General features: G+C 32.3%; 2 protein-coding genes across 5 annotated transcripts in view; both read left to right on the top strand.

Moving 5' to 3' along the window:
• Nucleotides 1-5,870: 5,870 nt before the first annotated feature.
• Nucleotides 5,871-39,703, top strand: LOC139493365 (monocarboxylate transporter 10-like). Of its 4 annotated transcripts, XM_071281712.1 has the most exons (12): nucleotides 6,124-6,252; nucleotides 10,935-11,060; nucleotides 16,921-16,994; nucleotides 22,993-23,263; nucleotides 25,218-25,825; nucleotides 27,919-28,285; nucleotides 29,117-29,223; nucleotides 34,116-34,127; nucleotides 37,325-37,409; nucleotides 37,940-38,582; nucleotides 38,735-38,812; nucleotides 39,501-39,703. In XM_071281712.1, exons 4-10 carry the CDS (start codon nucleotides 23,005-23,007, stop codon nucleotides 38,389-38,391), a joined length of 1,890 nt encoding a protein of 629 aa, XP_071137813.1. In that variant the 5' UTR covers nucleotides 6,124-6,252; nucleotides 10,935-11,060; nucleotides 16,921-16,994; nucleotides 22,993-23,004; the 3' UTR covers nucleotides 38,392-38,582; nucleotides 38,735-38,812; nucleotides 39,501-39,703. The 4 variants fall into 4 exon arrangements, with proteins under 4 accessions (XP_071137816.1, XP_071137814.1, XP_071137815.1 ...); XM_071281715.1 differs by lacking the exons at nucleotides 6,124-6,252; nucleotides 34,116-34,127 and adding an exon at nucleotides 5,871-5,935; XM_071281713.1 differs by lacking the exon at nucleotides 34,116-34,127 and having other exon boundaries at nucleotides 6,044-6,159.
• Nucleotides 39,704-48,633: 8,930 nt separating this feature from the next.
• Nucleotides 48,634-66,171, top strand: part of LOC139493364 (uncharacterized) — a 26,467-nt gene continuing 8,929 nt past the window's right edge. The window contains exons 1-9 of the mRNA XM_071281711.1: nucleotides 48,634-48,958; nucleotides 49,578-49,737; nucleotides 50,851-51,021; nucleotides 51,992-52,083; nucleotides 52,442-52,668; nucleotides 54,027-54,277; nucleotides 55,031-55,256; nucleotides 55,875-55,964; nucleotides 56,514-56,725. Coding sequence (XP_071137812.1) covers nucleotides 48,654-48,958; nucleotides 49,578-49,737; nucleotides 50,851-51,021; nucleotides 51,992-52,083; nucleotides 52,442-52,668; nucleotides 54,027-54,277; nucleotides 55,031-55,256; nucleotides 55,875-55,964; nucleotides 56,514-56,725 — 1,734 coding nt within the window. The 5' untranslated portion in view covers nucleotides 48,634-48,653. The remainder of the gene's footprint in view (nucleotides 48,959-49,577; nucleotides 49,738-50,850; nucleotides 51,022-51,991; nucleotides 52,084-52,441; nucleotides 52,669-54,026; nucleotides 54,278-55,030; nucleotides 55,257-55,874; nucleotides 55,965-56,513; nucleotides 56,726-66,171) is intronic.

Here is a 66,171-nt window from a genome sequence, read left to right as displayed (position 1 = left end):
TAATACTGAACAAAATGTGAATGTTTGTAGTTACTTTGATCAGAACAAATGATGAAATAACCAAGTAAAAAAATCATGAATAAGATTTTTTATGCCCCACCTACGATACACCTACGATAGTAGAGGGGCATTATGTTTTCTGGTCTGTGCCTCTGTTCGTTCGTTCGTCCGTCTGTGAGTCCGTTCGCCTCAGGTTAAAGTTTTTGGTCAAGGTAGTTTTTGAAGAAGTTGAAGTTCAATCAATTTGAAACTTAGTACACATGTTCCCCATGATATGATCTTTCTAATTTTAATGCCAAAATATAGTTTTGACCCCAATTTCATGGTCCACTGAACAAAGAAAATGATAGTGCGAAGTTCAGGTGAAAGTTTTTGGTCAAGGTAGTTTTTGATGAAGTTAAAGTTGCATCAACTTGAAACTTAGTACACATGTTCCCTATGATATGATCTTTCTAATTTTAATTCCAAATTTAAGTTTTGACCCCAATTTCACGGTCCACTGAACATAGAAAATGATTGTGCGAGTGGGGCATCCGTGTACTATGGACACATTCTTGTTTCCTTCCCAATTTGATTCTGGCTAAAAATAATGAGAATCAACAGAAAACTAAAACACAAAACACTTTACTTCAGTATTGTGCTTAAAAAGCAAAGGAGTAAATAAATGTACTCAAAAAGTAAAGGAGTTAATTATTGTACTCTAACACATTGGCTTCAGTGTCAAAGATACAATTTTTTTCTCACTAAAACAGGAAGAGGATGCTGATGCCAAAGGGACAATAAAAAATCATAAGTCAAGAAAAAAAGATAACAGCATGGTCTCTGACAACAGACAAGCACGAACCCCACCAAAACTAGGGATGACCAAAGGTTCTCAGAATAGGTAGGTCAGAGCAGCATGAAAATCATCAGAACTAGTGATAAACTAAGGTAATCAGGAAGGATAGGTAGTTCCTGCTCCACTACCTACATCAGTGCAGAATAAACCCCACCAAAAACTAGTGATGAACTATGGTATTCAGAACGGGTACTAGTAGGTAGTTACTGCTCTACTACAGACATAAGAGCAACATGAACATCCCCTGTCCCAAAAAAAACCCCCATTGATGATTTAAGGTACTCAGAATGGGTAGGTAGTTCCTGCTCCACTTCTGCCATCAGACCAGTATGAACCCTACCAAAACTATTAATAAACTAAGGTACACAGAAAAGGTAGGTAGTTCCTGATTCACCACTGACATCAGAGCAGAATGAACCCCACCAAAATCGGTGTTAAGATGCTCACGAAGGGTAGATAATTCCTGTTCCACTTCTGACAACAGAGCAGAATGAACCCTACCAAAACTAGTGATGGACTGAGGTACTCAAAATAGGTACTAGTAGGTAGTTCCTCCTCCACTACTGCCATCAGATCTAGAGCAGCATGAACCAAAACCAATGATGAATTAAGGTACTCAGAGAGGGTAAGTAGGTCCTGCTCCACAACTGACATCAGAGCAACATAAACCCCACTAAAACCATGTATTAACTAAGATACTCAAGAGGATAGGCAGGTCCTGCACCAATACAGACATTAGAGCAACATGAACCCACTGAAAACCAATGATGAATTAAGTTACTCAGAGAGGGAAGATAGTTCCTGCTCCACTTCTGACATGAGAGCAACATGAACCCCACCAAAACTATTTTATTAATTAAGATGCCCAAGAAGGTAGGTAGTCACTGCTCCACTACTGACGACATCAGACCACCATGAACCCCGCCAAAACTATCGATAATCTACAGTACTCAGAAAAGACAGGTTATTCTTGCTCCACCACTGACATCAGAGCAGAATGAACCCCATCAAAATCCGTGTTGAATTAAGATGCTCAGGAAGGGAAGATAGTTCCTGCTCCACTTCTGATAACAGACAAGCATTAACTTTACCAAAACAAGTGATGAACAAAGGTACCAAGGAAGTGTAGATAGTTCCTGTTCCACTTCTGACAATAGACAAGCATGAACAGCCAACAACAAGTGATGAACTGAGGTGCTCAGAAAACTTAAGGCAGCAACCATTTGATTTCCGGGGGGGGGGGGTGGGTGGGGGGGGGGGGGGGGGGGGCTATGGTTTTTTTTTGGTAAAAAAAATGTTTGTTTCCAGGTTTTGGAGAAAAAAAAAATTTGTTTTTGATTCTGAGAAAAAAAAATTGTTTGTTTCACCCTCAGCTGCCACTATATGTAATGCTAAAATTGAAAGAAAAAAATTGTTTTCGACTTGTCGCGAAAAAAATAGATTGTTTTTCGCCACAGGAAAACAAAATTTGTCCAGAAAAAAAAACCATAGCCCCCCCCACCTTCCCCCCCCCAGAAAATCAAATGGTTGCTGCCTAAGTAGTTTCTGTTCAACTACGGCATCAGAGCAGAATGAACCCAATCAAATGCTAGCGGTGTACTCTCAAAGGGTACGTAGTTCTCCACTTTATGTTACACCAGACCTGCATGAACCCCAACAAAATAGTGATGACCTGAGGGCTCAGGAAAGGTAGGTAGTTCATGTTCCTCCACTTCTGACAACAGACCAGTATGAACCCCACCAAAACCTTTGATAAACTAAGGGACCAGGAAGGGTAGGTAGTTCCTGAATTACATCAGGGCAGCATAAACACAACCAAATCCAGTGATGAGCTAAGGTGCTCAGGAAGGGTTGGTAGTTCCTGTCCACTAATCACACCAGAGCGGTATGAACCTTACCAAAACCAGTAAACTGAGGTGCTCAAGAAAGGTTGGTAGTTACTTCTCTACTTCTGACAATTAAAATACCAGTATGAACCACGAAAGTTTATGTATTTTAAGTGACCATAGCAAAAAATGATTAATTTTATTTATTTTAAAGTGTCCAAAATATATTTAAAAATAGTTCACAGTTATGAAATTTATATGACAATCATTTGAATGACTTAGGGAGCTACCATTTGATTTTTATGGGGGGGGGGGGGGGGGGGGGGCTAGGATGACATTTGAAAAAAATAGGCAGGACAGGAGTTTTGAGTAAAAAAAAAAGGCAGGATGAGACACTTTGCAAAAAAAAAAAGGCAGGATGACAATTTAGGTAAAAAAAAGTCAGGATAAACTAATAAAAAAAAAGGCAGGACCGAATAAAGGGAAAAATAAAAAGGCAGGACAGAGATTACAACTAAATAAAAATGCAGGACAAAATTTTTCATCCTAGTCCCCCCATAAAAATCAAATGGTAGCTCCCTTATACATTGTAGTCTTGTCTCTAATTATATTTAAAATGTTATGTTATAATACCATGAACATCGTGAAAAAAAAGGCGAAAACGCAAAATCGCGAAAGGCGAAAACACGAAATCGCCAAACGCGAAATCGGAAAGAAAAAACATTCGCGTTTTCGCGTTTCCAACTTCCTGTTTTCGCGTTTTCGACCGAAAGAACATGAAGGGCGAAACCCCGAAATGGCCTTAACCGGCCATCGTGGTAAGTAGTTCCTGCTCCACTAATGACATTAGATCAGCATAAACCCCACCAAAACTAGTGATGATCTAACTAAAGGTACCCAGGAAGAGTAGGTTGTTCCTGTTCCACGTCTGTTAACAGTCTAGCATGAAGTGACTAGTCCATCATAGCTAGTGACATACGTTAAGGGAGTTAAAGTGTTAAGGTAGATTCATGGTATACCACCATCTTGGATTGTACAATTGCAGTACACAATCGGTCTAGATTTTTGCTCAAATCTGCAAATTTGGCGACAAATTGGCAATTTATAGGTTATATACTATTCATTTATAGAAAGAAAATTTTGTGATTTATTGCATTAACCAAAATGTTTAAATAAATACTAAATATTTGTGTTTTTAGAATCGTTTTTTCAACTTGGCAATTTAAGGGGAGATAACTCTGAGTCTCTTTTAGTAAAATATTTATCCTGGACTGATAGGGAAATTTTATTTTTTTACTTTTAGAAAGAAAACAAGTTCGGTGACACACTTTTTCTTTTTATTTTCTTACAGCATATTATAAAACCTATCTTCCCATATTCTTTTTATGCAAAAAAACTTGTATTTTTTCATGCATATGACAATCCACGGATTTGTACTATACAAATCCTTGCATAATCTAAACAAATTATGACCTGTAGCGTAACAAAATGGCACGGTGACCCATTTTTTCCCTTATATTATTGGAAAAAGCATAGAAAAATCGGATCTCCTGTAGTTGGTGATCGCAATACTGGTATACTAGTATTGTGCACAATACTGGTATAAAATTTTGTACCAGTATTGTACCAGTATTGTGTTTTTTTCTAAATAATCAATACATATAGGTAATTAATCTTTTATTCAAGGTGTCACATATATATGCATTAGGATATTAACATATGACATGACAATTTTAAATGGAATGATTGTACATGTATGTTTAACTGATGATGCCATAGATGGTACACTGTGATTGTAATCAAAGAAAGTTTTAAATCTTCTGATGTTTTTTTCTTTAGGGAACCGTACTGTCTCAGGATTTTAACAAACTCTTAACTTTTCTTTCAGCTCTCGCTTTCCAAGACTCAATACAGTGGCGGATCCAGGGGGGGGGGGGGGGGGTCCGGGGGTTGGAACCCCCCTTTTGTTTGGCCGATCAATGCATATGAATGGGAGTTGGAACCACCCCCCTCCTTTACTCTGGGTTGGGACCCCCCTTTTTAAAATGGCTGGATCTGCGTCTGCAATAGTATATTTTAGTGAATTTTATATTGACATAATGCTGTTATAGCTTCTGTATCATCAGCATTGGTATTGTTTATTTCTTCTCCAGATGGCTTTCTGCAACCCCCACTTCCTTTATTGATGATCATGTTTAGGTATTCAGTCCTTGGACTTTCTCTTAAGCTTAATAGATTTCAAGCTTGTTTTGATAGCACATGTATTGCTCTCTTATTGTAGCACTAGTTTTTGAGTATTTGTACCAGTAGATATATCTGCTACAAATTGTACAAAATGTTGTATTGCGCAAATGGTTCTGAATCAACTGTTTTTTAATTTACCCTTAACATTCATGTAGACAAACTAGTTAATTTGATTATAATCAGGTTCCCCTATAAAGCAAATTTTTATGTTTAATGGATATTGATATCTTGTTTATCATTTGTTTATTGTGAAAATAAAGACCAACAAATGCATATGATCATATACAATGTCATGTATTAAAATATCTGTAAAAAATATACAATGGCATACATGTAAATCTGAATCATGGTTATGGTGGAATAGTTAGTTTGAATTTATTAAAAATTAACTCAGATGATCATAATTATAATAAGCTTTAATTTTATTTTATCTAAATTGAATTAAATAAAATATAGAAATGTGATAAAATTATTAGCAATTATTTATATAATTAACAATTGTTTGAATAATATGAGATCATATGAGTTGATTACAGCAGAGACATATATAAATACAAGAGACATATAATACAATTGTATTATATGTCTCTGATTACAGTAATATTTTGTTTATTTAGTTATTATTTTAACTGGCCATGGTTGCTAATTGACTTCACAATTATCCTCTATAACTTTTTTGAGTTCATTTAATCTCCCTTTGAGCTTGCTTAAAATTCAGTTTTCATTATACACCTTTTAAAAGTATAGTCAACAATACAAATACAATACTGGTATTGCTGTTTTTTTTTTTAAAGTTACAATACTGGTACAAAATTTGTATACCAGTATTGCGATCACCAACTACAGGAGATCCGAAAAATCTTTATTTTGGATAAAAATCGTTTAAAGGTTTATCAGAAGCTTATGCTATAAATAGTGATCATAATTTGGCGGGAAAACTGTACACATGATTAGAATAAATGGATTATCTCCCTTTTTGAACTAGCAACGCTATTTCACCGAAGACACCAGTATATTGTTAATTACGGTAAGACATTAAAAAAAAGAGTATCAAGCTCCTTTTACAAGATCAGCAGATAGAACACTTGCTATTGTTGATCAATGTTTGTACAATCAAAGCCAAATTGGGTAATCAGCTGAGTTTCGCATGAATGCTTTCGGAGACAACAAAATCAGCTGATTGCGGTAAGTGATCGTTGATCAGCTGATCCGCCTGCAACTTGAGCCGATTCTAATCTGTGTACCACAACTGTAAGTGTTTATGATTGACCAGATCAGTGATCAATTAATTATGTCTAAACTGCTATCAACTCGCAGCGTGTCTTCAAGGCCAGAATAATTATGGTAGGTAGATATATTGTATTTGGTCACAGTGTTACAATCTCTACGGTTACACTGGCTGGGCAAGGTCATGGACACCTAAGATAAAATGTATGAAGTCAAAAATCTAGAGCACTGCAACAATTTAAACCCATATTAGCTATAGTCAGTTAAGGTGCTCACCAGAGATCATGAAATAAGATCAAGGATATTTATAAGTTCATGTTGTTTCCAACGAAACATTTCATCTTATATATGATATAGACTAAACTTTCTGAACAAATGCAAAATACAAAAGGGAACACCTAATAATAGATGAGTTTCCAATGTTGGCTTTGAGAATGAATTTCTCCTGTTGACCCCTGCAGTCTGAATCTTGTGTGGGTTGGGGGGATATTTCATAGGACAATGTGACATCAAGAAACAATTTGTGCTATACTTACTTCTGAAAGAGAGTGTGATAGATAACTTGTCGGTTACTTCATTGAAAATATAAATTTTGCAGTGCAGAAGATTTATAGGATACTGTGAGAGCCCCATTGTAGGTGGCAAAAGTACTCTGAAAAGGACCACTAATTAGATATGATCTACATGTACATGTACATTGTTGTGTATGACAGTTCAAGTTTTCTTTTTAATGAATGAAATTCATAGAAAATTCTTTTTTTGCTCATTATTTTTTATATACTTTAGCTTTATTTAGGCCTAAAAAAAATTATGTTGTGTTTCCAATCACCCCCTTGAAATTTTGAAGGGACGGTAGGTAGGGATTTTTTTTTTTTTTTTTTTTTTTTTTTTTTTTCTATATAGTATTATGCTTCATTGCTGTCTCGGTTTTGTTTAAAGGCATGGACACTAGTTTGGGATTTAATAGAAAGAGATTGATTACCCACTTTAAAAATCTCCCCCGAGATAATTTTTAGTTTACCCCTTTTAAAATCCCCTTGAAATAACTTTTAGTTTTACCCCCTTTTAAAATACCTCTGAAAAAAAAAGTCCAAACCTAAAAAAAATTTGGGCAGCACTTCCCCTAGGAAATTAGCTTTTTAAACCCAATTCCCCTATTTCAGGACCAAAAGTTTGGGATTGTCAGAGAAAGAAATTGAGAAGATGTGGGGCAGATTCATTTATAGGAACATGAACCAAACATCATCCCAAACCTACAGATAGACAAATATATTATATACACTGTAACTGGCAGGACACTTTTTTTGGCAAAGCATCTGTGGCTTTTCATCAGAATGTCTAAAGCGTTGATTGGCTGACCAGTTTCAGATAGATTAATATTATGTTCATTTTGAAGAAGGGTCTGGCATGAAAATTTGATAAATTTAATTCCAAAAGATTGCATTGTTCCAACAGTTGTGTTATTGTCATCAATCCCCAGTCATTTTTGCCGGTGGCCGAGCACAAAATTTGTGTTGTGTATTTTTTTTCATCGATGTTAGACATTGGATGAATTTTATTGCTAATGTCAAAAAAGGTGTTACTTTCTGTAAAATTTAGAAATATTTTTTCTCCGCGAAATGGTCACACTTTCCGCGTTGAACATGAATAGGACGCGTTGTGTTGCCATGTTCAAACACTGACAAACGAAAATAACTACTGCGCATGCTCCCGCATATATAATTAGCCAAGAAGATGCCACTTTCCAGTACATTCTAAAAATAAGCCTCGAGTTTAAAATTAGTTTTTCTTTTGGGGCGATAAAAAGATCGAGGGACTTAGAATTTTTTATTTTCTTTCAGAAAAAACAGTCGGTAGGTATACAAATTATTTTTTTTTCCCACATCAGCTTTAAAAACTTTTGAGTCGGGGTCTGAAGGACGGTCGGTCGTGTGACCGGAAACACAACATTTTTTTTTTTAGGCCTTATAGAAACATCACGACTTAAAAAGTCTTTGAAGTTAAAAATTATATTTAAAATTTAGTAGAAGGAGAATTATACTGTAAATTCAAAAACATATTGTGTGCATTTATGCATGTTATAATTGCAACTTTTGAAAAATTTACAAAAATGCTAGATTTAAATTATTGCAATTTCAGGAAAATTTGAATACAGATATATATATTATATACTTGTATATAAGATATATATATTTATCATATTTTTAGTAGTAAATACAGTAGTTTTGCATATGTGATAAATAGCCTGCTGTTTAATCCATATCGCGCAACTTTGATGCGCACCCTTTATCGCACACCCTTTATCACACCCCTACCCTTTATCGCATACCCTTTATCACACCCCTACTTTTTTTTTTTTTTTTTTTTTACATTAAGTCAGTTTTGGTTTTTTTTTTGCTTAAGAAAAATTTCCCTCAAAATAGGTAAATTTTTTGAATGACGTCATTGTTTGGTATGTGACTTCACGAACGTCGAGTTTTCATATTGTATGTGACGTCACGAACGTCAAGTTTCCATATTTTTTGGCACACTAAACATGCTAAATGCAACTATGAAAAATAATTAATACAATAATAAACAAAATATTTTTAAAACAACAGCACGCAAATTGTAAGGTAACCCAAGTGCTTTGGATAAGTAATTGAGCAGTTCTTTTAAGGCCTTTGAAACAAGACAAAAGTAGAAATGAAGGTAACCCAGTGCTATGGATCAGAAAACAGTTCATATTATATAATACTCTTCTGTTGAAATATATGATAAAGTGTATAATACATGGCAAAATCCGTATCACATGCCGTATCACCCTCGACCAATATCATCCCTTGGGCCTAAAGGCCCTTGGGCTGATATTGATGTCTCGGGATGATACGACATATGATACGGATTTTGCCATGTATTATTCTCTATATAAACAAGTCTAAATTGAAAACTCATTCAAACCTTATTTGATTGCGTTGGATAAAAACCACAATTTTTATACGTGTGCATGTTAACCAAATTTCGTCGTAGAAGGGTCTAAATACAGCACAAACAACATTTTCCAAAAGACCAAAAAAGTGAAAAAGTATAAACAAAACGCATTTGACTAACAGTTCGAACAACTGATGTTCTTTAACCCTGCTGACTGCCATTGGTGATTACCATATAAAATTGATCACAAGATGTAACAAAATGGATCTTAATATAACTTTAATACTAAACAGAAAACAATATAAACTAGTGGCCAAGATGTTATGCCACATATATATAATCAGAATTGAGTTTTATTATTGTGACAATCACCCAATCACATTATTGGCATAAGTAAAACCTTGTGATAATTTCTGAATTTACAGTAGATCTAAAGATGAATATAATATTTTTCTTTTATTTGTAAGGTTTAAGTATTTGAATCTTCATCTTATTGTGCTACAAATGGTATCTATTTGGTTACTTTTGTTAGGTCTATAATTGAAATTTGTTCCATCAATTGATCATCACTTCTCATGTTTCCTGGTTTAAAAAAAACCTACATTTTATACAAACTCAAATTTCTTTTCTCAACTTTTAGTCTTGTTCTACTTAACAATTTTTAGGTTAAAAATAAACTACTTTTTCAAGTTGTTAATTTAACTTTTAGATGTGAGTCCACTAATAGAATAATTAATCATGTACATGTACAGTGCATGTCAGATGTGCAGTTTTCACTATTTTATTGTCACTTTGAAGGCCATTTAAAATCATGGTCTGTTGGATGTAATGTAGGTATACAGAAGAAACTCATCTGGTCCTCAGTATTTTAAATAACTTCTAGATATAAAAACAAATTACGCTCATAACCACAAACTCTTTCATGGGAGACGCCACTTGCAGAGGCAAGCGCACATTTTATTAAAAATATGAGTATAATATTGTTGAAAGTCCATATAAATATATAGCTATTAAACAGCTTGTACTGGTTTCCCCATACTTGTGGTCCACAAATCTGAAAATAATTAATATGATTAATAATATTATTTATTTGGCAAAATTAATGCTACTGTCATGACTGTACACATTGACTGCAATGGCTCGAATGACTTTAAACCACCTGAGTTCACTCGTGCATGAACTCAATATCCCAATCGAACGGACCTTAATATAATTAATCAAACAACTTTGATAAATACTTTTACATTCATTACAAATACATTTACTATAAGTAATGTGACATCAATACAGAAATATAATTTAGGATACATTGTATATCTGTGAAATTTATATATGTAAAAGCTGATGTCAAGATAACAGTATAAACTTGAAATAAAAGTCTAGTGATTTTTCCTCTGTAAATTTATTAAACATATAAATATAAACAGTTCACAGTTAAATCTGTCCTTCTTTCAGTTTCTTTATAATGAAAGTAATTATATTCGAATAAGAAAAGAAAGCATGTGATCACCCTTTTTCATTTTGATGATTTTCTGAAGTCGAGGAGATTTATATGATTCATTAATTGGGACTGGCATTCTATGAGTTCACTGTTCATTGTCACATAGACATTTTTGGAAAACATGTATGTACACCATGCATATAGTACAAATGTATGTCATGTCTTAAAAGTTTTCAAGGCAGTTATATATATTCTCTTGAAGATGAAAATATTTACATAATTTAACTATATTTTAATACTCATAGCTAGCAGAACATTTGCACTCTATGAAACAACTGCGAGCTGTGATTTAAAACCCCAAAAAACAACATGTTTGAAAAGAGGATTGGGGCTTTTAGTTATTAATTGAATACATAGAATAATTCGTTTATCATTTATTTGTTTGTAGATTGTAACACAGCCAGAGTCCAACATTCCAAGGTGTTGTCTTTACTGATATGTGTAAGAGGATGCACAACCTACTGATAGTGACTTATATTAATACACATGTAGAATTGGATTTATAGTAATACTTGTGAGTAATTTTTAAACTTTTCTTTATTTTAAAATGTACATACATGTATATTTTAATATATATGTTAATAATAAATATCTTCCTCTAAACTACAGGACCAATTTCTACCAAACTTGGCATGAATGGTCATAAAGGTATCTTACATATTTAGGAGTAAAGACAGTAAACCACATAAACAGTCTTACAATGATGTGTTTTAAAATCTTCATTTTATGCTCACCTGACCTGAAAGGTCAAGTTAGCTTTTCTCATCACTTGGCGTTCGTTATCCATCATGTCCATCTTCGTTAACTTTTACAAAAATCTTCTCCTCTGAACTACTGGGCCAAATTTAACCAAACTTGGCCATAATCATCAGGGTACATGTATCTAGTTTAAAAATTTTGTCTGGTGACCCGGCCAATCAACCAAGATGGCCGCCATTGCCAAAAATAGAACATAGGGGTAAAATGTAGATTTTGGCTTATATCTCTGAAACAAAAGCATTTAGAGCAAATCTGAAAGAGTTAAAATTATTAATCAGGTCAAGATCTATCTGCTCAGAAATTTCAGCTGAATCGGACAACCCGTTACTGGGCTGCTGCCCCTGAATTGGTAATTTAAACAAAATATGCCGTTTTTAGCTCACCTGGCCCAAAGGGCCAAGTGAGCTTTCCTCATCACTTGGCGTCTGGCGTCGTCCATCTTCGTTAGCTTTTACAAAAATCTTCTCCTCTGAAACTACTGGGCCAAATTAATCCAAACTTGGCCACAATCATCTTTGAGGTATTTAGTTTAAAAAATGTGTGATGTGACCCGGTCAACCAACCAAGATGGCCTCCACGTCTAAAAATAGAACATAAGGGTAAAATGCAGTTTTTGGCTTATAACTCAAAAACCAAAGCATTTAGAGGAAATCTGACAGGGGTAAAATGTTTATCAGGTTAAGATCTATCTGCCCAAAATTTTCAGATGAATCGGTCAACCCGTTGTTGGGTTGCTGCCCCTGAATTGGTAATTTTGAGGAAATTTTGCTGTTTTTAGTTATTATATTGAATATTATTATAGATAGAGATAAACTGTAAACAGCAATAATGTTCAGCAAAGTAATATTTACAATTAAGTCAACATGACCGAAATGGTCAGTTGACCCCTTTAGGAGTTATTGCCCTTTATAGTAAATTTTTAACCATTTTTCGTAAATCTAAGTAATCTTGTACAAAAATCTTCTCCTCTGAAACTACTGGGCCAAATTAATCCAAACTTGGCCACAATCATCTTTGGGGTATTTAGTTTAAAAAATGTGTGGCTTGACCCGGTCAACAAACCAAGATGGCAGCCACGGCTAAAAATGGAACATAGGGGTAAAATGCAGTTTTTGGCTTATAACTCAAAAACCAAAACATTTAGAGAAAATCTGACATTAGGTAAAATGTTTATCAGGTCAAGATCTATCTGCCCTGAAATTTTCAGATGAATCAGACAACCCGTTAATGGGTTGCTGCCCCTAAATTGTTAATTTTAAGGAAATTTTACTGTTTTTTGTCGAGCCTGCAACTTTTGTTGCAGAAAGCTCGACATAGGGATAGTGATGCGGCGGCGGCTACGGCGGCGGTGTTAGCTAACTTCTTAAAAGGTTTATATTTTAGAAGGTGGAAGACCTGGATGCTTCATACTTTGTATATAGATGCCTCATGTTACGAAGTTTCCGTCAGTCACATGTCCAATGTCCTTGACCTCATTTTCATGGTTCAGTGACCACTTGAAAAAAAAGTTCAGATTTTTTGTAATGTTGAATTCTCTCTTATTATAAGTAATAGGATAACTATATTTGATATGTGCGTACCTTGCAAGGTCCTCATGTCTGTCAGACAGTTTTCACTTGACCTCGACCTCATTTCATGGATCAGTGAACAAGGTTAAGTTTTGGTGGTCAAGTCCGTATCTCAGATACTATAAGCAATAGGGCTTGTATATTCGGTGTATGGAAGGACTGTAAGGTGTACATGTCCAACTGGCAGGTGTCATCTGATCTTGACCTCATTTTCATGGTTCAGTGGTTATAGTTAAATTTTTGTGTTTTGGTCTGTTTTTTTCATACTATATGCAATAGGTCTACTGTATTTGTTGTATGGAATGATTGTAAGGTGTACATGTCTAGCGGGCAGATGTCATGTGACCTTGACCTCATTTTCATGGTTCAGTGGTTATAGTAAAATTTTTGTGTTTTGGTCTGTTTTTTTCATACTATATGCAATAGGTCTACTATATTTGTTGTATGGAATGATTGTAAGGTGTACATGTCTAGCGGGCAAATGTCATGTGACCTTGACCTCATTTTCATGGTTCAGTGGTCAAAGTTAAGTTTTTGAGTTTTGGTCTATTTATCTAATACTATATGCCATAGGTCAACTATATGTGGTGTATGGAAATATTTTATGATCTTTATGTCAGTAGCGCAGGTTTCTTTTGACCATGACCTCATTTTCACGGTTCATTGCACAGTGTTAATTTTTTGTGTTTTGGTCAATTTTTCTTAAACTATAAGTAATAGGGCTAGGTCAACTATATATGTTGTATAGAAGCATTGTTAGCTGTACATGTCTGTCTGGCATGGTTCATCTGACCTTGACCTCATTTTCATGGTTCATTGGTCTTTGTTTAGTTATTTTGGTTAATGTTAAGTTAATGAGACAGTTGTAATAAAGCTTTATACTTAGGACTATCAACATAATATCAATGATTAGTATAGAAGGCGAGACATTTCAGCGTGTGCACTCTTGTTGTGTTTTGGTCTATTTTCTTAAACTATAAGCAATAGGTCAACTATATTTGTTATATGGAAGCATTGTTAGCTGTACATGTCTGCCTGGCATATGGTTCAACTGACTTTGACCTCATTTTCATGGTTCATGTTAAGTTTATGTGACAGTCGTAATAAAGCTTTATATTTAGGAGTATCAACATAATATCAATGATTAGTAAAGAAGGCGAGACATTTCAGTGTGTGCACTCTTGTGGTTATTATCTTGAATATTATTATAGATAGAGATAAACTGTAAGCAGCAATAATGTTCAGCAAAGTAAGATTTACAAATAAGTCAACATGACCGAAATGGTCAGTTGATCATGACCCCTTTAGGAGTTATTGCCATTTATAGTCAATTTTTAACCATTTTTCGTAAATCTTAGTTATCTTTTACAAAAATCTTCTCCTCTGAAACTACTGGGCCAAATTAATCCAAACTTGGCCACAATCATCTTTGGGGTATTTAGTTTAAAAAATGTGTGGCTTGACCCGGTCAACAAACCAAGATGGCTGCCACGGCTAAAAATGGAACATAGGGGTAAAATGCAGTTTTTGGCTTATAACTCAAAAACCAAAACATTTAGAGAAAATCTGACATTAGGTAAAATGTTTATCAGGTCAAGATCTATCTGCCCTGAAATTTTCAGATGAATCAGACAACCCGTTGTTGGGTTGCTGCCCCTAAATTGTTAATTTTAAGGAAATTTTACTGTTTTTGGTTATTATCTTGAATATTATTATAGATAGAGATAAACTGTAAGCAGCAATAATGTTCAGCAAAGTAAGATTTACAAATAAGTCAACATGACCGAAATGGTCAGTTGACCCCTTTAGGAGTTATTGCCTTTTATAGTCAACTTTTAACCATTTTTCGTAAATCTACTCCTCTGAAACTACTGGGCCAAATTAATCCAAACTTGGCCACAATCATCTTTGGGGTATTTAGTTTAAAAAAATGTGTCCGGTGACCCAGCCATTCAACCAAGATGGCCGCCACGTCTAAAAATAGAACATAAGGGGAAAATGCAGTTTTTGGCTTATAACTCAAAAACCAAAGCATTAAGGGGCAAATCTGTCGGGGTAAAATTGTTCATCAGGTGAAGATCTATCTACCCTGTCATTTTCAGATGAATCGGACAACCTGTTGTTGGGTTGCTGCCCCTAAATTGGTAATTTTAAGGAAATTTTTCCGTTTTTGGTTATTATCTTGAATATTATTATAGATAAAGATAAACTGTAAACAGCAATTATGTTCAACAAAGTAATATTTACAATTTTAATCTGAAAAGTCAACATGACCGAAATGGTGACCCCCTAAGGAGTTATTGCCCTTTATAGTCAATTTTTAACAATTTTCATAAAATTTGTAAATTTTCACTAACATTTTCCACTGAAACTACTGGGCCAAGTTCATTATAGATAGAGATAATTGTAAGCAGCAAGAATATTAAGTAAAGTAAGATCTACAAACACATCACCATCACCATAACACAATTTTGTCATGAATCCATCTTTTGCTATGTTTAATATTCACAGAGACCAAGGTGAGCGACACAGGCTCTTTAGAGCCTCTAGTTGGTATTTATCTTGAATATAATTATAGTGGTATTTATCTTGAATATAATTATAGATAGAGATAAACTGTAAACAGCAATAATGTTCAGCAAGGTAAGATCTACAAATGAGTCAAACATGACCAAAATGGTCAGTTGACCCCTTAAGGAGTTATTGCCCTTTATAGTCAATTTTTAACAATTTTTAACAATTTTTTGTAATCTTTTTTACAAAAATCTTTTCCAAAACTACTAACACAAATTGAACCAAACTTGTCTGCAATCATCATTAGGGTATTTAGTTTAAAAAATGTGTCCGATGACCACGCCCGTGAACCAAGATGGCCGACATGGCTAAAAATAGTACCAAGGGTAAAATGCAGTTTTTGGCTCATATCTCTGAAACCAAAGCATTTTGAGCAAATCTGACATGAGTTAGAATAGTTCATTAGGTCAAGATTTATCTGCCCTGGAATTTCAGACCAATCAGGCAACTTTTAATTTGGTTGCTGGCCCTGAAGTGGTAATTTGAAGAAAATTTTGCAGCTTTTGGTTATTATCTTGAATATTATTAAAGATAAAGATAAACTGTAAACAGCAATAATGTATAGCAAAGTAAGACCTACAAATAAGTCAACATGACCAAAATGGTTTATTGACCCCTTAAGGAGTTATTGACCTTTCTAGTCAATTTTTAACAATTTTCAAAAAATTTGTAAATTTTTGTAAATTTTTACAAAATATTTTCCACTGTCACTTCTGGGCCCAGTTCATTATAGATAGATATAATTGTTAGCAGCAAGAATGTTCAGTTAAGTTAGATCTACAAACACATCACCAACATCAAAACACATTTTTGTCATGAATCCATCTGTGTCCTTTGTTTAATATGCACATAGACCAGGGTGAGCGACACAGGCTATTTAGAGCCTCTAGTTATATTTAAATATAACATTTATTTATTGCTAATCATTATTTTTGAAAACATAAAAAAAATTGCACTTCAAATACTATTAATACAGGCAATATATTAGCCTGAAATGGTATAGGTATCTTTTAAGTCTAAGTTTTTGTAGAAAATTGTCAACTTTTTTTACCTCAATAATTTTAGGATTTCACATGTGCATCAGGTGCCATCCTTCCACCATTAAATTTTTGGTTGCAACCGAAGTAAAGAATTTGGTATATAAAGAATATTTCACTTGTGAAATCATAAATTATAAAAATTGCTGAAATGATATTTGATCCTGTGTGAAGGTAAAGGTGAGAATAGATGCATGTTCATGTAAAAAGTATATTTTCATCCGTATAAACAGACTGCTACAATACATGTAGTTTATGTATCTAGTGGCCCATGTCCACAACACTTCCATGGTTGTTACACATACATGTAGTTTCTAGACAGTTCACTAATGAGATTAAGGTCTGTTAATATTAATTATATATAATATTAGTGTTTGCAATACTGATTAATGTGTAATTAGTGCATGTGTATCTGATGATATTATTCCTGTTTCAGGAACATGTAAGGTAGATATTGTACATGTATGTAGCTATATACAGCTTTAACTAAGAACTTCCTTTAAGAAATAGGTGAGTAATAAGAACTAACATTGAGTAAAATGATTTATACATGGATATTTTCTTAAGTTTGCCTCAACCAAAAGTTTTCAAACAATGCTTATTACCATAAAAAAACCAGATCAAGTTTGAATTTGGGTGGTGTGGATTTCTCCTTTCTAGAGTTACATGTACCGGTATATGTCTCTTCACAAATAGAAAAATTCAGTAATAGAAAAATTACTGAATTTTTCATTTCAGTTCTCTAACTTTAGTTAATGCCTCAACCAAATGTTATGAATCTTATACATAATGCTCATTACCACAAAATACGAATCTGGTTTGAATATTGAAGCAGTCACTTTTATTGTTCTTGATATAAGTCCCTGTATAATTTCAACCTGTAAGCAGGGCTATTATCTGTGATCCATGGACACATTCACCATTTATTTATGTTTGGTTTACAATGGAGTTTATAATTTATAGATTGCCTTAAGCTTCTATCTAATCTAATTGTTAATGGATAAATTTGTGAAATTTTTGCATTTGATTGTCCTTATATATGTTTTTCATGCATTATAAAGTAAAAATTGTATAAAGAAATTTAATCTTCAGACAAAAAGGGGACAACATTGAAGTGGTATTATATATATGTGTGGTTTTATGGTCACTTTATTCCTCTTCAAGTTTATGTGTATCATAATTATATTGTAAATTGACTATACTGTTTTTAGCTCACCTGGCCTGAAGGGCCAAGTGAGCTTTTCCCATCACTTTGCGTCCGGCGTCCGTCGTCGTCCGTCGTCGTTAACTTTTACAAAAATCTTCTCCTCTGAAACTGCTGGGTCAAATTGAACCAAACTTGGCCACAATCATCATTGGGGTATCTAGTTTAAAAAATGTGTGGCGTGACCCGGTCAACCAACCAAGATGGCCGCCACGGCTAAAAATAGAACATAGGGGTAAAATGCAGTTTTTGGCTTATAACTCAAAAACCAAAGCATCTAGAGGAAATCTGACATGGGGTAAATATGTTTATCAGGTCAAGATCTATCTGCCCTGAAATTTTCAGATGAATCGGTCAACCCGTTGTTGGGTTGCTGCCCCTGAATTGGTCATTTTGAGGAAATTTTGCTGTTTTGGGTTATTATCTTGAATATTATTATAGATAGAGATAAACTGTAAACAGCAATAATGTTCGGCAAAGTTAGATTTACAAATAAGTCAACATGACCGAAATGGTCAGTTGACCCCTTTAGGAGTTATTGCCCTTTATAGTCAATTTTTAACCATTTTTCATAAATCTAAGTAATCTTTTACAAAAATCTTCTCCTCTGAAACTACTGGGCCAAATTATTCCAAACTTGGCCACAATCATCTTTGGGGTATCTAGTTTAAAAAATGTGTGGCGTGACCCGGTCAACCAACCAAGATGGCCGCCACGGCTAAAAATAGAACATAGGGGTAAAATGCAGTTTTTGGCTTATAACTCAAAAACCAAAGCATTTAGAGGAAATCTGATGGGGTGAAAATGTTTATCAGGTCAAGATCTATCTGCCCTGAAATTTTCAGATGAATCGGTCAACCTGTTGTTGGGTTGCTGCCCCTGAATTGGTAATTTTGAGGAAATTTTTGCCGTTTTTGGTTATTATCTTGAATATTATTATAGATAGAGATAAACTGTAAAAGCAATAATGTTCAGCAAAGTTAGATTTACAAATAAGTCAACATGACCGAAATGGTCAGTTGACCCCTTAAGGAGTTATTGCCCTTTATAGTCAATTTTTAACCATTTTTCATAAATCTAAGTAATCTTTTACAAAAATCTTCTCCTCTGAAACTAATGGGTCAAATTAATCCAAAGTTGGCCACAATCATCTTTGGGGTATCTAGTTTAAAAAATGTGTGGCGTGACCCGGTCAACCAACCAAGATGGCCGCCACGGCTAAAAATAGAACATAGGGGTAAAATGCAGTTTTTGGCTTATAACTCAAAAACCAAAACATTTAGAGGAAATCTGACATGGAGTAAAAATGTTTATCAGGTCAAGATCTATCTGCCCTGAAATTTTCAGATGAATCGGTCAACCTGTTGTTGGGTTGCTGCCCCTGAATTGGTAATTTTGAGGAAATTTTTGCCGTTTTTGGTTATTATCTTGAATATTATTATAGATAGAGATAAACTGTAAACAGCAATAATGTTCATCAAAATAAGATTTACAAATAAGTCAACATGACCGAAATGGTCAGTTGACCCCTTTAGGAGTTATTGCCCTTTATAGTCAATTTTTAACCATTTTTCGTAAATCTTAGTTATCTTTTACAAAAATCTTCTCCTCTGAAACTACTGGGCCAAATTAATTCAAACTTGGCCACAATCATCTTTGAGGTACCTTGTTTGAAAAATGTGTCCGATGACCTGGCCATCCAACCAAGATGGCCACCACGGCTAAAAATAGAACAGGGGTAAAATGTAGTTTTTTGCTTACAACTCTGAAACCCAAATCATTTAGAGGAAATCTGACAAGGAGTTAAATTGTTAATCAAGTCAATATATATCTGCCCTGAAATATTCAAATGAATTGGACAACCGGTTGTTGGGTTGCTGCCCTCCAATTGGTAATTTTTAAAGAAATTTTGCTGTTTTTGGTTATTATCTTGAATACTATTATAGATAGCGATAAACTGTAAACAGCAATAATGTTCATCAAAGTAAGATCTACAAATAAGTCCACATGACCTAAATGGTCAATTGACCCCTTAAGGAGTTATTGCCCTTTATAGTCAATTTTTAACAATTTTCATTAATTTGGTAAATTTATGTAAATTTTTACCAAATATTTTTCTCTGTTACTAATGGGCAAAGTTCATTATAGATATAATTGCAAGAAGCAAGAATGTTCAGTAAAGTAAGAACTTCAAACACATCACCATCACCAAAATACAATTTTGTCATGAATCCATTTGTGTCCTTTGTTTAATATGCACATAGACCAAGGTGAGCGACACAGGCTCTTTAGAGCCTCTAGTTTGCAGTGTTATTAATTTATGATAACTAAACATGCACCCTATAGAATTCTACTGACATTAGTGTATAAACATGCACCCTATAGAATTCTACTGACATTAGTGTATGGTTAAGAGTGCTTGGAACAAGGACCAATATTATTTATACATGAATATTACGGATTAATGATTTATTTCATTATTGTTTTATTGTTTCTCCTCCCTGGGAACATATATATATGGAACATATATATATAACTCGTCTAAACATTATATATATATATAACTCGTCTAAACATATATATATATATAACTCGTCTAAACATCAACCCAACAATGTTAGATCTGTAAATTTGCTTTTGCAAATTTTTGGTTTTTCCCTTGCCGGGATTCGAACCCATGCTACTGTGATATCGTGACACCAAATCACCTGTACTGCAGCCGTCCCGCTAGACCACACAACCACCTGGGCTCTCAAAAAAAGAGCTTTTGCTGGCCGTGTGTTACCTTTCCTCGTCAGTTTTAATCTAGCGGCGTACTACAGTACATGATATATAAGGCATGAAGATGTTATTGTTACAGATCAGCTAAATTATCTATAGTAAAGGATCCTACAAATTAATGTAATATACAGTCACAGAAAATAATTATATTTATAAGTACGTCTGAGTCAGTGACAACTCTACAACAGATATATCCATCGGATCTCCATCAATGATGGTGATACATGGCTGTGTACATAATGTATATACAACTCGTCTAAACATCAACCCAACAATGTTAGATCTGTAAATTTGCTTTCGCAAATTTTTTGTTCTTCCCTCGCCGGGATTCGAACCCATGCTACTGTGATATCGTGACACCAAATTGCCTGCACTGCAGCCGTCCCGCTAGACCACACGACCACCTGGGCTCTCTAAAAAAGAGCTTTCGCTGGCCGTGTGTTACCTTTCCTCGTCAGTTTTAATCTAGCGGCGTACTACAGTACATGATATATAAGGCATGAAGATGTTATTGTTACAGATCAGCTAAATTATCTATAGTAAAGGATCCTACAAATTAATGTAATATACAGTCACAGAAAATAATTATATTTATAAGTACGTCTGAGTCAGTGACAACTCTACAACAGATGTATCCATCGGATCGCCATCAATGATGGTGATACATGGCTGTGTACATAATGTATATACAACTCGTCTAAACATCAACCCAACAATGTTAGATCTGTAAATTTGCTTTCGCATATATATATATACACTCATAGGAGGATCCAGGGGGAGGGAGGGGGCCTGGGGGAATAACATACAGGCTATTCGAATTATCTAGGCCAACTGCAAACAATTTCGTTGTAATACTTTGATTCCTTATGGGATAGTGTCTTGGTTATTTGTATTTGCTTGTTTCAAATTTGTTATGCCATGGTGTACATCAAAACGTAGTCTTGCCATGCATATGAATAAAAATTGTTTCTGATTTCTATCTTTAAAATGCCTTTAAGTTTGGGGAAGCATCAGTGGACTTCAGTAAAATTTCTGCTTTCTGTTAATTTTAAGTTAGATTGGGGTGCTTATTTTTGCCATATCTTTCCATGTTTTCTGCAGTTTATGTTCAGGTCTTTATGTTTTTTGAAGTATACTGATATTTCTATATGGAGATAACTCCAAATGCCATAACTTTTAGCTTGAAAACGTGTTTGTTTGAAAAAAAATCATCTGAAAAGTAAGTTAACAGGATGCTTGAAATTTCCTGATGTTTTGTCAGAGGGGGACATGTACACATATTCACTATTTTTACACATCTATCTAAAACCAAATTACTGCAACTTTAAACAATATTTATCAAACCAATTCTATTTAAGATAAATAGCAGACATTTCAAAGGCTTTTCAAAAGACATTTTAAAGAACTGAAATTTAGGGCAATCAGTCAAAGAATTACTAAGAAATTCGTCTTTGAAATTGTGTTCTCATTCAGGAAATTGGCCTAAAATCGTTGTCCGTTTTTCGGTCCTTTTCAGTAAGTGCCGAAAAATTTGTCTCAATTTAAAAAATAATCATATTTGTTAAAAAAAAAAAAAAATTCCGGCATATTTCTTCCATTTCAGCCTTCCTTTGAAGTTTTTACACCCCAAAACCATAAAACGGCGAAATTGTGTCCCCGGCGAATATTTGTGCCCCACTCTATGTTTAAACAGAATAATTATGATTACTTTTAAATTTAAAAAAGAAAAATCACTTTACCTAATATTCTAAATAGGTAGCTATATATGTAGTTGTTACATATATTTGAAATACATAATGAATTTTTGCTTGCCCTGCCTAGGTTAGTAGGCAAAATGTTTTGTTTTCATGTCTGTATTTCTGTTTATTGTTCTGTCTATAAAAAAGAAGATGTGGTATGAATGCCAATGAGATAACTCTCCACAATTAAGAGACCAAAGAAACACAGAAACTAACAACTATAGTCTATAGGTCACCTTACGACCTTCAACAATGAGCATCACTGTTCATCATCCCATGACATTAGTCTCTGCCCTGTGTCAGGTTACTGTTTCGCTTAAAGTACTATTTATTATTTACGAGGGGTCTCTTCCTATAGGAATCTAATTTCATAATATTGCAGCCTAGCTAGCTGGCATTGGAAAGATTGATCTTTGACAAATAGAAAAAGTTAGTGTAGTTTTCCATGGTAAGACCTATTGAAAGGCAAACAGTGTTAAAATGATTTTAAAAGTACAAAAATGTAGTTCATTTACTATTCATTTGGTCTTAATGAATTTATAGTTTGAGCACCACTAAAGTCATCAGGTAAAAGGCATATATAAGATAGCAAGTTTATATATTTATTCATAACAGTTTATCAACGAAAAGATAACACTGTAATGAGGTTTGTTTGATGTACAAAAATAGAATGATGTCTGTCTGAGTTTATGCAGATTTTTTACACTTATAATCAATGTTAAATGTACATTTAAAGAATATCTGAGTACATGCAGATTTACTCATATAAATTGTAATTTTATAGACACATTTTACCATGGAAAGGAAGAGTAAACTTTTGTTTAGTTCTGATGTGGAACAGAAACAGGCCCTCAAAAGTGATGCCGAGAATGGTTTGAGTAGGACAGTTAGTAAAGAGTTCACTCCCCCTGATGGAGGATGGGGATGGGTGGTGTGTTTTACATCAATGTTGTGTAACGGAACAGTGTTTAGTATAATGAATACGTTTGGTATATTGTATACCTTCCTCCTGGACGAATATGCTGCTGGAGATTCTGAGATATCATTAAAAACTTGTAAGTATCAACAAAATGTAACCGACGGAGGAATAGGAAAACTATTAACCCTGTCATATTAAAAAAGAAGATGTGGTATGATTGCCATTGAGACAACTCTCCACAAGACCAAAGTGACACAGACATTGACAACAATAGGTCATCGTATGGCCTTCAACAATGAGCAAAGCCCCTACCGCATAGTCAGCTATAAAAGGCCCCAAAATGACAATGTAAAACAATTCAAACGAGAAAATTAACAGCCTTATTTTTGTACATAAATTGAATGAAAAACAAATATGCAACACATGAACAAACGACAACCACTAAATTACAGGCTCCTGACCTGGCACAGGCACACAGATACAGAATGTAGGGGGGGGGGGGGGGGGGCAAACATGCCAGCAGGACCCAACTCTCCCCTAACCAAGGACAGTGGAACAACAGTACAACATGCTTGCAGCTTCGATTATTGGAGCAAATTTATTGCCAAGTGGACTGTGCAAAGGTTTTATAGCTAGTCAAGGCCATTTAGAACTTTCATTGTCACAAATTTATATCTGATGTATGTTGTGATCTGATGATTATTCATGATGAAGAATAACTCATATTGTCTACTATTGTCTTAAATCAGATTGGTCATATTAGGTAGCCTATCTATCAGGAATAAAGTATGGATTTCAGTTGTTGTGTTTTAAATGTTCATTTTTGCTATGTTTAAAGTTCTGTATGGCAGTCTGCACCGTTACCACTAGTCCAATGCTCCAGACAATTCAAAAAAATTGCGGACTAGAAAGTTTTTGTAAAACTTCGTTTTCAACAAAATTATAAGAAAAATGTAGGAATATTGGACTAGTAGAAGTCAGAAAATATTTTGGTGCTGACATGAATGAAGACACATAGTTGTGACCAGTTCTCATTTACAGTGATAGATATGACAATAAGGTTAACCTTTACCAACCAGTATTATCTGATAGTGTATAATCATTTGTCCATTTGTTAAGTCATCGAATGTCATATATATTTACCTATATAAACAGAACTGAAGAAGCTATATTATCTATATACATAGTGTCAAAATCAGATTTCAATTTTGATAGTAAACATATTTAACTATCATATGTTTACTTAAATGATTAGAAATCTGGTCATTTGAAATGGATACTAGTATTTGGATTCGTAGGTGAAAATAATATTCAACAAGTGTGATTGGTCAATTAGCCCACTTGAATTATACCATTTCGGTATAACTTTTCTCATACATGGACATTGGCCATTTGTGCTGATGCAGCAGTTAATCAATATGAATGAATTATTATTATTTAATCGTGTACTGTTGAGGTTGAAACATAGAAGTGAATACTACTTTACATATAATTTATATACATGATTGTTTTCCTAAAAGAAAGAAAGGCAAATGAACGAAAATAATATATAAAACAATAAAATACAAAAAATTAACGTATTAAAAAGTAGTTTACTCATGACAGTGTTTTCACCAGATATTTGAAACAACTTTGGCTTACAAATATTCTGTGATAATTATTAGCATATTATGTAAATGAAATTGTTAGTTAAAATTAAGAAAAAACCCAGATACAACCAGAGTAAGAACTTGTAGCATATTCGTTGCGTTCTTCATACAAATCTTAAGACTTGTAAGTTGAGAGAGAAAACCAATTAGGATGTTCATGAAATTTTACCAAGAAAAGCCATATATAATAGAATCATAAAAAACTGCATGTATAGTAAATTTTACTGTATACATGTACATATTGTGAACATGCTTCAACTCTATTAACAGCAAAATTTTAATGCTGCAATAATTAATCTTAATTAGTACCAGTATTATTTGCATATGACTATTTTAAATATGTAATGCATGTGCTATATATGTGAGTCATGAAAATGTTTATAAATCTGAAAGAATGAGATTTTAATGTAATTTTCAAATTTTTATTCCTTTTGTTTGCAGCATTTGTTGGTTCAGTATCAACTGGTCTAACCTTCCTTATGAGTATTGTATCCAGTATTCTAAGTGACCGAGTAGGAATCAGACAAACTGCATTTGTTGGAACATTATTTGGCCTCGTTGGATTGGTGTCAAGTGCTTTTGTTACAGAATTAGAACTACTTTATTTAACATTTGGTGTTTTCCTAGGAATAGGAGCAGGACTAATTTATTCACCATCACTTACAATCCTTGGTCATTATTTTGACAAGCATATGGGACTTGTTAATGGAATTGTAGCGTTTGGAAGCTCATTATTCTCCATTATTTTATCAATTGCGCTGCCATATTTACTGAAAGGCATACAAGTCAAATATACATTCATTGTGTTAGCTGGTATGTATTTGATTCTGGTGTTCTGTACATTGACGTGGAAGCCATTAATACCGAAACAGTCTAATCTGGCCGCTCTGACACTTTCTAAAGAGAGTGTAGTTGAACATGTCAATGATTGTTGTGCCTTTGCCAAAACATTTCTGAACACGAAGATATTTAAGAACAAGGCTTATGTGATTTGGGCAGTATCCCTAGGACTATCTCTCTTTGGTTACTTTGTCCCTTTCGTTCATCTGGTAAGTATACTGTAACCCTATCATAGTCAGTTATTTACTCTTAAGGTGGAACACATAACACTACAGGGAGATAACTCTGTAAAATCAGCTGAACATTTTAATCACATTCTATTGATAAGGAAATATTAAGCTTCTCAATGATCAAAATTAGTGTTTGTCAAACTGCTATATGATCTAATGAATTTTTTCCGATAAAGTGTGTGGTTCAAGTTTTTTGAAATTTTAATTTTTTTGTAAAAGGGTCAAAGTAAATATTTTGTCAAAATTTTCAGACGTATATCTGATTATAGTCACACATGTTTATGTTCCTTATTTATTTCAAGGATTTAATATATTTTGGTAACGTTGACATATATGTATTTAACATATTCTTGAAAGACCATGCATTCATCATGTTGTTGTACATGTGGACCAGCTTTTGTACAGGACATGATTGCACTACCTTTCACACTAGTTACCTAGATTTAGATGTAAATATTCATGATATTGGCTGTTAAACAAACGTATCACTCACTTGAAAGGTCACTGACCATTATAGTGAATAAACACTTTAAATTTTCAGATAAGATGAAAAATATTCTACCGTTGTCTACTGTGATGACCTATTTATAAGAAATATATTATTTGGTGTAAATTGTAAAATGTATACTTTTGTACCATTTACAGCAAAGTTTAAATGTAAATTTAAAAAAAAAGACCTGTTTGAGGATTTTTAAGCACTGAACATTGTGAAAATAACAAACATCTGGCATTTCTTTCTAAACTGAAGTAAAATGTTTTTTTGACAAAGATGATTTTGAATTATAAGTTCATTACTGAAATTCTAACTAACCATATTAAACATGTTACAAATGTATGTATGCCATGGCCCTGAACTATTTCATATAATAGTGTAATACAAGTCCGTTACTTTTTATCCATAAGTTATACATAAACATATGAAGTTCTAAACTGACATTCTCTATCCAACATATTTTAATCATGAAATTTGAGAAGCATGAGCAACTAAGTACAAAAGTATGTTTTTTTTGTATTTGAAAAAAAGTGAAATCATTGTCAAGTGAAAATCTGTCTAAACCAAAAATAACTAGTTTATTTAAGTTGATCATGATAAATCTTGATTTTCTTGTTTTGTTAAGATGTATATATCATGTATATAGAGAATATCATATGGCTTAATTTTCAATATCAAATCAGTATCAACCCAAGAAACCAATATTATCACAAGAGCTCTGCTTGAGGGATTATATGGGTTTGGAGTTGATACGGTGTGTGATATTGAATAAGCCATATCATATACACTTTATTATATACCTCACGTAGATGTTTTTTATGTGACATAACGTCACACAGATTAGGGGTTAATATTGCCTTTGCAACAGTAACCGACATCGATAACGTGACGTCATACAGATTAAAGGTGTGATAATGCCTTTGCAACCGTGACTGATATCGATATCATCACGGATGGCGGATACAGCACGATTGTTGTTGACCCTATTACACATACAATTTATCTGTATTTACTACTTAGTATATATAATAAAAGTATAAACATGATAAAGAATAATGTATATATTTGTACTCTTGATTAGCTTTTTCATATGTCTGTCTGTCTGTCCCATGAAAATTTGTCTCAGGATCAACAAATCAAGCTTTGTGTGAGCAGTAAACAGGATGGGTTTTCATATCCATTGTTTATCAACTTTTTATTATATATAAAATTACTTTCATATTCTTATGCCAGTCTGCACCATTAACCACTAGTCCGTTGCCCCAGACTAGTAAAATTGTATTCCGACTAGTTAGTATTTGTTTGTTTAGACACCCAAGAAAAATGTTAGAATATTAGTCTTCGAACTAGTAATTGGAAAGGATTTTAGCGCAGACTGTTATGTATTATTGCCATACATGGTATCAAGCTTCATTTGAGGATTCTATACCATGCTACATCCATCACTACCGATGTTATCAACATTCTGTTTGCTGAATATGTATAGCTTTGGTATCATTAGTGAACATTAACTCACAGTACATCTTGTTTATTTATAAGAAATGTGTGCAATACATAAAAATGTGTTTTTTCATTGCAGGTTAAACATACCAAAGATTTATTTCCAGGTGAAAATGGAGCATTCTTGATCACATGTACTCAGATTACATCAGCCATTGGCCGCCTTGTATTTGGCAAGGTAGCAGACTTGAAGTTTGTAAATCGTATTACAATGCAGCAGGTAGCGTTCTTGGTGATGGGTGTGACTACAGCATGCATCCCTTTTTCATCAAGCTTTGGTGGTCTAATAGCTATAAGTCTTGTCCTAGGATTGAGTGATGGAGTATTTGTTTGTTTGATTGGTCCCATAGCTTTTGATATTGTTGGACAGTATCAAGCATCACAAGCTATTGGATTTCTGCTGGGAATATTTGCTATACCTTTTACTATTGGACCTCCAGTAGCAGGTAATTTGGTGTTACGTAACTTAATTTTATTGGTGTTAGGCCAAAAAAAGTTATATGCTTGTTTCCAGCATCCCGACAAACCTTAAGTTTCATCACCAACACTAATATATTTTATTGCCTGTCCAAAAAATTATTCAATAAAAAACGATGTTAGTCTTATAATTAGACTATGAATCCATTCTGCTGGAATATTAAAGTGCTTTTGGGATGCAGATAACTATTGGACTAAGCACCGCCTACTCATATGAATATTTTATCGATTGACAGTTTGAACACTACTATGTATTAACAACAGCTGTAATGACTATCAGGCAATGTATAGCTTTTCCCAAAAAAAATTAAACTCTATATCAAATAAAAATCTTCCAGAAAGAATTATAATAAGCTCTATTTGGGGTATTTTGTTACAATATTTGATATTTATATTAGGCCTGTTACTCACATTCTATAAGCTAAATGTCAACATTATAAGGTATATAAAATGATTTTAAGATGTACATGTCTGTCTGACAGAGTTCATTTTCATGGTTCATTGGTCAACCTACATTGTAGTTTTAGTGATTTAAAAGTCTGTTTCTTAGATAAGCGAAGTAAACGGTGGACTTATTCAGGGGATACAACTATTGTAAGTTGAAGATGTCTTCCTGAAATGACCTCCTATACTAGATGCTTTATTAACAATTTATGACAATATTTGACAGGTGCCCTGTATGACAGTATGGGTTAGTTATAAAGTAGCTTTCCATACAGCAGGTGCCCCTCCTATACTTGGTGCTATATTAAAAGGTACCCCTTAATGCTATATTAACTTCACATTACAATATTTGACAGGTGCCCTGTATGACAGTATGGGTAGTTACAAAGTAGCTTTCCATGCAGCAGGTGCCCCTCCTATACTTGGTGCTATATTGATGTTCCTTATTCCTAAGGTCAAACAGGTAAGTCAGTTCTCATATAATTATATATTGTGCTATTATACATCTGGTGTAGGGTATCATTTGGCCTAAGAAGGATACGAAATTGAAACAAAAAGATTTTTTGAACTATTTCCCAATCAAAATTCTAAAGTACTGTTAAACAGTAGTTTCCACACATTATAGATTAGTAATACAAATTGGTTTATGTTGATGAATTAAAATGACTGAATAATGCACATAACTTCATGTATGTAGAAAGTTTACTTGTACTTTATAGCTGTGCAAACTTCCAAACTTATTTTCAAAAACAATTGTAGAGTATATTTAAAATTGTAGAGGTCAATAATGGTTCAACTTAGGTTATAATGGAGTTTAAATCATTTATAATATTCCCTATCTCTGGATTACTATTAAAGGGATAATTCGCGATTTTTCACTTATCATCTTATTATGTTCATAATACCATAAAAAACATATTCACCAAGTTTTATTTTGATATGAAATCTAATAAAGAAGAAAATTGGGAATTATTAATTTTATTTCTTGAAGCTTCCTGACTTATGTGACGTAGTTTAAGTCTTTGATGCATGCCGGGAGTGAAAATATCTCATTTAAGTCTTGTTCGTTAACAATCTAATTACGCGATTTAAAGCGCATCGACGACTTTTGGTGTAGCTATTAACCAACGAAAAATAAGTGATAGCCATGCAACTTTTAAAATTAGATCGTGTGGATATTTTAAAACGAATTTTAATAATAAAATTAATTCATACATAGAACATTTTTATGATTTGTTTTGTACAAATACTTTAAACAAACATATGAAATTGACATGATCAATAGTGTATTAAAAATACATGTTTGTATTCTGACGTTTTTGCTTCATTACAGCAAACATTTTCACTTGCTTGTACGGTGGAAATAAAATGTGTATTGTTTTGTGACACCTAAAGAATGTTGAATGCGTAGGTTAACTCAAGGTAATTAAAAGATTAGCATTATGTAATTCTAATCCTTTGATCCTCATTCAGTGAAATCTAGGCGTCACGGTTCACTGGCATTCAGGTGTGAACAACATAATTGTAAACGGGACTCTGACAAAATTTCAGACACATGAATGTAAAAAAAAAAATTAAAATTAATTAACGGGAATAATAAGATCGCACAATAACTGGATAGCTGTTGTATATTTTTATATTTTGCATAAGATCACTTTTTAATGAATTATGACTGTTGATAACTTTAGTAACGATAAAACACTGAATTATTTTAATTGAAGAATTTATAAATAAAAATAGCCTTCTAAACACGAGTTTATGAACTAAAAATTGTACTATTTCAAATAAGGATCGGCAGCCTTAAATATTTCAAACAGATCATTAACAATTGCAATTATATCTTTTAGTCCATCCAAAGTGATCTTTAATTACCTATTTAGAAATTAATGTGCTCATCAAAATATTTTAAATCTGACAACACATGAAGACTTCAGATATTTAAAAAGAAAAATGTTTAAAATAATTGACAGGAAATTAAAGGATCTAATTGGAATGGAATCGACAAATAACGAACAGATATGCTTTTCAAGTGTGAAAAACATCAACAAAATGTATACATAATAGGGAATATGTCCTTCTTAAAATACTCTTCGTCTCACACCGTAACTATATATAATACTTTAGCTATTTGACCAACGATGTATAAAAAAAGACAACGAATTTAATGTCATCCTTCCCTATTTTTTAATGTAATTATAAGTCTGTTTCAACTGGCAAGAATACCACTAAAGCGGACAAGCAGTTTCTTTAAATTGCTGTCATTGAATATCTAGAGAAAAAATAAATCCCGAAATTGATTTGAAACTTTGATACTCTATAGTTTTCCCGGAAAATATTCATATCCCTCGGTATAAGTGTACTTCCAGTGGCGTATGCATTTTGGAACAATTGTGACGAAGACGAATTTCTTCCTTTTTTCGAGAACAATCTAATTGAATTATAAATGTCCATAACTTCGATGAGCCAAATAAAGTTATATATCGACCTGTGTTTAAATCTCTTCTTCTTCTCCTTCTCCGTTTGGTATACAATAATCTATCGACATTTGATGATTACTTACTGTTGGCATACGTGGACTTTTCATTTTACAAAACTTTTACCCCAATTTACGCAAAATATATTATTCTTTCTTATGTTCTATGTATAAATGTATATATTTTAATTTGCGCTATAGTTCCGTAACTTATAATCAAGGCGTATATACGAATGGTCGACTAGTGCGTACCTTTTTTTAAATCAATATATTTCTGGTATGTTCCAATCTGTCCTTCACCATTGACAACGAGTATATATTACATTTTACCAAATTTACTCTTGGATTTTTTTTTTTATTTCATCAGATCTGTTGGTTTTTTTTGGTATTATTTATATTTTTATAAATAATTTTCTTTTAACCAGAAATGTTATTCATAAACAAGCGTATATGTTTAGTAATGACTATATATTATATCACTTTCGGACACGCAAGATAGAGATGTATATTATACACCTAATAGTTCAAAATGGAAAGTTATAAGTTATCGGCCGTGTACACTTATCAATACACTAAGAAGTGAAACGATGCATGAATTTGCAAACTCGACAGGAAATCGCTTGAATACCTGGACGTGTCACCTCACACCCCCTACAATACCTTTGGGAGTAATACCTTTAGCCATGCGGGTGATCAGTGGAGCGAAGATCCTAATTTATTTGAATAAAGTTTATTACATAAAAGAATTATGAACTAATTAGATTGCCGAAAACAATTCAAGTTTCACGGAAGACTTATTTATGATTTGAAATTTTGACCTTTTCACTAATTCCTATATTATCAGTCTTAAAATAACAGATCATGGTTATTAAAAAAAAAAAGAAAATTTTCCGTATCAAGTTACCTAGTCGGATAAAACAACCGTACGATTGACGAGATATCGACACGCAATTACGACTACATCGGGTTACTGTAGTTCTGGTCCTTAGACATATCGCGACTGCAAATCGGACAAGGTGACAAAATGGCCGACCGGAGAGAATTGATACACTAAATTTAAAATCGATGGTGATCTCTTATCTAGCAGAATAAAACTTTAATACCTATGAATTTAAGCATTTTTATACAGAATAAACATAATATCAATTTTTGATTTTTTTGCGAAGTTTCCCTTTAAGGTAGATAGGGTGCCTTCCTCCATCTTGGATTTTGAAATACTAGAAAACAAGGTCTAGATCTTTGATGAAATGTGCAAATTTTTATAGTAGTAGGTAATTCATGTGTAAGAATTTTCATTATAATATAGAAAATGCCATTTTTGATCATATTTATGATTGTATTTTACAAAAATAAGAATTCTTTTGTTTGATTCATTTTTTTCCAACTTTGTCAAATAAGGGGAGGCAACTCAAATGCAAGGGCAGATAATCCAGATAGTGTTACTTTTACAATAGAATGTGTTAGGAATTTACCCATTTTTACATGTAGCAAGAAAACGAGTGCGGTGACCCCATTTTTTCTTTTTCTTATCTGAAAGCATAATATTGAAGCTATCTTCTCATATTTTATCTCAAAATTCTATGGTGTGGTTTGTGTTTTATGGCGGAAAAATGGGTTTTCCATGCATAATCTATACAAAATCTTGACAATTTTGAACAACCTCTAGCGTGAAAATAAGTCTGGTGACCCATTCTTTTTATTAATGTTTTTAAACAAGCAGGATATGAACTACATTTTGGCGAATTATTAAAAGATTCTATGGATTATAATTTAGACACCCCATCTACCTTAACATAGAACAATGTAGAATGATAATACCAATAATTTCAAAAATAAGTTTAAAAGGTCAAACTCTTTTAAATTTTGAGAGCATAAATCAGTTCATTGAACAAAGTAAAGCTCTTGAATAGTGTTATGGTCAGTGACATTTGTTTGATTTAATATATATTAATAAGATAAGATTTTGTTTGAAGAAAATGTACTTTAGAACAGTAACCTTTTTATCTTCCTTAAAACGAAGAATTAAAAAGCTGACTATGCGTTATGGGTTTTGCTTATTGTTGAAGCCTAAGGGTGGCCTATAGTTGTTAAATTCTATGTCATTTGGTCTCTTGTGGAGAGTTGTCTTAATGGCAATCATACCACATCTTATTCTTCTTATTATTGATGAAGGGTAAATTCAGTGAAAACTAGATAAGATGAAAGTACAATATATATGTCAAAAATTTCTGAATTGATCATCCACTTAATCGCCAATGGCGTTCAAGGGCAGTAAGTAAGTAAGTAAATCCCTTATCAAGCCCTTTTAAAGCTTTTTGGGAAAATTTTCACCATCAACCTCACCTTGAACTGGTGCTTTTCTTTTACTACAACACACTTCTGTATACCTTAAAAGCAGGTAAGGTTTGAATAGAAAATATATTTGAAAATACCTTATCTTTAACATTTAACTGTAGTTATAGATCCATTTCATCACATAATTCACTTTTAATTCCAACATATAGGAAACATTTCAAGTTTTTGTCATTGATTGGTTCCGTAAAGGATAGAAATTTCAATCATATTTTTCAACAAACTGATTGCTGGTTCGATTAACAGGCACTATAGAATTTTTTCTATATGATTTTTTCATTTAAATCTTTGTATTCAATCAGAAAAATGTCACCAGTCATAGGTCAGGGAGCAAAACAAAATAACTGCCTCCAAAAATTACAGCATTTTATACACCTCTGTATATACATGTATGAATGATTTCACCGGACATCCAATGGTTTGCATAGATAGGCTTAATTTTTAGGACTGTTGCTTCTTTATTAGTTTTTAAGCACAACATTTGACTGAAATCCTTAAAACAAATAATTATTTATAAAGTTGTTTTCCAGGTAGACAAATCGGTAGGTAAACACAACATCCAAGAGAATAATTTTGTGTATTTTCCTCATCACAATTGTAAACAGCTTGATTGTCACAAACGAATTGAAACCGATTTATTCTGTGTTTTCTTCCTTTCTTAATCTTTCCTCTTCTAAAAACAATTTCTGAAACTTGAGGATGACAATAGAAGCTTGCAGGTATTACTTACAACTTAGCTTTTGGTAAACTGAAAAAAAAATATAAATCATTTGCAGAAAACTAGATCAGGATTTTCGGATTTTCTTTATTTTAAAAAGATCATCAGTAGGGAAGTATACATAACCAATTTTTCTACACCAGATGTGCATTTCGAAAATCAATGTCTCTTCAGTGATCTGGAGGCCAAAATATTTGAAAATCTAAAGCTTCTTAAAAAGATGAAGAGCTATTAACCAAAAATTACAAAAAGTATAGCCAAAGCCGGGGAAGGAATCAGAGCTTTGCATGAGGGAGATACATTCCTTAATTTTGAATGATTTCCATAATTTTGTAACAGCAAATTTTTATAACACCAAATCCGTATTTTCATGCCAGTACTGAAGTACTGGCTACTGACCCTCAGGGACTATAAGTCCACCCGCAAAGGCATCAACCCTGTGGTAGTAATAACATAAGAGGTACCTTATTTTCTGCACCAGATGCACATTTCGACAATCAATGTCAGTGATGCTTGAGGTAAAATTTAGCTTTATAAGGTTTAGGACCCCGAAAGTTAAAAAAAAAGCTAGAATATTAGGAAACATTGGTGCAATGTTTTGAAAGTTTGGTAGTGACGTGGCTTGATTTTGAATTACACATGGAAGTATACTGGTCAATAGAATTTGACTCAAATAGAATACAGTATAACAGTTCCTGTCATTAGAATAAATTCATACTCATACAATGTATTCTTAGGCACTTAATTACTATGTAAAACAAAGATGTCATTGAAAAAATTCTGAAAAAGTTAACATTTACGAATTGTTGACTTTAGTACATGTAGAAAGGCATACAAAAATGCTTGCTGGAATTAATATGTGCATATCAAAAGACGGATTCAATTAATCCTGAAAATCTATTAGTTTACATTTTGTCATCCATACTTTTGCATACACTTACAACCGAGAACTAGCAAATGCTTTAAACAAAGATTGGTATTATATATTTAGCTAGAACAAGCTACATGTATGCTGCAAGATTTTTTATATCACTATCTCCCTAAATTTTGCTATAATCTGCTTAAAACAGCTGCTGCAAATTCATTGTTTTATAGGAGAAATTATGCATTTATTCCTAGAACAACAAGTTACAATATATAGTGCTATACAATTATAACACTTATTTTTACATTGCACAAGGTCATGCTTTTCTCAGACTACTTATGAAGTTTTTACATTAAATCTATTGGAGTTGGACTGATTGATATTTAAGTCTAAGAAAACATGATCCCCATATTTGTTGAAATTGGATTTTGAGCCAGCTTTCAGTGACAGTGTGTAGGCTATAAGACCAGTATTTAGTGTCTTTTATATTTTTATTTATTAATGTTTTAGTCAACCCTTTTTAGATCAATTCTTACAGTTTGTTCCTAAGTTGTGCTGTTAATAAATGCAAAAGGGGGAGTTAAGCCCTTCACAACAAGTAGTTAGAAACAAAAAATAATTTATGTATTTCTGTAATGTGATACATATTTTAAGCAAGGAAAAGATCTCAACTTAATGCAGGAGTGCTTGTTGGAAAACTGCTGTTAAACATTAAGGGTATTTGGCGAGAATTAAGATGGGACAGTAAACCTAGATGCATTAATTCGTTCATTGAGGCTGTAAACTGAACCTGTATTCTAATGATACATTTGAAGACGCTAAGTTTGAAAGAATTTCAAATTACAGAGGTTTTATTTTCCATTCCTCTGTCAGTAATATTGTTATACCCCACGCAACGAAGTTGCGGAGGGTATAATGTTTTTGACCCGTCCTGTTGTCAGTCCTATTTCTTGTCATCTCAACTCCTCTCAAACCACACAACAGAATTTCATGAAACCTTTTTAGATAATAAGGACATACTATGTAGTTGTGCATATCGACAGGAAATTATGTTTCAATTTTTTTTCTAGGAGTTACACCCCTTTGAACTTATTTGTATTAATGTACTACTGCAACAGTTTGTCATTTCAACTCCTCTGAAACCACACATCAGAATTTCATGAAACTTTGTAGATAATAAGGACATACTACATAGATGTGCATATTGACAGGAAATTACGATTCAATTTTTTTTCCAGGAGTTACGCCCCTTTGAACTTATTTGCTTCAATGTACTTCTGCAAAGTTTGTCATCGCAACTCCTCTGAAACCACACAACAGAATTTCATGAAACTTTGTAGATAATAAGGACATACTATGAAGATGTGCATATCATAGGAAATTATGATTCAATTTGTTTTTCTTACACTTATTTTATTTCTCCAATGACAATGTGGGGACGTGGGGTATGTTCTTTAATTGCATGTGATTTTGATTTTATCTCCTCTATATAGAAATCAAAAGATGTGTTTACCTTAATATGTCAGTAAATCTCTCAAAGAGTGCACGTTGTAAAACAAAAAGTCATAAAAAAAATCACAGGAATGTTTTTTGAAATGAAGTGTTTAGGGAATGCATGCAGTGAGTGGAGAATTTATTGTGGATATGTCTCTCATCTACTTTACTTTATTTTGGATGATATAGAAAATTACGAACTAACAAATCACACATCTTAGTGTAAAAATTTCTCAAGGAGATGTTAAGATACTTGATAGATAGAAACATATAAAAAAAAGTTTGTTAAACTTCATGTTGTTGGTATTCTAATGGCAAAATGTACCCCATAAGTTATGAAAAGATTTAGTTAAAACATTTATACAAAAACAATTTATTGTATAGTTATATAGGTATTATTTGACCTTTAAATGATCATTTGGCTTTGATATGAACCATGTAAGATAGTTTTGAAATAATGAAATTATAATCTCTAAATTATTCATTTAAAATTTCTTACATATTGAAAATTGTGGACTTCTTATGTTTAGATGAAACAGCAACCCAAAACCACAAACAAAATGATAAGAAATAAAAACAAGTTGATTGATTAATAATCAGAGAAGGGGTTTTCAATATTTTTCTCTATTGAATGACATATTTTGACTTTGATGTATTTTCAGCACTACCCTGCAGCTACTGAGGCTGAGACTTTTGCATCTATTTCTCTGTTAGATATTCACCATGTCAGCAGTCAACATTTTAGAGGTATAGTAGCTTTAGTAATTACATATGAACAAATGGGATCTTGAATAAATTAAAATCGCACAGCAATATTAATTAACAAGTTTCCAAATATAAACATCTAAAGGTTTCTATAGTCTTCTGCAATGGGCTGTGGTTAAATCACTCTCTTTAGTTAAGATGGAATGGGAATGAATTCAACACACACAGAGGATTATGTTATTACATTAAGTTCTGAATATGCCAAAAAAATACAGGAAAAAAATTCTACTGACCAGTGTAATAAACAGTATATCAGTAGCTGGTAAGTGAACACATGTGTTATATAATTTTCTCATTATTTTTTGCTAAAAGATCTTCCTGCACTAAAATGCTTAGAAACCAGTTCTTACCGATTTGTAATTTTATGAATATTTAATGTTCTAAAAATAGTTCAGGTTCTGTTCATGTATAGTTTAAATGAAAATGCAAAGATGATGTAATTTTTAAAATAACATCTTTTGTATGTGCTTAACTAAATGTTATATAGTACACAAGAATTCTTTATATTTCAGATCAGATAGAGAAATATAAGACCAGTTCAGGTGGTGGACCTGCAGAAACTGAACTGGAACTTGTTCATGCTAGTCAGATATGGAATGGTGAGAAAACTACAGGACAATCAGGAAACATTGATCGATCTCTGTCAACAGATGACAACGAAAATCAAAACACAGAGGAAGAAAGTCAAACAGTAGAAAATCACATCAGAGATGAAGAAAGTTACACAGTAGAAAATCAAGAGAAAACAGAAGACATTGAGCAGCTCTTAGAAAAAGACATGAAAGTTGTGGAAGACCGCTTTGAAAGTAACATTGAAGCAGAAATAAAGAACAGAAATAAAATCACTGAAGAATCTGAAGAAAAACAAAAATTATTATCAAATGTTTCTCAAGCAGATAGTGAAACAACAGATGACAATTTATCTAAGGATATTTTAAAAAGTGTTGGAATTTCAGAAGCATAGAAAATTATTGATTCATCATTTTTGTCACTGCCTATATGTTTTTGTTGTTGGACATCATTTTGTCCATATTATATTTGTTTATGTCATTACAATCATATTGTGCAATATTTGAGTATTTTGATCACATGTTGATGTAAGTCAGACAGTTCAATATTTGAGTATTTTGATCACATGTTGATGTAAGTCAGACAGTTCAATATTTGAGTATTTTGATCACATGTTGATGTAAGTCAGACAGTTCAATATTTGAGTATTTTGATCACATGTTGATGTAAGTCAGACAGTTCAATATTTGAGTATTTTGATCACATGTTGATGTAAGTCAGACAGTTCAATATTTGAGTATTTTGATCACATGTTGATGTAAGTCAGACAGTTCAATATTTGAGTATTTTGATCACATGTTGATGTAAGTCAGACAGTTCAATATTTGAGTATTTTGATCACATGTTGATGTAAGTCAGACAGTTCAATATTTGAGTATTTTGATCACATGTTGATGTAAGTCAGACAGTTCAATATTTGAGTATTTTGATCACATGTTGATGTAAGTCAGACAGTTCAATATTTGAGTATTTTGATCACATGTTGATGTAAGTCAGACAGTTCAATATTTGAGTATTTTGATCACATGTTGATGTAAGTCAGACAGTTTATCTGATAATTTTTACATTACGACAATATTTGAGTATTTTGATCACATGTTGATGTAAGTCAGACAGTTTATCTGATAATTTTTACATTACGACAATATTTGAGTATTTTGATCACATGTTGATGTAAGTCAGACAGTTTATCTGATAATTTTTACATTACGACAATATTTGAGTATTTTGATCACATGTTGATGTAAGTCAGACAGTTTATCTGATAATTTTTACATTACGACAATATTTGAATATTTTGATCACATGTTGATGTAAGTCAGACAGTTTATCTGACAATATTTACATTACGACAATATTTGAGTATTTTGATCACATGTTGATGTAAGTCAGACAGTTTATCTGACAATATTTACATTACGACAATATTTGAGTATTTTGATCACATGTTGATGTAAGTCAGACAGTTTATCTGACAATATTTAAATTACGACAATATTTGAGTATTTTGATCACATGTTGATGTAAGTCAGACAGTTTATCTGACAATTTTTACATTACGACAATATTTGAAATTAACTTTCTGTCTCAGATCTCTATTGTTACTTATGGTATTTGAATTGGCTAAATAAATATAAGTGTTTACTGTCACCTGCTGAATAAAAATAGGGTCTGACGTTCAATAAAATTTTAAAAAAAGAAAGAAAAAGTTCTGGGCAAACCCCAAAATAGCCTTTAATAATTCGTTACGCAATTGGATCCTGTATTACATTTACCTATATTTCCTGTTATTGGAAATTTGTCGAAGTTGTTTTTGTCTGTCAGATATGGTTTTACTCAGTTTTACACAATATTTGTTTATGATTTTCTGCATTTTCAAGTTTTTATCTAGTATTTAAACAAAAAGAACATTGCTGTCAAAGAACAATACCAGTAAATATATAATTTGCCAAATTTGTAGTGAAAAAAAGCTATAGTCAGCTTTAAAAGATTGTGATTGGTCCGGTTACAGTAAACACACATGTTTTAGTTTTTTTTTTGCCTTTCCATTTTGAACTTGATTTTCTGGAAATCTTTCATTGAAGGTGAAAAAAATTAAATGGAAGAGTTATTATAAAATCACTGAATATTTATAGAATGTTAGATGGTATAATTCCTAGGCCTTAGTAATTACAAATTTATTAAAAAATGTTTTGATATATATTACATATATATATAACTAATAACCTTACAAATGAGATGCATAAATTTAGGAACTTGAAGATATACATAACATAACAACTTATTTATACTGGCTCTCATCATTAAAACATCCTTTTTTTCACCCCATTTATTCATACATGTATATTGAATGTTGCCCAGGTTATTTAAGGATACCGGTATTTTTTTTCACTTCTGCAGCAGAATTTTAGAATCATTCCATATTTATTTGAATCTTTTTTCTCATAGTTTTATTTTATTCCTTGTTTATGGCTTTTTTTTGTTTTTGAATGTTTTAGCCATTATGTTTAAAGAATCATTAATTATAACAAATTATGTTTATACTATGATTGAAGAAATATATATATATATATAACTTTGATATAGACAGCTAGAAATTGCTTAATAATTATATTTGTGCTCCAATGGATGGGGTTTTACTGTTTGACCTCTGTTTTATTCTTTTAGAACAACAGACCATACAGAATTTAAGTATATCTGAAATTGCAGATACTTATGCCTATCCCTTCTCAAAATCTATCAGGCTCGTATATTCTTGTTTTCCTAAAAATATATATTTTTAGAAATTAACCATGTCCTTGTAGGACAATTTAGGCATAATTTTTAACAGCATAAGTTCCACTGCCAACAGAGATTAGCCTGGATTCATTAAAAAGGTGGGTAAAAATCCCATTTTTCAAATTAAGTGATTTAAAGATATATGTAAACCTGTATTTGATTGTAGAATGCAAAAAATACAATAAAATTCAAGATCAAATATGTGCCAAAAAATATTTTCATGAAATGACTAAAAAGAACATGAATTTTCATCAAAATGGTGAAACTTTATACATTTTTAACTTGGTGTCACCTTCCTGCATTTTCATGCATAAAGATTTAATACCTCAGATATTTTTGTCTCATTCACACAATTGTTTGATATCACCTAACTTAATATTAAAGTGTAAAGATTTACCTTTAAGAGTACAAAAAACATGAACTTGTGTGTAAATTTATGAAATCACTTTCAGCCCATTTATTACTAACTTTTTAAAAGTTCAATGAAATATTAAGCTCAGTAGAACCTCAACGGGCATTATTTTTTGTTCAGCCTATATTTGGAAGATACCTCGTCTCAAAATACTCAGTTTTTTTTTCAATGGATCTATTGGTGCTGGGACAGTGTGTAAATCAATTTTCATTAAACGAGAAAAGAGAGGCATTTTACATTTCCCTGATTTGATAGTTTGTATATTTAGTCTTTTGAAAATAACTTTGCTTACAGATATAAGATAAGAACGAGAAGACTGTTATATATTGCTTTATTTGTGTTCTTTACATGGAAAGATTTATCATTATCACTGGACTAGTATATATTTGTTTAGGGGCCAGCTGAAGGACGCCTCCGGGTGCTGGAATTTCTCGCTACATTGAAGACCTGTTGGTGACCTTCTGCTGTTGTCTGTTCTATGGTCGGGTTGTTGTCTCTTTGACACATTCCCCATTTCCATTCTCAATTTTATCAAGTAATTAGCTTTTGTTTTGCTGTTTATTTTGTTTTTATGGGCTCTAATAGAAAAATATATTTATATTTTGTTGATTTTTAAATTTTTTTTATTACTATCGGTACCTTTTCTAAAACTGTAACCCATGTAGATTTCACGCTTGTTTGTGTATAAAAACTACCTTGCCTTAACATAATTCTGTTTCACTATGTTAGGCTGTACACAACTTCTGGACTGTATTATAAAGTTAAAATTGATGAATATGTCTGATGTATGGTGGAAGATGTTTTTCTTGGTATTATGTTAACATTTTGTTGATGATTAATTATAAATTTAAAGATTCAATGATTTCTTAATTTATCATATGAAAGTAATTTTTAAAATTGAAACTTATGTAATAAATCTTTATTAGTTTCTTTTTTTTTATTATTTTGTTTTAAATAGTTCTACTATTTCTTTGTGTTATATGTTGATTGTTTGATTTTGTTTGGTTTTAATATTGTGCTTTATATTTATATAATTGTTAAGTTGAATTTTATTTGTTTACAACTTACTATAGATAAGATTAAGTTGACCAGCACTTTTTCTTAAACAAGAAATATATTCCTTCAAATATTAAAATCAGATAATCTTTGCTGACAGACAACAATGTGATTGTTGATGGAAGAACAAATAGGGGCAACAATGAATTTATATGAACTTATATTGAAATGTAAACGACATAAGAAAAACATCAAACATAATTGTTTTACCATCTGTATTTCTGTTGTTATTTTAACATGTATGTTAAAACATGAAAATCTACAGCTGAGAAATTCATATTAGCATTTTCTTTTTTATTCATATTAACACAATTTTATTATTTGAAGGGAAGGGAGTAAGTTCGGTAAGTGCCATATTTGGCCCCAATTATAAAGTTCATGGTTACAAGACAATATTTGTTTTAAGTTGCCTTAAAGACATGTGAAAAAGTTAAACAGAGCTGTTTTTGTCAAAGTTAAATTCTAACACAACGATTTTCACATTCCAAAACGGTCAAGATAAGGGATTTTGGTGAAATTTGACAAAATCAGCGGGATTTCAACCAAATAAAGGACCAGGAAACATAGAGCACAGGCGTTGACAAGCTTAATATTCAAATAAGACATGTTAAATGTCTTCACAAACATTATTTTAAAAGATCTTTGTTGTCGACGTATGCGCTCTATGTTTCCTGTCAAATTATCTTTGGAAATTTACCCATTTTCATTGATTTTTTCGTGAAAAATCAATATGAGTACAACTTGTGACGTCATAATGAAACGCAGAAACGTAAAATTTTAAACAAAATGGCTTATATCCTATCTAGTCAATGTATTAGCTATAATTTATCGTGATATTGGTCAATAAATCCGAATTTGAAATTTACGCTAAAAAAGTGGGCCATTTTAGGACCTTATCGAACATACTCCTTTACTATATATTTCAATCAAATTGTAAAAAAAAACAGATGACAAAATTATGTTTGATAGAAACAGATAAATTTCAGATAATTCTGTGTGTTTTAATGCATGGTTTGTTAAAATCCAACCATATATGCCTTCAAAATATTTGGTTTTCTATAAATATGATTTTGATATGAAATATATAGCAAATATTTGATAAGTATGGCAATACACTTGATTTTGCCATTTGATTAGGGACTTTCACATTTGAATTTTTCTCAGAGTTTAGTATTTTGTGATTTCTTTTACCGGTACTTATTTTCAACTGTATAACAATGAAAATGATTTAGTAGCAAAACAATTTGAAAGTGTTGTAAAAACATATTCTAAGGCATAATACATGTTCTTATGTAGCGATTCCTGTTGTCAATAATGGATGAGAATGTTATTTGGTGCTGGTGTGGTGTGTAAAGGAATTTCCATTAAGGAAGTTCGTTTCTCATGTTTTGGTATTTTTGTCAGATTTTCGGAATCCTCTGGTTTTATCCATTTGAATGTCTTAAAAAAAAATTGCCAATTGACCCCCAGTTTTCTTTTTATAAATCTTTTACATGTATAATGATAAGCCATCTGTAAAAGTCTTATTAAATTTTAAATATTTTTTAATAGTTGTTGAGAATAAGAATATGAACTAGTGTTTGAAAAGTGAATTATTTTGAAACTGAGAAGCGAACTCCTTTAAAATAAAATAAGAGGCATTTCTATTTAATTTTCAATCTTTTTTTAAAATTTTGCATACCTTATTTTACATTTCCAGTATAAATTTTGGCAAGCTTTAATTTTACTGTATTAATTGGGCAAGCTTTAATTTGACTATTAATTGGGCAAGCTTTAATTTGACAGTTTGATGTGATTGTCTATTTCTGTAGATTGAATGTGTTTCACTTTAAATTGTTCCGAGAAACTGCTTTAACTGACATATATATTTAGTTTGTGACAAGAAAATCTGTCTCAAAATCTTAATAGATATTTTTCAAGCATATAGATCATTCATCATCCTATTCCTTATTAATTTTTTTCCAAATTTTGGAAGGCTCACGTTAAAGCTGTGTCAAAATCAATTCAAGAATCATTAGCCCTGTTTAGTGCTGACTTCACACATGTACCATATATTTTTTTCCTATTTTATAGTTTATTTGAATGCAGTGTTGAATGGTATTTGGCTAGCATTTTGGAAAAACTGAAATTTCAATAATTTGGTGTGAATGTTAGTGTGAGATGTTGAAAGTTTGACCATCGTCAAATCTGACCTACAGAATTCAGTGATAATTTTTCGATCTTATTCGAAAGAACTTATAGTTATTTATATACCCAAGAAATCCTTTATTTTAGAGAACAATTTGTAAATTTTATTAATTATAGATCCTGTATATTTTGTTGCAGTGAACAGTAGAAATCCTCTAATTTTGCTTTAAGGTCTTACAAGTTTTGTTTCCCGTTAGTGTGTTCTTTTATTATATTTTTGATAGGGCATTTTTGTCAATAGATGTAACTTCAAACTTCATAATCATACTGTCATATATTTTAGACATTTATTACATTTTGTTAAAGAAAACAGTCCTATTTTATTTAAATCTTCAATTAAAACAGTAAAATGAATGTGTTGATAGTTGTTTATAATTAGGTGTACCTATATATCTCAAGATTCATAGTTCTTTAAATATCAAAAGATATTAAAATTTGACGGAACATTTTATCCTGAAATAAAACACTGTTTGTTCATTGATAAAAAAAGTTGTATCTTGCATTAGGATTTTATAACATAATGTGTGACATCTGCACCTTTTATAATATCAGAAAAATTAAAAGGCCAAACACATATTTGCATGTAAAAACTTTGCTTAGCTTTTTTCTAGAATTTTTTAATAAATTTTTATAAAGTGCACTGCTCTAAATTTTTCAAATTTACAATTTCAAATAGGTATTTTAGTTTATAAAAATGACATCAAATTTATAAAGAGTAATCTGCATATATTTACAAGAAACCTAGTTTTCTTTTCTTAACTTATTTGCAGATGAAATTGTTTTTGTCAATTTAAACTTTTAGTATAGGAGAAAAGATATTACAACTTTCAGTTTCCTTCCTCTTAAGAAGTATAAAAAATACAAAAGGATGAGATTGATGAAAATGTTGTTGTTTTTTCATCTTTTGTTTTATAGATTTTAAACTTGTAAAAGAAATCCATCTGTAACATGTTAGAAGACTGTTGTGTTTGATCTTAAATTTTATAAATGTTAAAGATAATGTTATATTTTTAAATAAGATTTTTGCTTTTGCTGGTGTCTAAGTTAACAGACATTAAATATATAAATGATTGTTTTGTTTATTTACGCCTGATTACTACACATTCATTTATGGTGATGGTTATTCCAGAAACTCATGTTATGCTCACTGAAGTCATAACTGACATTTTATAACAGTACTGCAACCATATACCAACAACAAAAAATTGAAATAACATCGACTTCTATGAGACATATGTCATGTTTGAAATTAAAATCATTACATTCCAGTTATTACACAGTATTGGAGTCATGTCAGAAGATGAAAAATGCAAAGAAAGGGAAGATGATGTATTTGAGTTATCTCCCTTGTCACAATTATACAAAAAAGTCTTGTGTTAACTTTTGTTGTATTCTACTTGTCACAATATCACAAGGATTTATGTAATACTTTCATTGCTGATATTTGTTTCCTTGTATTGATAACAGATTGAGCCTTTGTGATTACTATATTGAAATAACCTTATCCTTTTGTCCCTCCTTCCATTCATCCAACAACTATTTTCATGAAAAATTATTTCTTGTTTGGCGAACATTTGTTTGTGTTACATGTTTCCTCACTATTTCAAACAGAATGACTATATGTGGTCAGCAGTGCTAAAGTGATGAAATATATGAACAGTTCTCAAATTATTGCACAGAAACAACATAAAGTGTTATTTCCCTATTGATCAAGGACCATAACTTGAACGGTATAAGGGAATTGTCAATATTGAACTTGACATGCATTTTGTTATCAGTAACAACACATTATAATATGAAAACCATAGGTAGAAGGATTAATATGTTATTAGAAAGAAACGACAAAGTGCCATTTCCCAATATTGTATATCAAGGACCATAAAAGTTAAAATTGTCAATTTTGAACTTTATCTCCATTTTGTTGTTATTTCAAGAAATTAAAATTTGGAAAGTTGAATACCAGTAGTTTAAAAGTAATTGCACAGAAGATGTTGGAATTTGTGATTATCCCCCTTGTCATTAATTATAATTGATTATCTCCTTTATCACAGCATTTTGTGTTGTTTTAACAACCTAATTTATGGTTATTTCTATATAGAAAAAAAAATGAAATATGTTGCTGAAGCATTAACTGATCCAGAATCTAAATCAAAGCTTTGTCATTTCTGGGCCTTTTATAACATACTATGTGGTTAGGGTGTAACTCATTGATTAAGACTGTACAGTAACTTATAACAGAGAGGATAAGGAACATGTCAACTTAATGGCCTATCAATAGTTGTTGGTTCAGCATTGACCAACATGGTATGATCAATACTTTTGAAGAAGACAAGACAGCTAGCTGCATGTATGCACACAATAAATAAGTCCCTGATTACAGTTCTACATTGTTTCAAGCAAAAGGGTGGAACAATATGTTCTCCTATGAACTTGTATAAGTATTGATAGGCATAATAGTGGACTTGAAAAGGAAAGAAATGAAATGAAAATGCCCTAACTGTTCAGGGTTGGACCTATGTGGTTGTATCCAGCTGCCCTTGGCATATACATATATTAAATAATAATACATTTGTAATGATAATAAATTCTTTATTTAAAGAGGGTAAACACAGTTAGTTACAATTACTAATCTTCCCTGAGGCCCTCATATACAATACTGTTATATATAGGGCTGAGTAATCATAAAAAATCTGAATTTTGGTTATAGACCAAAATGATATGCATAAGTTCATTAAAGTTGCTACCTTCCTTTACCAATACAGAATAGAAAGGGATAAAAAGTGCTGAAATAACAAAGTCAAACAAATTCAATTGAAAATACAAACAAGCTGATGTATGCACATATCAACAAACCAAACAGCCTGATGTCTCTGAGGGACATGATCACCATGTTATCATAAAAGCAAAATTATTAGTATTCTTCCTTAAAAATAATTCAACTACACATGTATTCCCTATTTCATCCAATCTGAATATATTTTTTTAATTTTAAAAAATTGCTGATCTCTTGGTCCAAGTGTATTTTTTTACGTTTGCCTCATTATTGAAAATTCAAACACACTCATTTAAAAAATATTCCTTTTGAATTCAAAATAAGAAGATGTGATTTAATCGCCAATAAGACAACTTTTCACTAGAGAGAAAGTGACATAGAAGTTTTAAAATAACTATAAGTCACTTCTGAATGTTCCTATAAATACTCTGTAAATTTAACTGTCACATTTGTAAAAGCATAAAAAAGTCAATATCATACATGTGATTCTTCCGACGGGAGTCAAAATCTCCCGCTTTTCAGACCCTCTTCATTCCTCCTGTTAAAACTTAAAATCTTCCGCTTTTTGAAAATGCAAACCGTATTTTATCACCAAATACCCCAGCAGCAAATAAAAGAAGACCAAGTATCTAGCCAAATTCAACTCTGCCTGGAGATCTGATTTCAAATGGTGCAGATCCAGTACCAAGGGTCAAGACCATGCTTACTACACTTCATGCAAAGCTGACTATGGTTGCCCTTATTACTGGACCAAACTTATGGAGACAGCTACCAACAGCAAGCCTACAACTCTATCAATTTAACACCTTCTGTTATACAATCATGTTCAGTAGTGGTACCAAAGTTGACAATGTAGCTTAATCAGAGATACTTTTTGCCAACTATGTATGATGGCTGATCACTTTATCTTGAATTATACATAATGAATAAATATTTATAAAACCCCTTATCTTTTATTTTTATCAAGTAAAAATGGATATGCAGGTGTTTAAAGGTATGGAATTATTGTTCTTTTAACCAAAAAAAGGAAGATACGCATGCAGTTTAAACACACAAAAACAACAATGCATACGTCGATAAAAAGGTCGATAAAATATCTCCAGTTATGAGACCAAAACTCCAGCTGAAAATTTCCAAATCTCCAGTTGTGGCTTGACAACTCTGTCACGTGTATGTAATATGTTCATTCTTTGGATTTAGGGTTCACATGAAGCTGCAGAAATTTAGATTAAAATAGAGTTAGTGCCTGTCTTTATGCCATCACAAATAAATTGATAACTTTATATGATACTTTTATCAAATGTCAATAAAAATATTTTTTACTTCAAATTAGTGGTTGTCAGTATAACAGTACTTTGATTTTTTTTGTAATCAGGGGAGTCAACTCCGAATCCCGCCATATTTTGGTACCTCTCTAGAGTTTTCCATCTCAATAGGTCATGAGACCGGAATGGATGTTGTTTACATTTTGCTTGGATTTCTTTTGTTTAATAGCATAACAGCTGATTATCCATTTAGCAATACTTCGTTATCATGGAGGGAAAGAGTAGACGACTTGGTTAGTAGACTGACAATGGAAGAAATCATGTATCAGATGGCTAGGGGAGGAGCAGGAATACATGGGGGTCCAGCCCCTGCAGTTACTAGACTTGGCATAGGACCTTACCAGTGGAATACAGAATGTTTGAGGGGAGATGTACAAGCAGGAAATGCCACAGCTTTTCCTGAAGCTATTGGTTTAGCTGCAACTTTTAGGTACTGATCCACATTTATTTTATTCTTTTGACATGTTAAAATCTATTACCATTACATTTGTTTCATATCTAATTGATTGAATACACCTTATCACTATTTGTACGCCATTACTGGACATCACAAAAGTTCCCGTAAAATTTGACGTTATAATAGAAAATATTTAACGCCTCAATAGAAAAGTGATTGTTGTATGAGGCAAAAGTTCAAACAAGACGGATAATTCTCTGGACAAGTGGGACAGATTCTCGGGTCCAACGCAATGGATATCCTAATATCAAAAAGATGTATGAAATGACTTATACTTAGTTATTGATCATTTAATTTGAAAGAGAATTTGAAAGAAACAAAACATTGTCAAATGGTTTCAGGACACAAGGAACAGCATCTGAGCTATAATTCTGCAGGTAAATGTTGATGCAAATTGCAGTAATGTTTATTGCTAATAAGAATTTGTGGTGTATGCTGAATTGTTTATATTAAGTGGGAAATTTTTTTTTTCAATAAGTGATTATAACAATATCTTTCAAATAATTGCATTATTTTGATCTAAAAGGAGTTATAAACAAATACAATGCAAATTAGAAAAATACATTTAACCCTTAATGTCCTTTGCTTGTAGTCCAGATTTGATATTCCGTGTGGCAGAGGCTACAGCCAAGGAAGTAAGAGCCAAACACAATAATGATGTACGCCATGGTTATTACTACGATCATACTGGACTCAGCTGCTTCAGCCCTGTTATTAATATCATGAGAAATCCACTGTGGGGAAGAAACCAGGTAATGAAACAAGAATTAAAACAGTAGCTATACCTGCTGCTAATTCGTATTTACAAGGCATAACAAAACGAGAACACAATGAAAACAGAAAACAAAGACATGATTAAAAGTGTTCTGCATATTTAATATCTATGAAAGTCACATAGTAAACATATGTCTCACTCTGTGTATAAAATGATAGATAGATAGATAGATATGTATATTTTAATTTATAGATTTTTTAGGTATTATTGATTAAAGACTGTGTTTTTATTTTATATGAATATTTACATGTACATCATTTGTACATGTATAATGAACTTGCCTTCTAACTGTATGAATCTCATTAGGTGATTGGTAGATGAATTAATCTTTATGTTTTAATCATACACAGAAGTACATTTGCTAAAATGGTTTATATGTATATATAAAAAGATGTGGTATGAGTGCAAATGTCGGAGGCAAATCTTCATCAATGTCATAATGTATAAAAAGTAGTGTTGTCAAATCGTTCACTTTTGCCTAACTGGTTCCTCGGATAATCGTTCGACCGATTAACCGGTTAACCGGTAGTTTTAAGTTGATGTTTGAAGGCCTTATCTATAGTACCCTACACATAGATATAAGAAGATGTGGTATGAATGTCAATGTGAAAACCTTCCATCCAAGTCATACATTTACCTTTTTATAATAAGATGAACTGAAGTTTGTCCTTTAATATTATAAGGCTTGTCTGTGAAGATTCCTGGCGAAGTTTGACTTTAATAATCAAATACACCATATCAACTACGGCGTTTGTACTAACTTCAGATTGAAAAATAAAAAAAAGAACTTCTTGATCTCGCAGAATTTAATATGTCTAAAACCGATGATTTTTAAAAGCTTATATCATTTGGACTAAATGAATCCACAGTGGATCATATGGACTTAATCATTAAGACGTTTATGATTTTTTTTGTACATAAGGACTTAATCATTAAGACGTTTATGATTTGTTTTGTACATAAGGACTTAATCATTAAGACGTTTATGATTTGTTTTGTACATAAGGACTTAATCATTAAGACGTTTATGATTTGTTTTTTACATAAGGACTTAATCATTAAGACGTTTATGATTTGTTTTGTACATTAGGAAACTTATGGAGAGGATCCCCACCTTAGTGGACTGTATGCCACCAGTTTTGTGAAGGGTCTACAGGGAGATCATCCAAGGTATATCAGAGCTAATGCTGGGTGTAAACACTTTGATGTCCATGGGGGACCAGAAGATATTCCATCCTCTAGATTTGGTTTTAATGCTGTGGTAAGTTTTACTGAATGAATAATTACTGTGGCTCAGAAAAAAGAAAATTGATATATAATTATATGTATATATACTAAAGTTATGTAGCTACATTTGAATATGGAAACAAAGTGCAGTTTTCTAAATATCTACATGGGCCTCCCTGGCCGAGTGGTCGGAGTAATGACTACTGTAATCACTAACCAGTCAACACTGAGGTTGTGAGGTTTAACCACTCGACTCCAGTCTTGATTGTCTGTTTCCCTATCAAAGGTCGGTGGTTTTCTCTGGGCAATCCGGCTGCCTCCACAAATAAAAACTGGCCACCACAAAATAGCCCAAAAGTGGCGCTAAAAAGTGGTGTGAAAACAGAGATCAAATCAAATCAAATCAAAATATCTACAAAGTTCAAAATTTTTAAATATCAACTTGCAATTGTGTGGCGACATCACTTATGTTTGTGGTCAACTTGACAAAAACTCATTATTAGATTTTATTTCACCAAATCTTTATTTTTTCTTAGAACAAACATAAAAATATTCTAGAGTACTTCATTTGTACTGTTATTTTTGTAGAAAACCTTGTACACAGTAGATGCTTTATTATCTACTAAAAGTAATGCCATTTTTTGTCCTTTTATGTATCCATCTGTACCAATATTTCAGCACTTTCATACTTTAGAAGTGTAGTCTTTCATCCAGTCTTCATTAAACATCATTTTAATTTTGGCCAATGTTAGAGCTAAAACAGCAGTTTCTAAAAAAAATAAGGTTTTCAGACATTACAGAGCTATTTGTTTGTGTAAATCTTAATCAAATCAACTTTAAAAATGCCATAATATATCCCAAATCAATAAACTATAACATAGAGATATGAAAATAAAATTTCTGTCAGGTTTTATAACTTTCTGATTTGTACTTATGTTTTATGTTGTAGTAGTATTCATTACAGTCTAATTAAGATGAGCAGATATATACGGTTTTACTTTTAGGTATCAGAAAGAGATTGGAGACTAACATTTCTACCAGCATTCAAGAAGTGTGTTGATGCTGGATCCTACAGTCTTATGTGTAGTTATAACAGGTAGTTCTCTATAACTAAATGATTATTTCTCTTACTTAAAAAACTATTAAAAAAGGAGATTTGTTGTGATTGCTAATGGAACAACTATACACCAAAAGTTCAAATGAAATTGATGTTAGCAATTACAATAATGTATAAGCAATCATACAGCCTTCATGTTAGTTTCTCTCACATTTTCTACAGAAAGTTTAGCAGTGACTTTTTTGAAATGACAACTGTATTTATGTCAAAATTCATCAATAAAATCTGAAAAAAGCTTTTTTGGATGTTTTCTTTAATATGTAATGTTGATCTCATTCAAACTTGATAGTCCATTGTATATCGTCAGAAATAAAAGATGTTTTTATATACTTTGCAGTATAAATGGGGTGCCAGCATGTGCAAACAGTAAATTACTAACAAGTATTTTACGAGATGAGTGGAATTTTACTGGATATGTTGTGAGTGATGAGGTAGCCATAGAGAACATAATGTTTTGGCACCAGTATTATCTGGACCCTATTGATACAGTGGCAGGATGTGTCAATGCTGGGTGTAACTTAGAATTGTCTGGGAACTCGTATAAACCTGTGTATCTTTATATGTGTAAGTCAGATATGTAGAATTGTCAGGAAACTCGTATAAACCTGTGTATCTTTATATGTGTAAGTCAGATATGTAGAATTGTCAGGAAACTTGTATAAACCTTTGTATCTTTATATGTGTAAGTCAGATATGTAGAATCGTCAGGAAACTCGTATAAACCTGTGTATCTATGTGTAAGTCAGATATGTAGAATCGTCAGGAAACTCGTATAAACCTGTGTATCTTTATATGTGTAAGTCAAATATGTAGAATTGTCAGGAAACTCGTATAAACCTGTGTATCTATGTGTAAGTCAGATATGTAGAATCGTCAGGAAACTGGTATAAACCTTTGTATCTTTATATGTGTAAGTCAAATATGTAGAATTGTCAGGAAACTCGTATAAACCTGTGTATCTATGTGTAAGTCAGATATGTAGAATTGTCAGGAAACTCGTATAAACCTGCATGTGTATCTGTTTTTAAGTCAGATATGTAAAATTGTCAGGAAACTCGTATGAACCTTTGTATCTTTATATGTTTAAGTCAGATATGTAGAATTGTCAGGAAACTCGTATAAACCTGTGTATCTATGTGTAAGTCAGATATGTAGAATCGTCAGGAAACTCGTATAAACCTGTGTATCTTTATATGTGTAAGTCAGATATGTAGAATTGTCAGGAAACTCGTATAAACCTGCATGCGTATCTATTTTTAAGTCAGATATGTAGAATTGTCAGGAAACTCGTATAAACCTGTGTATCTTTATATGTTTAAGTCAGATATGCAGAATTGTCAGGAAACTCGTATAAACCTGTGTATCTATGTGTAAGTCAGATATGTAGAATCGTCAGGAAATTCGTATAAACCTTTTTATCTTTATTTGTGTAAGTCAGATATGTAGAATTGTCAGGAAACTCGTATAAACCTGCATGCGTATCTATTTTTAAGTCAGATATGTAGAATTGTCAGGAAACTCGTATAAACCTGTGTATCTATATATGTGTAAGTCATATGTTTAATTGTCAGGCAACTCTTATAAATCTGTGTATCTATATATGTGTAAGATATATGTATAATTGAATAACATTTATGCAATGAGTAACTATAACTTCATTGATTGTATGTGATTATTCATCTTTAACCCGAACATAATTTGTCTCTTGCAGAAAAGCCAAACATGCTTATTTTGATAATACCCATTTTGTTATTTCTACATTGTATGTTTAACTTGATTATTTTTCATGTCTCAAAATACATGTCATTTTCAGTCTTTCTATAATAAAAACACCAAACATACTCGTATGGGGAAAAGATTAATAATACATGTATTTTGGAGGTAAAAGCTAGAAAAAAAATATCTCTTAATTCTACTTTCAGTGGATGCTATTAAACAGAAAAAATTAACAGAAAATACAGTGAGAGAAAAAGTGAAGCCATTATTTAATACCAGAATGAGGCTAGGAGAATTTGATCCCCCATCAACAAACCCTTACATGCAGTTAAACCTGTCTGTTATACAGAGTAAAGAACACAGAGAATTAGCTTTAGAGGCTGCCACTAAATCTATTGTCATGTTAAAAGGAGGACAGACTATGCTGCCAATATTTAAACAAATACCAAAAATTGCAGTAAGTTTCTTTTATTCTCTAAATACCCAGAAGGAAACCATAAGATGATATGGAAGGCTTTACTCTTTCTTTACTTTTTGTAGTGTAATAAGAATGTAAAAACCTTGACTAAACCACAGTTTGTATGATGTCCCACTATGAATACACACTTCATCACTTAAACAATCTTACGTAATCATAGTAATTGCAAGATAAGAAGCATCAATTTCACCCCTATATTTAGCATTTATAATTATTATGTATGTGTGCTTTGTTAAAACATCGTTGTCAATATAATGGAATTTTATGCAACTGTGATACAAGTTAGAGGTTTAGCTGGCTATAAGATCAGCTTTTAATCCACAATTTTCTACTTACCTGTACCAAATCAGGAATATGACAGATGCTAACCAATTGTTTGAAGTATTAGAGCTGTTTGGTTTAGCCATTTTTGTTTACGGTAGTCTTTTTGTTACATTCATTTTAAAGAATTACAAGTTAAATCAAGCTTTTAATTTTTTTTAATTTATATATTCTTCACATTGCAGATATTTTATAATACATCATATGCATATATAGATGTTTGGCTTTATTTTGAATACAAGTACTAAAATAAGTTTTAAGCACAATGGATTTCTGCCAGTCAAAATGAGGAAATGTTGTTCATTGTAATGTTTCAACACAGTGAGAAAAATATGGAAACTTTATAATAAATCATAATTGTTTACAGACCTCAGTACACAGGTTAAGAAAATAAGAATGTGAACTTTTCAGGTTGTAGGACCTATGGCTAACAACACAGGACAGTTGTTTGGAGATTATTCCCCGGATGCTGATCCACGTTTTGTATCCACCCCCTGGGAGAGCCTCCGTAAAGTGGCAGTAGATTCCTCCTATGCTGCCGGCTGTCAGGATGGTAACAAATGTACCAAGTATTCATCATCAGACATTCAGAATGCTGTTAAAGATTCATATATTGTATTTGTATGTCTTGGGACAGGTAAACAATATAATAGACTTTAATGCTATTTCATAGATCATTGAAGCAGATTCTGTGTTCAGAAATTTATAAATTTTACTGCACTTTGTGTGACAGAAACTTAAATGCTTAATTTTAAGAAAGAGCTGCTATTTACCATTTATTAAAGAAAAAGAAAATAAGTAAACATATAAACTAGGCAAATTGTTTTCTCAATTGAATTGTTTCACATATTTCATATCAGGGCCTTTTATAGAAGACCATAACATATGGGTTTTCCTCATTGTTAAAGGCCAAACTGTTGCCCCTAATTGCTTACATCCACTATATTTGAAATTTGGTAGATAATTATCTCATTTGCAATCATACCACATCACCTTATTTTCATACATATTAAATTATAATACAAGGTGAACTTTCCAGTTTCTAATTCACTTCTCCACAAATTATAGCATATAGAAATTCTAAAGAAAGTAGCGAGATATGTCTTACATCAAAACAGCATTTTGTTTTAACTTGCACTTACTTATCGTTCACTTGTCTTTTTGTGAAGATTCTATCATAACCTCTAGATGACTTTTGGTTTTATGCAATGTATATTTGGGTTGCTGTCTCATTGTCTCTTTATTCATACAACAGGTACAGATATAGAATCTGAAGGAACAGACAGAAGAGATATGGAGTTACCAGGGAAACAGCTTCAATTGTTACAGGATGCTGTTAAGTATGGTTAGTTGTGTCTGATTTATAAAGGAGAGCAAATGTTATAAATACTAGTATTAATGTTTTGACATGGACTGATCTCAGAATTGTAATTAGAAAATGCTCCTGTCTTTGGATAAACTAGTAGCAAAATTTTATATTTACATCTATTGACAGTAAACATAGAGAAGATATTCTTGACTTTGGAGAGAAACATATTCATATATTTTAGATTGATGTCTCATCTCATATATTTCACTTTGTCTTTTATAATTGATGCGTAATCAAATACTACATATAGGACTGTGTCCATATGGATATGTGCTCACATATCTTGGAAGAAAATCCCTATTGCTTTTGAAGTTACTTGGTCTAAGGTCAATGTCAAAAATTAAAAACAGATTGTGCAAGACAATATCACTGTGTATAAAAATCATAATAGAAATGATCACAATCAGGAAGCAGAAAAAAAATTTGCCAGCAAATCACTATAAGCTTTTCTTTTTTATGGAAAAAAAGGGGGAGGCGATTGGGTAGGTGAGCTTGGTCACTAAAGGTTGTATACTTAATTTCCAGGTGGTGATGTATCTGTAGTATTACTATTATTTAGTGCTGGACCAGTCAATATAACATGGGCAGAGGAAAACAAAAATGTTGTTAATATATTCCAGTGTTTCTACCCAGCTCAAGCCACAGGAGAAGCTCTGCTTACTTTGTTTACAACAGTCAATAATAGTGTTAATCCAAGTGGACGTTTACCATACACATGGTACAAGTATGCTAATCAGGTGAGATTATATTTATTTATTTGTAATGAATCACATGTATACCACTCAGTGGGGTTGACAGCATTATGTCATATTCTATTATCCCCGGCTTAGTATATATCTAGGATTTTGATTGGTTAACGCACGTCATTACAAAACCCATAGCCCCTGGGTGTTGCTAACCCATATCCCCGGACGTTGCTAACCATTATCCTGGGGAACTTCACGCAAGTTTTCCTTAGTTCCATGATTGCTCCTTGTGAAATATTAAATTCTGTAGATTATTCATAATGTTTGTAATTAAATATTTAATTCATTAACGATTTTGTCCTAGTATGCCGATCATTTACACTCATTTCATTAAATGCATCACTTGACTGCCACATTTTCAAGGAATGGGACTACTGACCTAGCTATGCAAATGACCCACGTTGAGGTCACACCATCTATGACATAACTCTCACAACATTGAGCGCCAAATTTGACTCAATCCAGTTTCTCTGTCTCCGAATTAAAAACTTCTTATATTTGACTACCTGTAGGGTTCTACCAAAGGTAGTACCCTACACCCAGTAAAAAATATGTAAAATTTCCAAATTTCAATAAAACGTTTTTAGATAATGAAAATAACGTTGTTTTCACGTTACACTTTGTACCCGAATTTCCATAAAACTTGTCCGATTCGGACTAAGACCGGGGATAAATTCGTTATCTACGTTCATATCCGTAGATATGGATATTTTAACACCCTTCAGTACCCTGTACACCCTTCGGCTACACCTCATGGTGTACTGGGGTACTTCAGGGTTTTAAAATATCCATATCTACGGATATGAACGTAGATAACTTATAATATGACGTGCTTCTTTCACTTTGTAAACAACACTGTGATAAAATTCTTGATATATCTATACTTAGCGCAGACTCAGAGATATACATAATAATGGCTGTTACAATATACTTCCCACGTAAATCAACATGTATTACAACCTATTTGCAAACCCTTTGCCGATTTTATTGTTTTAAAAATTGCAATTAAAAAAAGAATAATAAATTTTATTCTTAATCAGATGCATGATAAAAAGAAGTAATGCACAACAGCTCAGAGAAATCAACAAATAAAAATAAAATAAAAATCTGCAAAAATCATTTTATGATTTTGGCACATTCAAGTCATTTCAAAACATGATAAACTTTTAGCTACCGCTTTACAAGCAGAGCCAAATACAATGAAAGTCCCAACTATGTATTGGCTTCCAAAGCTACACAAAACACCTTACAAATATAGATTTATTTCGTCTTCAAGCCATTGTTCCACTACTAAATTGTCTATTCTTCTTACCAGCACACTTGGTACAATTAAAAACCTGATAATAAATTGTTCAAATAAGGCTTTCGAAAATAGTGGAATTAATTACTTTTGGAGTGTCAAGAACTCGTTGGAAGTACTTGATAAATTACATGCTTATATTGGTGATTTTGAATCTGTTCAAAGTTTTGATTTTTCTACCCTGTATACTACATTGCCTCACATTCTCATTAAGAAAAAATTCACACACCTAATTAAATGGGCATTTAAAAAGTCAGAATGTGAATATATATGTTCAAACTCTTTTAGGTCATTTTTTAGTAGCAATAAACAAAAAAACTATGTCAATTGGACATGCTTTGATACTATTTATGCCCTTGAATTTTTACTAGATGACATTTTTGTTCGCTTTGGGGATTCCGTATATCGTCAGGTTATCGGAATTCCAATGGGGACTAACTGTGCACCACTTATTGCGGACCTGTTTTTGCATTGCTATGAGTTACAATTTATGACAAAAATAAGCAAAGACCCATCGAAACAACATCTGATAAACAAATTAAATAATACTTTTAGATATTTGGATGATATTTTGGCTCTCAATAATGACGACTTCAGTATGTATATTAAAGAAATTTATCCTGTTGAACTTACTTTAAATAAAGCTAATACTAACAATGACCACTGCCCTTTCCTCGATTTTCCTCGATCTTGATATCTATATCACTAACGGTAAGCTGAATACTAAAATTTATGATAAAAGAGATGATTTTTCATTTCCTATCGTTAATTATCCATTTTTGGGATACGATTGCTTTCAAGCAATCTGTAGACTTATACCGGTGGCTCAGAGCATTGCCCTCACGTCAATCGTTTTATTCTAAACATTAAGGAACATCTCAGATTCTTATGATTGTCTTGCTTTAAAAGGTAAAAACAAACAAAGGGATTGAACTTAAACAACTTTCCTATAATGTTCTTTTCATAATCTTCATGTTTGATAATTCCCTTGACTTATATGCATGTTTTAAACAACACGGAAAATCAGAATTAAGCAGTATTTATATTTAGTATTTTTATAAATTTAGAAACACGTCAGAGGGAATTCCCAGTTTTGATAAAATGCGAGAGTTCTCTGAATTCCGATAAATCTATTTCTGTCATTTAAGAACTGAAGTGGAGTTTTTCTTATATGTTACCGTTATGAAACTGATATTTGAGATTGTACTTCCATAAAGAAATAGAGAACCATGTAGGTCGTTTAATAAACATTTAATATATACGTTCTTGCTCCAGGGTTTGTTTTGGAAATTATGCACATGCGTATAGTTTTCTTGACTTCAAGGGGTTTTAGATTGAATGGTTGCTCTGGATTCTCCACTCAGTTAATTAATTTATAACTCATGGGATTTTTTCTATGTATGTCTGCTATTGAAGGTTATTGTTGTTGCATAATTTTAAATCATATGCATCATTTAAATTTTAAAAAAAGGAATCCTTATCGTAGAACATCCCTAAAGGCGAAATGGAGTCTTCCATATTATCGTTTCGAGTTGTCTCCCTTCCGGAAGGGAGACAACTCGAAACAATAATATGGAAGACTCCTTCCGTGAATTCTGAATAACAACACGTCGAGTATTAGCTCGTTCTGTCAATAAACGTCGTATTATATTAAAAACGATCGCATTTTAAACCGATAAATGTGTACGGAAAGGAGTCATGATCACTGACCCAAAGGAAATTAAATATTTAAAGAGTTAGGAATGGGGTTCCTCCTAGAATTAACGTAGGAAAATAGGTCATGGATAAGATACGAAGTGAAATACCTTCTCTCAGTCTGAGTCTCAGTGACTGCTGTGGAAAGTAAACTTGGAATTGATAGTACAAAAATAGAACATAGGCCTGATTACATTGTTCATACACTTTTATCCGTGATTGGCTATTTTGTAATGTGCAGTTGAATTAGTTTTAAAAATAATATTATCCAGCTACATGTATACATGTGTCAATGAAACAACGGCAATCGTATCCCTCAGAGCAATCTGCTCTTTGATTAGATGGTGACGTTCCCTTGTCACCATCTTACGGTGTTTATATATATCAACTTGTACGATTCGCTCATGTATGTAACAATCTTTTAGATTTTAACGAGAGAAATTTATGTATTACTGAAAAATTATTACACCAGGGTTTTCGATATCACAAACTAGTCAAAAAATTTACTAAATTTTATCATCGGTATAAGGATATCATTTGTAAATATAGCTCAACATACAGACTTCTTATACGTTCAGGTATTTCACATCCAATTTTTTATGGAAATATTCTTTATAAAGCACAAAGGTGTCAGTATTCACCTCAGAAACTAAAAAAACCTTTGAATAGACTTATTAAGAAGGGATACAGTTACGATACTGTTGTCAGGTCATTAAAGATTGCATATTTTGGCGTTAATATTGATTCACTTATAGGGTCTTTGCATCGGAACTAAACACATTTATTCAAAAACCAGTTGTTGGCATGACACGGGTTATGTTCTTCTCATATATGTTATGATGGTATGATACTAAACCCCTAACGGGAAGGATTGTGCCTGATGTTCATATGATGAAATCATAATCTTTCAGTCAGTATAATTGAAGTCTGGAGCTGGCATGTCAGTTAACTGCTAGTAGTCTGTTGTTATTTATGTATTATTGTCATTTTGTTTATTTTCTTTGGTTACATCTTCTGACATCAGACTCGGACTTCTCTTGAACTGAATTTTAATGTGCGTATTGTTATGCATTTACTTTTCTACATTGGCTAGAGGTATAGGGGGAGGGTTGAGATCTCACAAACATGTTTAACCCCGCCGCATTTTTGCGACTGTCCCAAGTCAGGAGCCTCTGGCCTTTGTTAGTCTTGTATTATTTTAATTTTAGTTTCTTGTGTACAATTTGGAAATTAGTATGGCGTTCATTATCACTGAACTAGTATATATTTGTTTAGGGGCCAGCTGAAGGACGCCTCCGGGTGCGGGAATTTCTCGCTACATTGAAGACCTATTGGTGACCTTCTGCTGTTGTTTTTGGAAAATGACGCAGTCATTGTTCCATTACTGGCGACCTGAACTTCATTACATTTCTCTGCCTACCGCGATTGGTTTCGTATTTACTATTTTCTATACAAACTGGAATTTGCTTGTGTTATCATTATGCATGAGAGGTCATTGTGTAGTAATCAGCCAGGAACCAGTTTACAAACTAACTGGTTTCTGCTTGTATTCCACTACACTCGAACGAAGTGTTGTAGTTTGACGGGAACCAGTTTAGAATTTGTAAACTACAAAACGTAATCGGTTATTGTTCATTCCGTTTTGGTGTTTCATACCGACTTTTATGGTTTGAATAAGCTTAAGACCCTTCAAACATTAATGTGATAGGTATATTAAAGACTGTTTTACAAAAGGATGGAACTGTTTTGCTTTCAAAGTCGTACTATAGTGATATCTGTTATGTACGGATTTCCACTCTCACCGGTTAATTTCTTCTTTTACATGTGCTTTTGAAACTTCCTGTTTAAACATCGCACGTTTTAAAATTGTTTTTTGAGTGAATTTAACTTATTTTAACAATCATGAAGCGTTCCAGAATTATTTTCAAGCAGTTTCTTCTTCTCTTTGATGATGGAAAATAGGTTTTTCTCAAGAAAATACCGCAAACGATCGCAGAGGAATTGAAACGTACAAGTCAAGTCGGCACCTGGTTAAATTGGCATCTAGTCAAATCGGCACCTATTTGATGTCAATTCGGCATCCAATAATATTTGTTATAATATTTTCTATTCAATTAATTAATAACTGTTACCAAGTACATAGTGAATATGTTGTTGTGTATTTAGGTAAACAACGAAACCAAAGTGAAATTATGTTTTTGTGTATAAAGGTAAACAACGAAGCCCTTACCCAAGCTGTTGTTTTAACAATTAGACAATTATTAAAATAAAATGGAAAACTATGAGTCCCTTTCAATAAATCAAACTTTCATGCCAAATAATAAGCAAATTTAAGGTGGTTTTTTTTCAGTAAAGTTTAAAAAGCATTAAACAAACAATCCTGTAAAATGCTCAACTGGTTTAAATAATGCATAAAAATATCCAATATCTCATGTATTAGTCCAAATAATTATGACGTCTGGCAAGGCTATTTTATTTTTTTTCTGTGATGTCTTCCTACGAAGTTCGTAGGAAGGCGTCCCAGAAAAAAATTTAACATAGCATTGCGGTCATAGAAAGGTGTCCCAGAATAAAATTTAAAAAGCCTTGCCAGACGTAATAATTATTTTGACTACTCATATATATATCATTAAAAATACACCAAAAAAGTCATTAAGTTGAGAAAAATAAATATATACAAAATGTACATGAACACCCAAAAATGTGAAAGTTAGTATTTAACTCTTTTTGCTTAAATACTGAAAAAAATTCTGGCAACCCCTTACTTATTTTTACTCTTTTTGCTTAAAATACTGTTAAAATTTATATTTAACATGGGTGACGAATTGACTATATCAGGTGTCGATTTAACCAGGTGCTGATTTGTCCAGGTGCCAATTTAACCAGGTGCCGGTTTGACTAGAATTCTTTGACAAATGTTTGAAATTACCTGAGTTTCATTAGACCTTTGATAACAGTAACAAAAAGATTATTTACTTAATATTTTGTGGGAGAAGGGGGTTCAGACTATGTGGTATCAGGTCTGTTCGCGCCCAATACACTTTCGCACCCTACACGTTCGCACCTCGCACGTTTGCACCGCACCCAAGGTCCGTTTGCACTCTACTCATTCGCGCCCAATTTTAATTCAAATTCAAGTTGAATAATTGGAAAATCATGATTGTTGTTTTAAATTGCTTTGGTGTAAATACTGAATGTATTTATAGCTTGGTATGAGTAAAACATTGAAGATTTTAAAGGAAAAACACAAAAGATAATTGTTTTTAACAGCTTGGTCCCTTTGATCTGAAACAACGAAACAATAAAATATAGGAACCAAAATATAGCAATCCACTATTATAACCAAAACATGATAAAATCTATTCAACACACAGAAAAAAACATAGTCAGAATCTCACTTCATTTTGAAAGAAGTCAATGAAACAAAGTTATAGCAATACACTAACCAAAACATGATTAAGAGTTATTCAACACAAAATAAAACGTTGACAAAATACCACTTTATTTAGAAAGGATTATTATAATTTTTAACAATACGCTATCTAAAACCTGATTAAGATTTATTCAACACAAAAAAAAATGCTGTCTCACTTTATTTTGAGACAATGACAACAATTATACTTATAAGAAAACACTTGCTTACGGAGTTATTAAACACAAAACCAATTAAGATTGGGTGCGAACATGTAGGGTGTGAAAGTGAAAGGGGCGAACATGAGTGGGCGCGAACAGACCCAGATTCAGACTCAGACTATTATGTACCAGTGAGAAATATACAAGCCTTTCTACGGTATTTATTTGTACAATTCAGGTAGTCTTGACCTATTCATTTGTCTTAAAAAACAGCCAGTTGTCACCTTCACTTCACACACACACACACACATATACGAATATCAATTATATGCTTACCGTTACGAGACATGTTGCATTGTTAAACTAATTACGGTATGTGAAAATCAAGACTTGCATAAAAACTATCCCAATATTAGAGACAGTGGCGTCATTTTTAGCTCACCTGGCCTAAAAGGCCATGTGAGCTTTTCTCATCACTTGGCGTCCGTCGTCGTCGTCGTCGTCGTTAACAATTTTTCAAACATCTTCTCCTCTGAAACTACTGAATGGATTTGAATGAAACTTAGCATGATTATTCCTTAGATTATCCTGCACAAAGTGTGTGCTTCGATTTTTGATCCGTCAAAAAACATGGCAGCCGTTACTTAAAATAGAACATAGGGGTCAAATGCAGTTTTTGGCTTATATCTCAAAAACGAAAGCATTTAGAGCAAATCTGACATGGGGTAAAAATGTTCATTAGGTCAAGATCTATCAGCCCTGAAATTTTCAGATGAATCAAACAAACCATTGTTGGGTTGCTGCCACTTAATTGGTAATTTTAAGGAAATTTTGCAGTTTTTGGTCATTATCTTGAATATTATTATAGATAAAGATAAACTGTAAACAGCAAAAATGATCAGCAAAGTAAGATCTACAAATAAGTTAATATGACCAAAATTGTCAATTGACCCCTTAAGGGGTTATTGTCCTTTAATGACAATTTTTCACAATTTGTTCATCACATTTGCTAACTTTAAAAAATCTTCTCCTCTGAAACTATTGAATGGATTTGGATGAAACTTAGCATGATTGTTCCTTAGATTATCCTGCACAAAGTGTGTGCTTCGATTTTTGATCCGTCAAAAAACATGGCCGCTGTTACTTAAAATAGAACATAAGGGTCAAATGCAGTTTTTGGCTTATATCTCAAAAAAGAAAGCATTTAGAGCAAATCTGACATGGGGTAAAAATGTTCATTAGGTCAAGATCTATCAGCCCTGAAATTTTCAGATGAATCAAACAAACCATTGTTGGGTTGCTGCCACTTAATTGGTAATTTTAAGGAAATTTTGCAGTTTTTGGTCATTATCTTGAATATTATTATAGATAAAGATAAACTGTAAACAGCAAAAATGATCAGCAAAGTAAGATCTACAAATAAGTTAATATGACCAAAATTGTCAATTGACCCCTTAAGGGGTTATTGTCCTTTAATGACAATTTTTCACAATTTGTTCATCATATTTGCTAACTTTAAAAAATCTTCTCCTCTAAAACCACTTAACCAAATTCAACCAAACTTCAACTGAATGATCAGTAGGGTGTATAAAATAAAGTTTGTGCTTTATTTTTTATTTCGTCAAAAAACATGGCCGTCATGGCTAAAAATAGAACACAGGGTAAAATGCAGTTTTTGGCTTATATCTCAAAAACTCCAGCATTTAGAGCAAATAAGACAAGAAGTTAAAGTATTTATTAGGTCAAGGTCTACCTGTCCTGAAATTTTCAGCCGAATTGCATAACTGGTTTTTCAGGTATAATGCCGCTGAATTGATGATTTTAAAGAAATTTTGCAGTTTTTGGTTATTATCTTGAATATTATTATAGATACAGATAAACTGTTAATAGCAAAAATGTTAAGCAAAGTAAGATCTACAAATAAGTCAATTTGACCAAAATTGTCAATTGACCCATTAAGGAGTTATTGCCCTTTAAAGACTTTTTTCACAATTTGTTCATCATGTTGACTTACTTTAAAAAATCTTCTCCTTTGAAACTGCTGTATCAATTTCAGCCAAACTTAGGCTAAATGAGTTTCAGAGTATCTAGTATAAATTTTATATTTCATTTCCTTGTATGTCAGAAACATAGCTCCTATGGCTAAAATAGAACATAGGAGAAAATGATTTTTTTTTTGCTTTTGAAGAAAATAGGACGATTCAAAGAACATTTGAATAAATTGAAAAGCCAAAATAATCATTGATGAGAGATTTAACCAAAAAAATTAAGGTGAGCGATTCAGGCTCTTGAGAGCCTCTTGTTCTTCAGAGCTTTCAGCTCTTTGATTTTCTATGGTCGGGTTGTTGTCTCTTTGACACATTCCCCATTTCCATTCTCATTTTTATGACGTCATACAAATGAAAACGCTAGAGTCGGAAAGTTTTCTGTTACATGAGCCATCCAAATTCATATAATATTGTATTTAAATTGATTTTTGAGGTAGGTTTTGTTTAATTTTCTATTGTATTGCATTATTCGCATATTTACTGATTTCAGCAAGCTAACTTAGTTACAAAATGTCAACTTTGGATTTGACGGTAGCTTACGAGAAAAACATGTAAATTAGAATGGCAAATGTTGGGTTTGAGAATTAAAAGAATTAATCAGATTATTTTTCTAGCAGTTATTCACCAAATAATCCATGCAAGCTATAGATTTATTAGAATGCCCAAACCCACTCTCGCTTCAGATTTTTAATGGCCGTATTAGTCCTATTAGAATCGAAATAATTCATGGAAGCCATAGATTGTTGGAAATTTACACATGGCCTGGGCTGTGCTATTCATTAATTTTATCCCTTTCTAACGCTCAGGATAAAATTTGTATA

This window comes from Mytilus edulis, chromosome 10 (genome assembly GCF_963676685.1).
Source record: "Mytilus edulis chromosome 10, xbMytEdul2.2, whole genome shotgun sequence".
In the NCBI taxonomy this organism is placed as follows: Eukaryota; Metazoa; Mollusca; class Bivalvia; order Mytilida; family Mytilidae; genus Mytilus; species Mytilus edulis.
The sequence above is the reverse complement of the archived record's forward strand: the minus strand, read 5'-3'. Positions and strand labels throughout refer to the sequence as shown.

Coding starts and splice junctions, on each gene's coding strand:
- LOC139493365 (XM_071281712.1), top strand. CDS start 23,005: ATGGAAAGGAAGAGTAAACTTTTGTTTAGTTCTGATGTGGAACAGAAA. Junction 23,264..25,217: donor TGAGATATCATTAAAAACTT/GTAAGTATCAAC, acceptor TTTTGTTTGCAG/CATTTGTTGGTTCAGTATCA. Junction 25,826..27,918: donor TTGTCCCTTTCGTTCATCTG/GTAAGTATACTG, acceptor TTTTCATTGCAG/GTTAAACATACCAAAGATTT.